The 72,089-nt window shown below is 42.1% G+C and overlaps 2 protein-coding genes across 3 annotated transcripts in view; one reads left to right on the plus strand and one right to left on the minus strand.

Moving 5' to 3' along the window:
- The first annotated feature begins 18,581 nt into the window (after window positions 1-18,581).
- Window positions 18,582-43,059, plus strand: LOC104662465 (sarcoma antigen 1). The gene is made up of 32 exons (XM_030933667.1): window positions 18,582-18,917; window positions 21,249-21,335; window positions 26,213-26,345; window positions 29,099-29,193; window positions 30,255-30,402; window positions 31,026-31,166; window positions 31,413-31,553; window positions 31,800-31,910; window positions 32,087-32,236; window positions 32,482-32,622; window positions 32,869-33,009; window positions 33,256-33,366; window positions 33,543-33,686; window positions 33,938-34,078; window positions 34,325-34,465; window positions 34,712-34,796; window positions 34,991-35,142; window positions 35,394-35,534; window positions 35,781-35,921; window positions 36,168-36,278; window positions 36,455-36,604; window positions 36,850-36,990; window positions 37,237-37,377; window positions 37,911-38,054; window positions 38,306-38,446; window positions 39,367-39,516; window positions 39,762-39,902; window positions 40,149-40,289; window positions 41,202-41,342; window positions 41,589-41,963; window positions 42,321-42,414; window positions 42,797-43,059. Exons 1-32 carry the CDS (start codon window positions 18,873-18,875, stop codon window positions 42,894-42,896), a joined length of 4,359 nt encoding a protein of 1,452 aa, XP_030789527.1. The 5' UTR covers window positions 18,582-18,872; the 3' UTR covers window positions 42,897-43,059.
- Window positions 43,060-67,633: 24,574 nt separating this feature from the next.
- LOC104662464 (cancer/testis antigen family 45 member A10-like) overlaps window positions 67,634-72,089 on the minus strand; it is a 10,004-nt gene continuing 5,548 nt past the window's right edge. For both annotated transcript variants that reach the window (XM_030934043.1, XM_030934044.1), the window contains exons 2-5: window positions 71,844-72,018; window positions 69,600-69,848; window positions 69,124-69,217; window positions 67,634-67,904 (exon numbers count right to left, since the gene is read on the minus strand). In XM_030934043.1, the coding sequence (XP_030789903.1) occupies window positions 67,805-67,904; window positions 69,124-69,217; window positions 69,600-69,848; window positions 71,844-72,012 (612 nt within the window). In that variant the 5' untranslated portion in view covers window positions 72,013-72,018 and the 3' untranslated portion in view covers window positions 67,634-67,804. The remainder of the gene's footprint in view (window positions 67,905-69,123; window positions 69,218-69,599; window positions 69,849-71,843; window positions 72,019-72,089) is intronic.

The raw sequence follows: 72,089 nt of genomic DNA on the forward strand, positions 1-72,089 counted from the left end.
TTTTTTTTTTATTATACTTTAAGTTCTAGGGTACATGTGCATAACGTGCAGGTTTGTTACATATGTATACTTGTGCCATGTTGGTGTGCTGCACCCATCAACTCGTCAGCACCCATCAATTCGTCATTTATATCAGGTATAACTCCCAATGCAATCCCTCCCCTCTTCCCCCTCCCCATGATAGGCCCCGATGTGTGATGTTCCCCTTCCCAAGTCCAAGTGATCTCATTGTTCAGTTCCCACCTATGAGTGAGAACATGCGGTGTTTGGTTTTCTCTTCTTGTGATAGTTTGCTAAGAATGATGGTTTCCAGCTGCATCCATGTCCCTACAAAGGACGCAAACTCATCCTTTTTTATGGCTGCATAATATTCCATGATGTATATGTGCCACATTTTCTTAATCCAGTCTGTCACAGATGGACATATGGGTTGATTCCAAGTCTTTGCTATTGTGAATAGTGCCGCAATAAACATGCGTGTGCATGTGTCTTTATAGCAGCATGATTTATAATCCTTTGGGTATATACCCAGTAGTGGGATGGCTGGGTCATATGGTACATCTAGTTCTAGATCCTTGAGGAATCGCCATACTGTTTTCCATAATGGTTGAACTAGTTTACAATCCCACCAACAGTGTAAAAGTGTTCCTATTTCTCCACATCCTCTCCAGCACCTGTTGTTTCCTGACTTTTTAATGATTGCCATTCTAACTGGTGTGAGATGGTATCTCATTGTGGTTTTGATTTGCATCTCTCTGATGGCGAGTGATGATGAGCATTTTTTCATGTGTCTGTTGGCTGTATGAATGTCTTCTTTTGAGAAATGTCTGTTCATATCCTTTGCCCACTTTTTGATGGGGTTGTTTGTTTTTTTCTTATAAATTTGTTTGAGTTCTTTGTAGGTTCTGGATATTAGCCCTTTGTCAGATGAGTAGATTGCAAAAATTTTCTCCCATTCTGTAGGTTGCCTGTTCACTCTGATGGTAGTTTCTTTTGCTGTGCAGAAGCTCTTTAGTTTAATTAGATCCCATTTGTCAATTTTGGCTTTTGCTGCCGTTGCTTTTGGTGTTTTAGACATGAAGTCCTTGCCCATGCCTATGTCCTGAATGGTACCACCTAGATTTTCTTCTAGGGTTTTTATGGTTTTAGGTCTAACATTTAAGTCTCTAATCCATCTTGAATTAATCTTCATATAAGGAGTAAGGAAAGGATCCAGTTTCAGCTTTCTACTTATGGCTAGCCAATTTTCCCAGCACCATTTATTAAATAGGGAATCCTTTCCCCATTTCTTGTTTCTCTCAGGTTTGTCAAAGATCAGATGGCTGTAGATGTGTGGTATTATTTCTGAGGACTCTGTTCTGTTCCATTGGTCTGTATCTCTGTTTTGGTACCAGTACCATGCTGTTTTGGTTACTGTAGCCTTGTAGTATAGTTTGAAGTCAGGTAGCGTGATGCCTCCAGCTTTGTTCTTATGACTTAGGATTGTCTTGGCAATGCGGGCTCTTTTTTGGTTCCATGTGAATGTTAAAGCCGTTTTTTCCAATTCTGTGAAGAAACTCATTGGTAGCTTGATGGGGATGGCATTTAATCTATAAATAACCTTGGGCAGTATGGCCATTTTCACGATATTGATTCTTCCTATCCATGAGCATGGTATGTTCTTCCATTTGTTAGTGTCCTCTTTTATTTCACTGAGCAGTGGTTTGTAGTTCTCATTGAAGAGGTCCTTTACATCCCTTGTAAGTTGGATTCCTAGGTATTTGATACTCTTTGAAGCAATTGTGAATGGAAGTTCATTCCTGATTTGGCTCTCTGTTTGTCTGTTACTGGTGTATAAAAATGCTTGTGATTTTTGCACATTAATTTTGTATCCTGAGACTTTGCTGAAGTTGCTTATCAGCTTAAGGAGATGTTGGGCTGAGACAATGGGGTTTTCTAAATATACAATCATGTCATCTGCAAACAGGGACAATTTGACTTCTTCTTTTCCTAACTGAATACCCTTGATTTCTTTCTCTTGCCTGATTGCCCTAGCCAGAACTTCCAACACTTGTTGAATAGCAGTGGTGAGAGAGGGCATCCCTGTCTTGTGCCAGTTTTCAAAGGGAATTTTTCCAGTTTTTGCCCATTCAGTATGATACTGGCTGTGGGTTTGTCATAAATAGCTCTTATTATTTTGAGGTACATTCCATCAATACCGAATTTATTGAGCGTTTTTAGCATGAAGGGCTGTTGAATTTTGTCAAAAGCCTTTTCTGCATCTATTGAGATAATCATGTGGTTCTTGTCTTTGGTTCTGTTTATATGCTGGATTACGTTTATTGATTTGCAAATGTTGAACCAGGCTTGCATCCCAGGGATGAAGCCCACTTGATCATGGTGGATAAGCTTTTTGATGTGCTGCTGAATCCGGTTTGCCAGTATTTTATTGAGAATTTTTGCATCGATGTTCATCAGGGATATTGGTCTAAAATTCTCTTTTTTTGTTGTGTCTCTGCCAGGCTTTGGTATCAGGATGATGTTGGCCTCATAAAATGAGTTAGGGAGGATTCCCTCTTTTTCTATTGATTGGAATAGTTTCAGAAGGAATGGTACCAGCTCCTCCTTGTACCTCTGGTAGAATTCAGCTGTGAATCCATCTGGTCCTGGACTTTTTTTGGTTGGTAGGCTATTAATAATTGCCTCAATTTCAGAGCCTGCTATTGGTCTATTCAGGGATTCAACTTCTTCCTGGTTTAGCCTTGGGAGAGTGTAAGTGTCCAGGAAATTATCCGTTTCTCCTAGATTTTCTAGTTGATTTGCGTAGAGGCGTTTATAGTATTCTCTGATGGTTGTCTGTATTTCTGTGGGGTCAGTGGTGATATCCCCTTTATCATTTTTTATTGCATCTATTTGATTCCTCTCTCTTTTCTTCTTTATTAGCCTTGCTAGCGGTCTGTCAATTTTGTTGATCTTTTCAAAAAACCAACTCCTGGATTCATTGATTTTTTGGAGGGTTTTTTGTGTCTCGATCTCCTTCAGTTCTGCTCTGATCTTAGTTATTTCTTGCCTTCTGCTAGCTTTTGAATGTGTTTGCTCTTGCTTCTCCAGTTCTTTTAATTGTGATGTTAGAGTGTCAATTTTAGATCTTTCCAGCTTTCTCTTGTGGGCATTTAGTGCTATAAATTTCCCTCTACACACTGCTTTAAATGTGTCCCAGAGATTCTGGTATGTTGTATCTTTGTTCTCATTGGTTTCAAAGAACATCTTTATTTCTGCTTTCATTTTGTTATGTACCCAGTAGTCATTCAGGAGCAGGTTGTTCAGTTTCCATGTAGTTTTAATTGAGTTTCTTAGTCCTGAGTTCTAGTTTGATTGCACTGTGGTCTGAGAGACAGTTTGTTATAATTTCTGTTCTTTTACATTTGCTAAGGAGTGCTTTACTTCCAATTATGTGGTCAATTTTGGAATAAGTGCGATGTGGTGCTGAGAAGAATGTATATTCTGTTGATTTGGGGTGGAGAGTTCAATAGATGTCTATTAGGTCCGCTTGGTGCAGAGATGAGTTCAATTCCTGGATGTCCTTGTTAACTTTCTGTCTTGTTGATCTGTCTAATGTTGACAGTGGAGTGTTGAAGTCTCCCATTATTATTGTATGGGAGTCTAAGTCTCTTTGTAAGTCTCTAAGGACTTGCTTTATGAATCTGGGTGCTCCTGTATTGGGTGCATATATATTTAGGAGAGTTAGCTCTTCCTGTTGAATTGATCCCTTTACCATTATGTAATGGCCTTCTTTGTCTCTTTTGATCTTTGATGGTTTAAAGTCTGTTTTATCAGAGACTAGGATTGCAACCCCTGCTTTTTTTTGTTCTCCATTTGCTTGGTATATCTTCCTCCATCCCTTTATTTTGAGCCTATGTATGTCTCTGCATGTGAGATGGGTCTCCTGAATACAGCAGACTGATGGGTCTTGACTCTTTATCCAGTTTGCCAGTCTGTGTCTTTTAATTGGAGCATTTAGTCCATTAACACTTAAGGTTAATATTGTTATGTGTGAACTTGATCCTGCCATTATGATATTAACTGGTTATTTTGCTCGTTAGTTGATGCAGTTTCTTCCTAGCCTCGATGGTCTTTACATTTTGGCATGTTTTTGCAATGGCTGGTACCGGTTGTTCCTTTCCATGTTTAGGGCTTCCTTCAAGGTCTCTTGTAAGGCAGGCCTGGTGGTGACAAAATCTCTAAGCATTTGCTTATCTGTAAAGGATTTTATTTCTCCTTCACTTATGAAACTTAGTTTAGCTGGATATGAAATTCTGGGTTTAAAATTCTCTTCTTGGGGGGGCGGAGCAAGATGGCCGAATAGGAACAGCTCCAGTCTCCAACTCCCGGCGCGAGCGACACAGAAGACCGGTGATTTCTGCATTTTCCACTGAGACTCCACCTCTGAGGACAGCGCACAGCTGAAGACCAACAGGGGAAGCAGCGGGGGCCGGTGCAGACGCGAACGACTCTGTCTGACAGCTTTGGGGAGAGCCGTGGATCTCCCAACGCGGAGGTTGAGATCTGAGAACGGACAGACTGCCTGCTCAGGTGGTCCCTGACCCCTGAGTAGCCTAGCTGGGAGACATCCCCCACTAGGGGCAGTCTGACACCCCACACCTCACAGGGTGGAGTACACCCCTGAGAGGAAACTTCCAAAGGAAGAATCAGACAGGTACACTCGCTGTTCAGCAGTATTCTATCTTCGGCAACCTCTGCTGCTGATACCCAGGCAAACAGGGTCTGGAGTGGACCTCAAGCAATCTCCAACAGACCAACAGACAGTCCTTCTGACTGTCAGAAGGAAAACTATCAAACAGGAAGGACACCTATACCAAAACCCCATCAGTACGTCACCATCATCAAAGACCAGAGACAGAAAAAACCACAAAGATGGGGAAGAAGCAGGGCAGAAAAGCTGGAAATTCAAAAAATAAGAGCGCATCTCCCCCTGCAAAGGAGCGCAGCCCATCGCCAGCAACGGATCAAAGCTGGTCAGAGAATGACTTTGACAAGATGAGAGAAGAAGGCTTCAGTCCATCAAACTTCTCAGAGCTAAAGGAGGAATTACGTACCCAGCGCAAAGAAACTAAAAATCTTGAAAAAAGAGTGGAAGAATTGACAGCTAGACTAATTAATGCAGAGAAGATCATAAACGAAATGACAGAGATGAAAACCATGACACGAGAAATACGTGACAAATCCACAAGCTTCAGTAACCGACTCGATCAACTGGAAGAAAGAGTATCAGCGATTGAGGATCAAATGAATGAAATGAAGCGAGAAGAGAAACCAAAAGAAAAAAGAAGAAAAAGAAATGAACAAAGCCTGCAAGAAGTATGGGATTATGTAAAAAGACCAAATCTACGTCTGATTGGGGTGCCTGAAAGTGAGGGGGAAAATGGAACCAAGTTGGAAAACACTCTTCAGGATATCATCCAGGAGAACTTCCCCAACCTAGTAGGGCAGGCCAACATTCAAATTCAGGAAATACAGAGAACGCCACAAAGATATTCCTCCAGAAGAGCAACTCCAAGACACATAATTGCCAGATTCACTAAAGTTGAAATGAAGGAAAAAATCTTAAGGGCAGCCAGAGAGAAAGGTCGGGTTACCCACAAAGGGAAGCCCATCAGACTAACAGCAGATCTCTCGGCAGAAACTCTACAAGCCAGAAGAGAGTGGGGGCCAATATTCAACGTTCTTAAAGAAAAGAATTTTAAACCCAGAATTTCATATCCAGCCAAACTAAGTTTCATCAGTGAAGGAGAAATAAAATCCTTTACAGAAAAGCAAATGCTTAGAGATTTTGTCACCACCAGGCCTGCCTTACAAGAGACCCTGAAGGAAGCCCTGAACATGGAAAGGAACAACCAGTACCAGCCATTGCAAAATCATGCCAAAATGTAAAGACCGTCGAGGCTAGGAAGAAACTGCATCAACTAATGAGCAAAATAACCAGTTAATATCATAATGGCAGGATCAAGTTCACACATAACAATATTAACCTTAAATGTAAATGGACTAAATGCTCCAATTAAAAGACACAGACTGGCAAACTGGATAAAGAGTCAAGACCCATCAGTCTGCTGTATTCAGGAGACCCATCTCACATGCAGAGACATACATAGGCTCAAAATAAAGGGATGGAGGAAGATCTACCAAGCAAATGGAGAACAAAAAAAAGCAGGGGTTGCAATCCTAGTCTCTGATAAAACAGACTTTAAACCATCAAAGATCAAAAGAGACAAAGAAGGCCATTACATAATGGTAAAGGGATCAATTCAACAGGAAGAGCTAACTCTCCTAAATATATATGCACCCAATACAGGAGCACCCAGATTCATAAAGCAAGTCCTTAGAGACTTACAAAGAGACTTAGACTCCCATACAATAATAATGGGAGACTTCAACACTCCACTGTCAACATTAGACAGATCACCGAGACAGAAAGTTAACAAGGACATCCAGGAATTGAACTCATCTCTGCACCAAGCAGACCTAATAGACATCTATTGAACTCTCCACCCCAAATCAACAGAATATACATTCTTCTCAGCACCACATCGCACTTATTCAAAAATTGACCACATAATTGGAAGTAAAGCACTCCTCAGCAAATGTAAAAGAACAGAAATTATAACAAACTGTGTCTCAGACCACAGTGCAATCAAACTAGAACTCAGGACCAAGAAACTCAATCAAAACCGCTCAACTACATGGAAACTGAACAACCTGCTCCTGAATGACTACTGGGTACATAACGAAATGAAAGCAGAAATAAAGATGTTCTTTGAAACCAATGAGAACAAAGATACAACATACCAGAATCTCTGGGACACATTTAAAGCAGTGTGTAGAGGGAAATTTATAGCACTAAATGCCCACAAGAGAAAGCAGGAAAGTTCTAAAATTGACACTCTAACATCACAATTAAAAGAACTAGAGAGGCAAGAGCAAACACATTCAAAAGCTAGCAGAAGGCAAGAAATAACTAAGATCAGAGCAGAACTGAAGGAGATCGAGACACAAAAAACCCTCCAAAAAATCAATGAATCCAGGAGTTGGTTTTTTGAAAAGATCAACAAAATTGACAGACCGCTAGCAAGGCTAATAAAGAAGAAAAGAGAGAGGAATCAAATAGATGCAATAAAAAATGATAAAGGGGATATCACCACTGACCCCACAGAAATACAGACAACCATCAGAGAATACTATAAACGCCTCTACGCAAATCAACTAGAAAATCTAGAAGAAATGGATAATTTCCTGGACACTTACACTCTCCCAAGGCTAAACCAGGAAGAAGTTGAATCCCTGAATAAACCAATAGCAGGCTCTGAAATTGAGGCAATTATTAATAGCCTACCCACCAAAAAAAGTCCAGGACCGGATGGATTCACAGCTGAATTCTACCAGAGGTACAAGGAGGAGCTGGTACCATTCCTTCTGAAACTATTCCAATCAATAGAAAAAGAGGGAATCCTCCCTAACTCATTTTATGAGGCCAACATCATCCTGATACCAAAGCCTGGCAGAGACACAACAAAAAAAGAGAATTTTAGACCAATATCCCTGATGAACATCGATGCAAAAATTCTCAATAAAATACTGGCAAACCGGATTCAGCAGCACATCAAAAAGCTTATCCACCATGATCAAGTGGGCTTCATCCCTGGGATGCAAGCCTGGTTCAACATTCGCAAATCAATAAACGTAATCCAGCATATAAACAGAACCAAAGACAAGAACCACATGATTATCTCAATAGATGCAGAAAAGGCTTTTGACAAAATTCAACAGCCCTTCATGCTAAAAACGCTCAATAAATTCGGTATTGATGGAACGTACCTCAAAATAATAAGAGCTATTTATGACAAACCCACAGCTAATATCATACTGAATGGGCAAAAACTGGAAAAATTCCCTTTGAAAACTGGCACAAGACAGGGATGCCCTCTCTCACCACTCCTATTCAACATAGTGTTGGAAGTTCTGGCTAGGGCAATCAGGCAAGAGAAAGAAATCAAGGGTATCCAGTTAGGAAAAGAAGAAGTCAAATTGTCCCTCTTTGCAGATGACATGATTGTATATTTAGAAAACCCCATTGTCTCAGCCCAAAATCTCCTTAAGCTGATAAGCAACTTCAGCAAAGTCTCAGGATACAAAATTAATGTGCAAAAATCACAAGCATTCTTATACACCAGTAACAGACAAACAGAGAGCCAAATCAGGAATGAACTTCCATTCACAATTGCTTCAAAGAGAATAAAATACCTAGGAATCCAACTTACAAGGGATGTAAAGGACGTCTTCAAGGAGAACTACAAACCACTGCTCAGTGAAATCAAAGAGGACACAAACAAATGGAAGAACATACCATGCTCATGGATAGGAAGAATCAATATCGTGAAAATGGCCATACTGCCCAAGGTTATTTATAGATTAAATGCCATCCCCATCAAGCTACCAATGAGTTTCTTCACAGAATTGGAAAAAACTGCTTTAAAGTTCATATGGAACCAAAAAAGAGCCCGCATTGCCAAGACAATCCTAAGTCAAAAGGACAAAGCTGGAGGCGTCACGCTACCTGACTTCAAACTATACTACAAGGCTACAGTAACCAAAACAGCATGGTACTGGTACCAAAACAGAGATATAGACCAATGGAACAGAACAGAGTCCTCAGACATAATACCGCATATCTACAGCCATCTGATCTTTGACAAACCTGAGAGAAACAAGAAATGGGGAAAGGATTCCCTATTTAATAAATGGTGCTGGGAAAATTGGCTAGCCATAAGTAGAAAGCTGATACTGGATCCTTTCCTTACTCATAATTAATCTTCATTAATTATGAAGATTAATTCAAGATGGATTAGAGACTTAAATGTTAGACCTAAAACCATAAAAACCCTAGAAGAAAATCTAGGTGGTACCATTCAGGACATAGGCATGGGCAAGGACTTCATGTCTAAAACACCAAAAGCAATGGCAGCAAAAGCCAAAATTGACAAATGGGATCTAATTAAACTAAAGAGCTTCTGCACAGCAAAAGAAACTACCATCAGAGTGAACAGGCCACCTACAGAATGGGAGAAAATTTTTGCAACCTACTCATCTGACAAAGGGCTAATTTCCAGAATCTACAAAGAACTCAAACAAATATACAAGAAAAATACAAACAACCCCATCAAAAAGTGGGGAAAGGATATGAACAGACATTTCTCAAAAGAAGATATTCATACAGCCAACAGACACATGAAAAAATGCTCATCATCACTCGCCATCAGAGAGATGCAAATCAAAACCACAATGAGATACCATCTCACACCAGTTAGAATGGCAATCATTAAGAAGTCAGGAAACAACAGGTGTTGGAGAGGATGTGGAGAAATAGGAACACTTTTACACTGTTGGTGGGATTGTAAACTAGTTCAACCATTATGGAAAACAGTATGGCAATTCCTCAAGGATCTAGAACTAGATGTACCATATGACCCAGCCATCCCACTACTGGGTATATACCCAAAGGATTATAAATTATTCTACTACAAAGACACATGCACACGTATGTTTATTGCGGCACTATTCACAATAGCAAAGACTTGGAATCAACCCAAATGTCCATCTGTGACAGACTGGATTAAGAAAATGTGGCACATATACACCATGGAATACTATGCAGCCATAAAATGGATGAGTTTGCGTCCTTTGTAGGGACATGGATGCAGCTGGAAACCATCATTCTTAGCAAACTATCACAAGAAGAGAAAACCAAACACCGCATGTTCTCACTCATAGGTGGGAACTGAACAATGAGATCACTTGGACTCAGGAAGGGGAACATCACACACTGGGGCCTATCATGGGGAGGGGGGAGGAGGGAGGGATTGCATTGGGGAGTTATACATGATATAAATGATGAATTGATGGGTGCTGACGCGTTGATGGGTGCAGCACACCAACATGGCGTAAGTATACATATGTAAGAAACCTGCACGTTATGCACATGTATCCTAGAACTTAAAGTATAATAAATAAATAAAAAAAAAATTCTTTTCTTTAAGAACGTTGAATATTGGCCCCCACTCTCTTCTGGCTTGTAGAGTTTCTGCCGAGAGATCTGCTGTTAGTCTGATGGGCTTCCCTTTGTGGGTAACCCGACCTTTCTCTCTGGCTGCCCTTAAGATTTTTTCCTTCATTTCAACTTTGGTGAATCTGGCAATTATGTGTCTTGGAGTTGCTCTTCTCGAGGAGTATCTTTGTGGCGTTCTCTGTATTTCCTGAATTTGAATGTTGGCCTGCCCTACTAGGTTGGGGAAGTTCTCCTGGATGATATCCTGAAGAGTGTTTTCCAACTTGGTTCCATTTTCCCCCTCACTTTCAGGCACCCCAATCAGACGTAGATTTGGTCTTTTTACATAATCCCATACTTCTTGCAGGCTTTGTTCATTTCTTTTTCTTCTTTTTTCTTTTGGTTTCTCTTCTCGCTTCATTTCATTCATTTGATCCTCAATCGCTGATACTCTTTCTTCCAGTTGATCGAGTCGGTTACTGAAGCTTGTGGATTTGTCACGTATTTCTCGTGTCATGGTTTTCATCTCTGTCATTTCGTTTATGACCTTCTCTGCATTAATTATTCTAGCTATCAATTCTTCCACTCTTTTTTCAAGATTTTTAGTTTCTTTGCACTGGGTACATAATTCCTCCTTTAGCTCTGAGAAGTTTGATGGACTGAAGCCTTCTTCTCTCATTTTGTCAACATCATTCTCTGACCAGCTTTGATCCGTTGCTGGCGATGAGCTGCGCTCCTTTGCAGGGGGAGATGCACTCTTATTTCTTGAGTTTCCAGCTTTTCTGCCCTGCTTCTTCCCCTTCTTCGTGGTTTTATCTGCCTCTGGTCTTTGATGATGGTGATGTACTGATGGGGTTTTGGTATAGGTGTTCTTCCTGCTTGATAGTTTTCCTTCTAATAGTCAGGACCCTCAGCTGTAGGACTGTTGGAGATTGCCTGAGGTCCACTCCAGACCCTGTTTGCCTGGGTATCAGCAGCAGAGGTTGCAGAAGATAAAATATTGCTGAACAGCGAGTGTACCTGTCTGATTCTTACTTTGGAAGCTTCCTCTCAGGGGTGTACTCCACCCTGTGAGGTGTGGGGTGTCAGACTGTCCCTAGTGGGGGATGTCTCCCAGCTAGGCTACTCAGGGGTCAGGGACCCACTTGAGCAGGCAGTCTGTCCGTTCTCAGATCTCAACCTTTGTGTTGGGAGATCCACTGCTCTCTTCAAAGCTGTCAGACAGAGTCGTTCGCGTCTGCACAGGCCTCTGCTGCTTCCCCTTTTGTTGTTTAGCTGTGCCCTGTCCCCAGAGGTGGAGTCTACAGAGACAGGCAGGTTTCCTTGAGCTGCTGTGAGCTCCACCCAGTTCGAGCTTCCCAGTGGCTTTGTTTACCTACTTAAGCCTCAGCAATGGCGGGCACCCCTCCCCCAGCCTCACTGCTGCCGTTTCGGTTAGATCGCAGACTGCTGTGTTAGCAACGAGGGAGGCTCCGTGGCCGTGGGACCCTCCCGGCCAGGTGTGGGTATAATCTCCTGGTGTGCCCGTTTGCTTAAAGCGCAGTATTGGGGTGGGAATTACCCAATTTTCCAGGTGTTGTGTGTCTCAGTTCCCCTGGCTAAGAAAAGGGATTCCCTTCCCCCTTGCGCTTTCCAGGTGAGGCAATGCCTCGCCCTGCTTCAGCTCTCGCTGGTCGGGCTGCAGCAGCTGACCAGCACCAATTGTCCGGCACTCCCCAGTGAGATGACCCCAGTACCTCAGTTGAAAATGCAGAAATCACCGGTCTTCTGTGTCGCTCGCGCTGGGAGTTGGAGACTGGAGCTGTTCCTATTTGGCCATCTTGCTCAGCCCCCATGAAATTCTTTTAATCAAAACCAAGTAAGAAAATAAAAGAAAAGGTGTACCATATTTTAGCCAAAGAAGAGAGGACCCACCATAAATTATGAGCAAACTCAACTCTGGCAAAGAATGAGCCTCAGCAGATAACATGGATATCTTCTCAATCACAGAAAGAGAGACTTCCTAGAGTTTTTTTTAAAAAACAGACTTTTTTTTTTTTTTGAGATGCAGTCTTGCTCTGTCACCCAGGCTAGAGTGCATTGGTGCAATCTCGGCTCACTGCAACCTCCGCCTCCAGGGTTCAAGTGATTCTCCTGCTTGAGCCTCCCAAGTAGCTGGGATTAAAGATGTGTGCCACCACATCCAGCTAATTTTTTGTATTTTTAGTACAGATGGGGTTTCACCATGTTGGTCAGGTTGGTCTCGAACTCCTGACCTCATGATCCACCCGCCTCAGCCTCCCAAGGTGCTGGGATTACAGATGTGAGCCACTGCGCCTGGCTCCAAACAGACATTCTTATACTACTTTCTTAGTTCAGAGTGTAGAATATCCTTCACTAATTTACCTTTTATTTCAGCATTAATATCTTTTTGGATTTTTGAAAAAGGGAGTATTTCTGTGACTTTTAAGTCATCTCCAAAGAATTTGCTGGTAATGATTCCTCCTACGGGTGCATTGCTACCAGGTTTCCGCATAGGCGCATCTTCCTGAAACCAGTGAAGTCATCAATCCGACAATCCAATTAGCTGAGTGAAATACCATCTCCTGCTACAAGCTCTGTTGAAACAGATTTTGACAAAAAGCCGTCAGTTGGAGTTTGACCACTTTATTTCCCCTCCACATAGACATCATGAATGACAGATCTGGAAACAAAACTGAGAAGCTGAGCTGTGAGACATGTGTGTTTCATCATCCCTACGGGTACATCTATGTGCTCCTCAGTTTCTAGGGAATTATTTATTTTATAATTGGGAAGACATACCACGGGGAAACCCCAGGCCTGACGAACTGAGGCCAGGATACCTAATACAATAAAACCACCTTTTATTTTCTGACCCTATGAATACATATGGAAACCAAGTAAGACAGCACAACTCTAACAAACACAGATCCCTGGTACTCATGGGTTAGTGTCAGCTTGCTCTGCTTTACTAGTCGAAAGCAGCAAGTCTCAGTTGACATCATGACTTCTCAAATTCACATACAACCTGCCATGCTTTACTAAGCTGGAAGCCAGACAACTTGGATATACCTCAAGCGGCCTCTTCTCTACATCAAATATATTCTGAGAAAATAGAGGCAGTCATTAGTGCTGAAAGTTCTATAAGCACTCCATCACCAAAAATCCCTTTTAGCATATGATCTTCATCATCCTTCTTTTCTGCCTCAGAAAAGTGACTTTCTTTTCACTCCAGGCCTGTCACCTCTTTCATTTATTCATCATCTGTGGTAGGCAGCATGCCAGGAGCTGGGGATCAGCAGTAAGCAGCCAAGAGAGCAACGTTCCCTGCCCTTGTGGAGCTCGCAACCTCATGGGGCAGTCAGACAGTACATGCACAATGAGTAAATGAGCAAATGAGCAAATGAAACAAGCAGCACTAGGCTGGTGTTGGGGAAGCTGTCCACAGGCCTGCAGGAGACAGCAGCAGAGGTTGCCTCAGGGGTTGTCGCTGGTTGGGCAGGGTCTTCTGAAGAGGTGCCATTGGGCAGGGCTTGGAGGAAGAAGCAGAGCCGCCTATGCAGAGGCAGACGGGGAGCTCCAGGCTGCGGTGAGGCCAAAGGGTATGGGCTGGAGTGGGGATGGACCGGGCACTATGGGGTGAAGGAGAGAAGCAGAGAGAGCCAGGAGATGGATGGGGCCCCTGTTAGGAGAAGGTGATGGAGGCCAGGCCATGCAGAACCTCCCAGACTAAAGCAGGTTCACCATCTGTTCTGAGTGCTTAGAGGAGTTGAGAATGGGTTCTCAGGACCAACATGACATTATGTGATTTACATGCTAACATGATGACCTGGCTGCAGGGTTGGAGGGTATGTGTTCGATGGGGGCAATAATGGGAAACATGGAGATATCACAGTAGCTCAGTGATTGATCATGGCAGAGTGGAAAAGAAGAGAGAGAAATGCTTGGATTCAGAAATTTTTTTACAATATATAGAGGAGACAAGGAAAAGAAAGGTAGAAAAAAAGAATGCCTGTAATCCCAGCACTTTGGGAGGTTGAGGTGGGTGGATCACCTTAGGTGAGGAGTCTGAGATCAGACAGGCTGACATGTCGAAGCCCCATCTCTACTAAAAATGCAGAAATTAACTGGGCCTGGTGGCTGGTGCATATAACCCCAGCTACTCTGGAGGTTGAGGCAGGAGAATTGCTTGAACCCTGGAGACGGAGGTTGCAGTGACCCAAGATGGCCCACTGCACTCCAGCCTGGCCTACAAGAGAGAAACTCCATCTTTAAAAAAAAAAAAAAAAAAAAAAAAAAAAAAAGAGAGAGAGAGAGATAGGGATTAAGGACAAGAAATTTTACACTTGATCTTAGCCAAAAGGCCGAGAAGCGATGGGGACAAGAAATTTTAAAAGAAGATTTTGGAAAACGAAAATCCTAGAAGATTTCCATGAAGGATCGAGCGAACAACTGTCAAGTGCTGCTGAGAAATTAATGGCAATGTCCCAAAACTGTTCACCTTGACTAGGACAGTTTCAGTGAAAAAGAAGAGGCAGGAGGCTGACTGCACTGGATAGATCATGAAGAGGAGGTGAGGACAGGCTTACTTACGGCTTTCCTCTGACATGGCAGAGCCTTCAATAAGGCTGTCTCTTGCTCCTTGTTTCCTTACCAACACAACCATCTTCTGCCTTTTTTGAAATGATGAACTATCAGATTCCCTGGGAGGTTTAAACACGTTTTGAGGTTCTCTAGCAACCTTCTCTGCTTTATCAGGCATTGTTTCCGGAAAAACATCAATGAACATATTCCATTTATAACAAAAATCTAACAATCACAAAATGGCAAACAGTCTGCATATGTGTATCCAACCAAGAATGTGAATCATTAATTTGACATTTAATCATGAGCCAAATACCAAGTCTCAGCAAACACTCTGTTCTCAGGAAAAGAAACCTAATTTTAATGCATGCTAAGTAAAAAAAAAGAGAAGAAAAATGGCAAAACGAAAACCAATCAGAATGCTTGTGGAATAAGCAGCTCTCATCAACCAAAAGTAGATAAAAATATTATTACCTCTTTGAAGATGGATAAACCAATGTGTATCAATCCTTGTTAGGAAAAATAATTCCTTTTCTTTGTCCTCATTCTAGGAGATTGATACAAACCTGATAACATTTGACAAGGACATTAGAAGAAAGAAAAACTACAAGAGCAAGCCAAAAATACAAGCCAAGATCACCCCTGAATTCAGACACAAAAATTCTAAACTAAAGGTTACCAAATAAAATCCAATAATACTTAAAAAGGACTCCATCAGCCATGGTGGAGTATATTGCATAAAGGCAAGAACGATTTTAACATTTGAAAATCAATCAATGTAATGCACCACATTAAAAACAACAAAGATACAGCAAACACCACATGATCATTATTATAGATGGGTGAATGTTTAAAATATATTCATGATAAAAACTATCAGCATCTTAGAAAAAAGGGCAGTGCTGGGCATGGTGGCTCACGCCTGTAATCCCAGCACTTTGGGAGGCCTAGGCAGGCAGATCACAAGGTCAGGAGATTGAGACCATCCTGGCTAAAATGGTGAAACCGCATCTCTACTAAAAATACAAAACATTAGCTGGGCATGGAGGCATACACCTGTAGTCCCAGCTACTTGAGAGGCTGAGGCAGGGGAATCGCTTCAACACAGGAAGCAGAGGTCACAGTGAGTCAAGATCATGCCACTGCACTCCAGCCTGGGTGACACAGCGAGACTCTGTCTCAAAAACAAAACAAAACAAAACAAAACAAAACAAAACAAACAAACAAAAAAAAACAAGAAAGAAAGAAAAGAAAAGAAAAGAAAAATGGGCTACTTTCTCATTCTGGTAAGCATATGTACAAAAAAAAAAAATAGTGAAAATAGTGAATGCCATAATTCATAGTGAAATATCAGTATTTTCTCCCTGAGTTGAAAGCAAGACAAAGATGTCCACTATCCATTCAACAATTAACTGGAAGTTCTAAAAGGTAGAGTAGCATCAGGAAAACATAATAGGTTTAAAATTTGGAAAGAAATAAAATCTTCATTATTCACAGATGGCATTTTTCTGTACATAGAAAATGTAAAAGAATAAAATCAAGTCACAATATAATAAAAACCAATGGTATTTCTTTATTATTAATAGCAACAAATAATTAGAATATCAAATTTCAAATGTCATAAAACAGTTAAAAAATCAAATACTTAGGAATAAATCTAATCAAGATGTGCTAGAGCACTACACAAAAATTATAAAACATCACTGAGAGAAATTGAAGATGCAGTGAATGGAGAAAATATTCTTTCAATGGAATCTAAGACATTATTAAGAGACATTATAGTTAATTCTCTCAGAATGATCATAGCAATCATATTTAAAATTCCACCACGTTAACAAAATTTTTTCTGAAAATTGACAGACAATTGTTTTAAGTATATGCAAATTGAAGATTTGGTAAAGCTAAGGCAATCTTTAAGGAAAAGAACTAAGTTGGTAGATATACACCACTAAATATGAGATTTACTATAAAGGTAGAGTAATTAAAACAGTGTGGTATTGGAGCAATGACAGGCAAATACACCAACAGCAGAGGACACAGAGGCCAGAAACAATCTGGAAATGGAAAATAGCTAGATTTACCACAGAAGAACTCCTGTAAATCATTGTGGAAAGATTAGTGCTTTTAATAAATGCACTTCATAAATGTAGGGAAAATACAAACTTTGACTCTTACTCCATCCCACTTCAGAAAACCTTATTAAAGATAGTGAATCCAGTAAAAAATATCAGATATTAGCTTTACAGCTTTAGAATAGGCCAAGGTGTTTTTGATTAGGATAAAAAAGCTCTAACCATAAAGAGTACATTGTTTAATTAGACACAATTAAATGTAAATTTTCTATTTCTCAAAAGACACTCTTAAGAGAGTGGAAAAGCATGGCCGGGCGCGGTGGCTCAAACCTGTAATCCTAGCACTTTGGGAGGCCGAATTGGGCAGATCACTTGAGTCCTGGAGTTCGAGACCAGCCTGGGCAATTTGGGGAAACCCTGTTTCTACCAAAAAATACAAAGATTAGCCAGGCTTGGTGGCATGCGCTTGTTGTCCCAGCTACTGAGGCACGAGAATCGAGTGAGCCTGGGAGGTCGAGGTTGCAGTGAGCCAAGATCACGCCACTGCACTCCAGCCTGACCTCATCCCAAAAAACTATCAAAAATCAATAAACAAACACTTTTTAAAACAAGTGCTCAATCTCATTAATCAGCACAAAATTGCAAGTGTAGACATAAGGAGAGATCACTGCACACCCACAGAGTGACTGGAATGAAAGAATAATTGCACAGTGAGTTGTGTGCGTGTGGCGAATCTGGAATCTTTACACATTTCTGGACCCCGATTCCCGCACAGACATCCGAGGCTGTGGCTGAAAGGTCAGATACAACCCTGGGAAAGAGGTCCCTCAGGACTGAGAACCAACCAAGGAAAAGCACCCAACCCCGGAGTGAGACAGAGCTCCCAAGGTCAGCTGGGCGCCCTTATGGCTGAAACAGAGTTCCCCGAGTCCCACCACAGGCTCAGAGAATCCAAGGAACAGCAGCCAACTCCCCCGCGGCACCGGGAGACAGCACCCACAGATAATAATTTTAAAAACCCAGCACCAAGAGAAAGCGTCTGGTAAGCGTCCCCATCAAGGATAAACAGAACCAAAGAAAAGCCAACACATCCCGAGAACGAGCGACATCCAAGAACAAATGCGCCCCACGGCCGAAAACAGCACCCAAGGAAGAGTCCCTCGCAGGCTGAGATAAAGCCCGCAAGGGAGTGACCCCATAGGGCGGCGATCATGCCTCCAGGGCACAGCCACTACCACCCCGGTCTCTGAACATAGAGTCCCCAAGGCTGAGTCCCCCCTCAGGGCTGCGACCAAGCGGGGAAGAAACAAGAAACACTGCCACACCCGAGGCTGACACAGGCAACCAAGGCAGGGTCCCCAACCCTGGGCTCAGGTTATTTCAGCAGGAAAACTCCCTTGCATCAATGAGGGAGCCCCCAAGAAAAGACCCCCCGGCCCCACAACATAGTTGAGATGGGATGCCTAAGGAAAACGCCCCCCACGGTTGACACAGGCGCCCATGGCAGTGTCCTTAGAGCGGAGTCACTTTCCCAGGGAGCCCTACCACACACCTGACAGAGAACTCCTCAGAAAAGGCACTTTCTGAGGAAAACGGACAATTTCCGGGGAGAAATTAAAGCTTCCAGGGAAAAACTGCCCCACTCACAGTCCTGAAGTTCTGACCTTGCCGGAGGAGCAGCGGCAGCACCTCACAAAATGGCAGTGAAGTTGTGGTGCCTCCCCACTGGTGGAACTTTCTAGAAACTTGCTCTCTGGGAGTTATGGGAAATGTGCCCCCTCACACGCTTAGGAGTGATGCTCATGGGTAGGCGTCTCACCAGAAGCACCAATCCGGTACGGCTCAAGGGGGTGGAAAGAAGGGAAGCTGCCGGTCATGGCGTGCCCTGCCCCAGCCTAACACTGGGAACCTGTCGGGGGCGCCAGAGTCCGGAAGAGAAACTTCGCGCCCAGCAGGAACCTGGGCGCCACCCAGACAACCAGGAAGCGCAGCCCTCCCCTTAGCTGACTCTGGAGCTCTCTATAGGCGGTCTTCACTATCAACTGCACAGCGGACAGAGGCAGAGGAACGCAGAACCTTCTCACACAGCAGGATGAAAGGGTGAATTTGGAGCTGACATGCAAATATATCTTGTCGTATATTTCTCTGGCTTTGATATCACAGTAATATTGGCCTCACATCCGCTATTTTTTGGAAGACATTGCTAAGTACTGGTATTATTTCTTCCTTAAATGTTTGTTAGAATTTACACGCGAAGCCATCTTGGCTTGCCTCGTATTTCTGGGGAGATTTTAAATTACTAATTAAATCCCTTTTCATGTTATAGTCCTAATTCGATTTTCTATTTACTATTTATTTATTTATTCATTTATTTTGAGACGGAGTTTCGCTCTTCTTGCTCGGGCTGGAGTGCAATGGCGTAATTTCCAGTCACCGCAACCTCCGCCTCCCGGGTTCAAGTGATTCTCCTGCCTCGGCCTCCCTAGTAGCTGGGATTACAGGCATGTGCCACCACGCCCGGCTAATTTTGTATTTTTGGTAGAGAGAGTTTCTCCATGTTTGTCAGGCTAGTCTCAAACTCCCGACCTCAGGTGATCCACCAGCCTCGGCCTCCCAAAGTGCTGGAATTACAGGCTTGTGCAACTGTGCCCAGCCTGTTTCTTCTTGAGTCAGTAATTTGTCTTCTAGGAATTTTTCCATGTTATCTAAGTTGTTTAGTTTGTTGACGTAAAGCTGTTCAAAATGTATTCCTTTTAATTTCTATAAGGTTAGTATTAATAACCCCTCTTTCATTTATTATTTTGATAATCGGTGTAGGCCTTTCTATTTTTCTTGGTCAGTCAAGCTAAAAGATTGTTAGATTTTTTTTTCACCTTTTCTGTGAACCAACTTTTGATTTCATTGATTTTTCTGTTTTTAATTTCATTGATTTTCTTCTACTCTAATTTTCATCATTCCACTCCTTCTGCTTGCTTGTATTAAATACACCAATTTAAAACTTCAGGAATAACAAATGATTTGTTTCATAAAGAAAGATTTGAAACCTTAGACACGTAGAAATGCTTATGATATTGCAAGTAGCAGTCATTTCGACTAGTTAACCAGAAGGAAATTTGGTGTGCTGAAACCAAACATGTTTTTTTTTTGTGCCGGGCTTTTATTGATTTTGAAAGTATCAAGTCTAGTAAGGAAGCTGTTTATTGCATGAGCAGTTTATTTTTTTAATTTTTTAATATATAGAATGCCGATTTTCACTAAATCCCACAAGTTTTTTTTTTTCAAGCTTAAAGGAAAGTATGTATTAACCAGCACATACACTATCCTCTTTGTGCTTTGTCTCTGGTAATCCTTATAAGAGCACCACGAGTTAGATACTGTTTTATGCCCTTTTTATGGAAATAGAATCTTAGAGTATACATTTAAGTAGCTCTCCCAGGTATAACCAGTTGGAAAAGTGACGGAACCTAGGTCTCTCAGATTCCAGAGATTGCACACACAAATACTATATCACACTGCTTACTGCTGTGAGTTCAGCAGAGAATTCCTTGTTTACATAGAAATAACAAAACTGATAGTATCCAGGATAATTGGCAACAGTTCACAAACCCTTTTTTACCCCCATTTTGGTGATTTTAAGTGGGGTCATCTGTCCACTAAATTAATCAGATCTTAGGCTGGTCACACTTCTGAAATTGTACACCAAATTTGTATGTAAAGGTACTTTCCCAGGGAAAAATATTTAATCAAATTATCAAAAGAGGGTTAGGCCCACTACCCAGCATTCCCTGGATGATAAGAGAATGCCATGGAGCCTACACTCTTCCAGTGGGAAGAATAGTGTCGATTTCTTTGTCATTTATGTTCTAGTTTTTAATCAGAGTGTTCTAGTCACACACTCATAGTTAACTATGAGGAGTATCTGCGGATGCTGGTTCCTCCACTTCAAACGAGTCAGCCAACTCCAGCTGAAGAACTTTATACTTTAAACTATGTGTTTATAAATGATGGGCAGGTAGGATAACTAGGACAGTGTATGTGCTCATTAATACGTACTTCTCCTTTAAGCCTAAAAAAAATGAACTTGTGGAATTCATTGAAAATTGACATTATAAATATTAAAGTTTTAATATTTAGAATTATAGATTTTTAGTTGGGATGTTGGTATAAGGAAGGTCAGCCAATTCTTCAACTGTGATGGAAGCATAAGGGAGTCATTTAACCTAGTGGTGTGAACCTACAGGAAGTAGTGATGGTGGACTGATGGATAAAGGGGGATGATTCTAGATCACGGAACATGATATAGATTCTAGACATGAGATTCTAAACTCTGTTTGATACCAAGGCGCATATTGCTAAGACAGTCTGTGATCATGTACTCTCAAGAGGATCATATATTTCAGCTGTGTAGTGCCAATTTATGTGCCAGTTATGTTCCAGTTATAAATCAAAATGTTCTAGTAACACACATAGTTAGTCCTAAGGACTATCTGCAGATGCAGGCTTCTCCACTTCGAATAAGTCAACTAACTCCACCTGAAGAACTTCATACTGTTGCCTATGTGTTTACAAATGGTGGGCCGGTAAGATAAATCTATTTCTGCCCTAATTGTGACATTCTTGGTATAATTATTTTCTCATTGGAAACATGACTATAAACTATATGTGTTAATTCTCTTGATTTAAAAGATACAATATGACACAGGAAAACTTATGTGAACATAAAATGGGAACTTTTTGATCCAAGAGTGGATTGATTGTACCAGGAACTGATGTTTTTAAATTAAATTAAATTTTATTTTATTATTTCTTTTTTTTTTTCTTTGAGATGGAATTTCGCTCTTGTTGCCCAGACTGGAGTGAAATGGCATGATCTCGGCTCATCACAACCTCCCCCTCCCAGGTTCAAGTGATTCTCCTGCCTCAGCCTCTGAGTAGCTGGGATTACAGGCATGCGCCACCACACCCGGCTAATTTTTTGTATTTTTAGTAGAGACAGGGTTTCTCCATGTTGGTCAGGTTGGTCTCGAACTCCCGACCTCAGGTGATCCACCCACCTCACCTCCCCTGGGATTACAGGCACAAGCCATCGCGCCTGGCCAAACTGATGTTTTTAATTATCACATTGAATGGTCATAGTTGTTCTGCACATGTGTATTACTATCTACTGTTTAATAAGAAATCAAGGCTGACAGTGGTCAAAAGGCTTTCCCCACGTGACACATGATAGGAGATACAGCCAAGGTTTGAACGCATATCTTTCTCACTCCAGAGTCTATATTCTTTCCCACTCCCCACAATAACTACTTTAGTATCAAGATTGCATTCTACAGTCTCTGTTTCTGTTATCCAAGTCACTAGTGCTCTGTCTAAAACAATGACTAAGTATTTCTCGTGGAATATGAAGCACTAGGTGATGTTGCCATGATTGGATTGTCCTAATGGAGATCTTAATGTGTTGTATATGAGAGAGACATACTAACTTCACCATTAAAACATGAAGACAAAGGGAATTGCATCTGCACTCGTGGAAAAGACCGTTGGTATAAGGACGCAAATAGACAATAATTTCTTCTGTAACAAAACCAGACTAAAATAATTCTCCCACATTCCCAAAACTCCTCAATTAATTAGGCTTTTCCTTAATTTTCTGTGCCTTTATTTTCTCTTTTTTAACAATAGACATAAGAATCACACCTCACTCATAGGGATTGGCCAAGGATTGAGTTAATACATGTAAAGCATTTAGAACAGTACCTGGAGGGTAGTAAATGTTCAGTAAAAATGTTTTCACACATTCTCCACTCCACTTTTACAGGAAATGAAAATGGTTTGGAAAATTTTTAATCAAAATTATATATTTCAGTATAATTTTCATTAAATTATACTGAAATGTATAATTTTCATTAAATTATACTGAAATATATAATTTCATTAAATATGCAGGAGCATACTCTTTCTTTTTTCAACTTTTATTTTAAGTCCTGGGGTATGTGCAGGATATGCAGTTTGTAACATAGGTAAACGTGTGACATGGTGGTTTGCTGCACTTATGAACCGATCACCTTGGTATTAAGCCCAGCACCCAGTAGCTATTTTTCCTGATGCACTCCATCCCCCCACTCCTCCCCCGACAGGCCCCAGTGTGTGTTGCCCTGCCCGATGTGTCCATGTGTTCTCATCATTCAGCTCCCACTTGTAAGTAAGAACATGCGCTGTTTGGTTTTTTTTTTCTTGCGTTAGTTTGCTGACGATAATGGCTTCTAGCTCCATCCATATTTCTGCAAAGGACATGATCTCATTCCTTTTTATGGCTGCATAGTATTCTGTCGTGTATATGTACTACATTTTCTTTATCCAGTTTATGATTGATGGGCATTTGGATTGATTCCACATCTTTGCTATTGTGGATAGTGCTGCAATGAACATACTTGTGCATGTATCTTAATAATAGAATGATTTTTATTTCTCCTGGTATATACCCAGTAATAGGATTACTGGATCAAATGATATTTCTGCCTCTAAATCTTTCAGGAATCACCACACTGTCATCCACATAGTTGAAGTAATTTACACTCCCACCAACAGTATAAAAGCAGTCCTTTTTCTCCACAACTTTGCCAGCATCTGTAGTTTTTTAACGTTTTAGTAATCGCCGTTCTGACCTGCATGAGATGTTATCTCATTGTGGTTTTGAGTTGCATTTCTCTAATGATCAGTGATGTTGTGCTTTTTTTCACGTTTGTTGCCCGCGTAAATATCTTCTTTTGAGACGTGTCTGTTCATGTCGTTTGCCCACTTTTTAATGTGGTTGTTTGGTTTTCTTTTGTAAATTAGTTTAAGTTTCTTGTAGACTCTGGATAGTAGACCTTTGTCAGATGGACAGATTGCAAAAGTTTTCTCCCATTCTGTAGGCTATTCACTCTGATGATAGTTCATTTTGCTATGCATATGCTCTTTAGTTTAATTAGATCCCATTTGTCAATTTTTGGTTTTGTTGCCATGGCTTTTGGTATTTTTGTCATGAAATCTTTGCCCGTGCCTATGTCCTGAATAATATTGCCTATATTTTTTTTCTAGGGTTTTTATAGTTTGGGGTTTTACTTTAAGTCTTTAATTCATCTTGAGTAAATTTTTGTATAAGGTGTAAGGAAGGAGCCCAGTTTCAATTTTTGCATACAGCTAGCCAGTTCTCCCAGCATCATTAATTAAACAGGGAATCCTGTCTACATTGCTTGTTTTTGTCAGGTTTGTCAAAGATCAGATGATTATCGCTGTGTGATCTTATTTCTGAGTTCTCTATTCTGTTCCATTGGTCCATGTATCTGTTTTTCTACCAGTACCATGCTGTTTTGGTTACTGTAGCCCCATAGTATAGTTCGAAGTTATGTAGCGTGATGCCTCCAGCTTTGTTCTTATTGCTTAGGATTGTCTTAGCTATTCTGGCTCTTTTTTCGTTCCATATGAATTTTTAAAAAGCTCCTTCTAACTTGGTGAAGAATGTCATTGATAGTTTAATGGGAATAGCATTGAATCTCTAAATTGCTTTGGGCAATATGGCCATTTTCACAATATTGATTCTTCCTATCCATGAGCGTGGAATGTTTGTCCATTTGTTTGTTTACTCTCTGATTCCTTGAGCAGTGGTTTATAGTTCTCTCTGAAGAGGTCCTTCACTTCCCTTGTTAGCCATATTCCTAGGTACTTTATTCTTTTTATAGGAATTGTGAATGGGAGTTCATTCATGATTTGTCTCTCTGCTTGCCTGTTTTTGGTGTAGAGGAATGCTAGCAATTTTTGCACATGAATTTTGTATCCTGAGACTTTGCTGGAGTTGCTTATCAGCTTAAGAAGCTTTTGGGCTGAGACAATGGGATTTTCTAGATATAGGGTCATGTCATCTGCAAACAAAGGTAATTTGACTTCCTGTCGCCCTTTTTGAATACCCTTTATTTCTTTGTCTTGCCTGATTGTCCTGGACAGAGCGTGCAATACTATATTGAATAGGAGAGGTGAGGGAGGGCATCCTTGTTTTGTGCCAGTTTCAACGGGAATGCTTCCAGGTTTTTCCCATTCAGTATGACATTGACTGTGGGTTTGTCATATATGGCTCTTATTATATTGAGGTATGTTCCTTCAATACCTGGTTTATTGAGAGCTTTTAATATAAGGGGATGTTGAGTTTTATCAAAGATCTTTTCTGCATCTATTGAGATAAACATGTGGTTTTTGTCTTTAGTTCTGTTTATGTGATGAATTACATTCATTGATTTGCCTATTTTGAAACTACCTTGCATCCCGGGTATGAAGCCAACTTGCTCATGGGGGATAAGCTTTTTGATGTGCTGTTGGATTCAGTTTTCCAGTATTTTATTGAGGATTTTGCATCGATGTTCATGAGGAATAGTGGCCTGAAGTTTTTATTTGTTGTATCTCTGCCAGGTTTTGGTATCAGGGCGATGCTGGTCTCATAAAATGAGTTAGGTAGGAGTCCTTTCTTTTTAATTTTTTGGCATAGTTTCAGTAGTAATATTACCAGCTCTTCTTGGTACCTCTGGTATCAGGGGCATATTCTTCGGTTATCCTTTGATGAAAACAGCTTTTAGTTAACATACTATACCCTTCAATTTCATGTTTTATCTACCACTGACCTTGCAAAGCATGCCCTACCCCTACCTGACTCCAAGATCAACATACTGGAATCTCCATAAGGTTGGAGGTGGGAAAATTTACCTTTTCAAACTATCCTACCCTTCACTATCTTTATGTATTATCTAATAAAGTATTAATCAGTATTTGCTAATACATAACTTTAAAGCACTAAAAGAGGCCAGGTGCAGTGGCTCACACCTGTAATCCCAGCACTTTGGGAGGCTGAGGCGGGAGGATCACGAGGTCAGGACATGGAGACCATCCTGGCTAACATGGTGAAACCCGTCTCTACTAAAAATACAAAATATTAGCCGGGCGTGGTGGTGGGCACCTGCAGTGAGCCGAGATCGCGCCACTGCAGTCCAGCCTGGGCGACAGAGCGAGACTCTGTCTCAAAAAAAAAAAAGAAAGGCAGTAAAAGATAAAATACGGTATTTATTTTTTCTTTCCTCCCCTAACAAGTGCTGAGACAAAATGATGTGTACTTCATGACAGAGAGAACCATACGTTTATTCCTTTGTATGATGAAAGCCACTCATTCCCCAAGCATTCTGATTTATCATGACTGGACCATGTTTGACTTTGGATAACACCTTGTATTTTACCTTCCCTTGTTTCACTGAGACCAGATTAAAATTAGCTTGCCTTTTCTAAGAGCATTGTGTGTGTTCAGTGATGAGAAATCTTTGACTTATGACTAAAACTTACATTAATGATATAAATGCATAGCTGTGTATGCATATGAAGGCTGTGACTTTGCAATGGTTGGATTTGTCTTTAATGGAATATGTTCACTGATGTTTTTCAGCAAATGAGAAGTGATGAAGTAAATCCGGTTGCAAAAGGGCATCGAAGCAAAAAGAAACATTCCAGAAAATCCAAGAGACACTCTTCATCTAAGAGAAGGAAGAGTATGTCCCTGTGGTTAGACAAACAGGAAGGTGAGGGGGAATCCAATCTTTGGGCCTCAACCATGTCAAAGGACATTTGTATTCATGTCCTTGAGGGATCAACAGATATGAGCACATTTACAAGTGGAAGGGCAAGGTTCTAATTAGGTGCAACAATTTGGAGTTGCTGCAAGCGTTAGATGAATGAAGGAGGTTCCTGAGGCAGAAGGAGATGGTGGGCTCAACAAGAGTTTGGGTCTACTCACTTTCTGCCTGTCCTCACATTCTGCTCTAACCCAATGCAGTCTGGCTTCTTAATGTACTCCAGTGAAACTACTATCATCAAGGTCACCAGTGTTTGCTGCATTTTGGCATTAATGTCTCAGCAGCATGCAACACAGTTGTTTACTTCCTCCTGCACGGAAAGCTTTTTGGGTCCCCAGACACCTGGATTTGTTACCCTGTTACTAGAGACTCATTTTCCTTCTCTTTTTTGTTTTTCTCCTCTGCCTTCCCACCTCTAAATATTTCAGAGCCACAAAGCTTGATCCTAGGGTCTCTCCTCTTCAATATGGTATCTCTTAAGGTGATGCCATGCTGTCTTAGAATTTTAAATGATTCACACTAAAAGAACTCTCACCATTATACTTCTATACTACAACTTGTTCCTGAAATCCAGACTCAAATACAACTACTCACATGGTATCTCTACTGGCTGTCTAATAGTCATCTAAAATTCAACTCCCTCTACATGCTCAAATTTCTGACCTCCCTCTCTCCAAAAATACTATACTTTTAGCCTTCAGTATTTCGGTTACAGACACTGTCCATTGGGTGAAACATCCACAAAGGTGTAACAACCAGCTGTTCACAGGTATGGGGGACTGAGGAGTGCTGGTTTTCATAGTTTGCAGCTATCCATAGTGCAAGTAATCCCACCATGGCCTAGTTCAAGCTGTCAACATAAGGTCACTGAACCAGATTCAGGAAAAGTTGGCAGCACTCGGCTCTCATAGTCAGTTCCCTAACATCTCCTGAACACCCCTGGTGTACTTTCACTTAGTAGTTCAAGTCAAAATACTTAAAGTAACTTATGAGTTATCTTATGATTCTTTTATTACTCTCTCATTTCCCATCTCTTAGCAAGTCCAGCAGTCAATGCCCAGTATAAATTCTACATCCAACCATTTCTCTCTATGCCTCCAGTGCACACTGCCGTGATCTCTGTCCAGGCTAGTACAATATCTTCTTAGCTCTGTGTTTCTAATCTTCACTCATCTATCGCATACTCTCTAACCCTGTGGCTAGATAATTATGTCAGCACGTAAATCACATCATGCCATGTCCCTCCTGAAAACCCATCTTCAACTCTCCTAAGCACTTAGAACAGACCCTGAACTGGCTTTGGTCTGCAAGCCTCTGCATGGCCTGGCCTCTGTCACCCTCTTCTAACACAGGTCCCATCCATTTCCTCCTGGCTCTCTCTGCCTCTGTCCTTCACCTCTGTAGTGCCCGGTCCATCCCCACTCCATCCCCTACCCTTGGCCTCACCGCAGCCTGGAACTCTCCCTCTGCCTCTGCACAGGAGGCTCTGCTTCTTCCTCCAAGCCCTGCCCAGTGGCACCTCTTCAGAAGGCCCTGCCAAACCAGCCACAGCCCCTGGGACTCCCTCTGCTGCTCTCTCCCACGGACCTGTGGACTGCTTTTCCAAACCAGCCCAATGCTGCTTGTTTCATTTGCTCATTGTGCATGTACTGTCTGACTGCCCCATGAGGATGCGAGCTCCACAAGGGCAGGGAACATTGCTCTCTGGGCTGTTTACTGCCGATCCCCAGCTCCTGGCATGCTGCTTGCCACAGATGGTGAATAAATGAAAGAGGCATCAGACCTGGAGTGAAAAGAAAGTCACTTTTTCTAGACAAAAGGGCAGGATCTATAGAATCATATAAAACCGCAGATGTGTGAGGATGGAGTGGAGATAAGAGTGTTCAACTCCAATAGCCACGTCTATTTTCTCAGAATATTTGGGGTAGAAAGGAAGCAGGTTAAGGAGGGTCACTTAGTCTGGCTTCCTGCTGCACACAGCATGGTATTTATAGGTGAACTATACAATTAATATCAAGTGAGAATTGTAAAGGGCAGAAAGATGATACAAAATGATGAATACAAAAACCTGTGAATGTTTATTCTGCTGTCGTACTTCTTTACTGCGTGTATTCATTACGCCAAGAGGTAAAAAGGTAGTTTTATTTTATTATCTGACCTGATCTCTGTTCGCAAGATCTGAGATTTCCACGTGGTAAATCTGTTTCATGAAATAAATAATTCTTTAGAAACTGATGAATACATAGCTGTCCCTCTGGAGGAGGATGGGACAAAACACACCTATCTTGCAGCTCAACCTCTTCATTTGGTTTCCAGATGCTAGCGTCACTCACAATGTCCATGAAGAGAAGATAAAAAATGGCCAACCAGCACACAATAATGTCATTGCAACTGTTCCAACAGCGCTTATTAATATGGCAGCAGCTGGAATTTCATCCATGAGTACCAGGGACCAGTGTAAGTTTGCTCACTTGTTATACTGTCCTACGAGGATTCTACTATGCACCATATATGCATAGTGTCATGAGGGAAGAAGGTAATTTTGTTGTATTATCTTTTCTGGCCTCAATTTTAGGGTTCTCAGATTGCTACCTGGTATATCCTCCTTCTTTATGACATACTGAGCATCAGTGGGGTTTGCCTGTGCAGTTGACATAATGCACTTACCTCACAGCTCAACTACTTCATTTGGTTTCCAGATGCTGCAGTCACTCACAACATCCATGAAGAGAAGATAAATAACAGCCAACCAGCAACTGATAACATCTTGTCAACTGCTCCACCATGGCTTGGTGCTATGGCAGCAGCAGGAATTTCGTCCATGAGTATGAGAGATCTGTGTATGTCTGCTTATTAATTGTACTGTCCTACTTGGTTTCCATAAGCAGGCATATTTTCATGAATTGTAGAAGGTGGTTTTGTTGTATATTCTTTCCTAGCCTCAATTTGAGGGGTATCAGATGGCCACCTGGGATATCCTCCCCTGCTTTTTTAGATAATTTTCTAGAAACTGGACAAAGAGGGATATACCTGTGGGGTTGGCATAATGCACTTACCTCACTGCTAAACCTCTTCCCTTGGTTTCCAGATGCTGCAGTCACTCACAACGTCCATGAAGAGAGGATAAATAACAGCCAACCAGCAACTAATAACATCTTGTCAACTGCTCCACCATGGCTTGGTGCTATGGCAGCAGCAGGAATTTCGTCCATGAGTATGAGAGATCTGTGTATGTCTGCTTATTAATTGTACTGTCCTACTTGGTTTCCATAAGCAGGCATATTTTCATGAATTATAGAAGGTGGTTTTGTTGTATATTCTTTCCTAGCCTCAATTTGAGGGATATCAGATGGTCACCTGGGATATCCTCCCCTGATTTTTCAGATAATTTCCTAGAAACTGCACAAAGAGGGATATACCTGTGAGGTTGACATAATGCACTTACTTCACAGCTCAACCTCTTCACTTGGTTTCCACACGCTCCCGTCAATCACAATGTCCATGAGGAGGGGATGGAAAATGGTCAACCCCAACGAGATAATGTCGTGTCAAATGTTCTGTCAGGGCTTATTAATATGACAGGAGCTGGTATTCCAGCGAGGAGTACCAGGGATCTGTGTATGTTTGTTTATTAGTTGTAGTGTCCTTGGTTTCCATATGCATGCGTAATGTCATGAAGGGAAGAAGGTGGTTTTGTTGAATAATCTTTGCTGACCTCAACTTGAGTGGACTCAAATCATTATATGATGTATTCTCCTGCATTATGGGATAATTTCCTAGAAATTTAGCATCAGTGGGATATACTGGTGAGATTGTCATAATGCACATACCTCACAACTCAACCTGTTCTATCAGTTTCCCGATGCTACCATCACTCACAACATCTGTGAAGAGAGGATGGAAAATGGCCAATCCCAAACTGATAAAGTCTTCTCAACTGTTTCCCCATGGCTTGTTCATATGGCTGCAGCTGGTATTCCATCCATGAGTACCAGAGATCTGTGTATGTCTGCTAATTAGTTGTACTGTCATACTTGTTTTCCATAAGCATGCATATTTTCATGAAGGGTAGAAGTCGCCTTTGTTGTATATACTTTCCTAATCTCAATTTGAGGAGCCTCAGATGGCCATCTGGCATATCCTCCCCTGATTACCTAGATAATTTCCTAGAAAGTGAACATCAGAGGGATATACCTGTTGGCCTGACATAGTGAACTTACCTCACAGTTCAAATTCTTCATTTGGTTTCCAGATTCAACTGTTCCTCACACTATCTGTGAATAGAAGATAAAAAAAGGAACAAATAGCACCTGATAAATTCTTGTCTACTATTACAGCGGGGCTTATGAATTTCACAGGGGCTGGTATTTCACTCATGAGTACCACGGATCAGTGTATGTTTACTAGTTGTACTGTCCTACTTGTTTTTCATACGCATGCAGTGTCATGCAGAGAAGAAGGTGGTTTTGTTTTATTATCTTTTCTGGTCTAAAACCGTGGGGTCTCAAATCACAACCTGATATGGTCTCCTGGTTTATGGGTGGGATAATTTCCTAGCAACTGAGCATCAGAGGGACATACCTGTGGCACTTACCTCACCACTTGAACTCTTCATTTGGTTTCCAGATTCTACCATCACTCACAATATCCGTGGAGAGAGAATGGAAAATAGCCAACCCCAACCTGATAACGTCTTGTCAACTGGTCCCACAGGACTTATTAATATGGCAGCAACTCCTATTCCAGCCACAAGTGCCAGAGATCTCTGTATGTCCACTTATAAGTTGTGCTGTCCTACTTGGTTTTCATATGCATACATAGTGCCATGAAGGGAGTAAGGTGGTTTTGTTGTGTTATCGTTTCTGGCCTAAATCTGAGGGGTCTCACATCACCACCTGATATATCCTACTGTTTTATGAAATAATTTCATAGAATCTGAGCACCAGAGGGATATACTTGTGAGTTGGCATAGTGCACTTACCTCACAGCTCAACCTCTTCCTTTGGTTTCCAGATGCTACAGTCATTCACAATGGCCGTGAACAGAAGATGGAAAATGTCCAACCAGCACCTGATAACGTGTTGTTGACTCTTCAACCACAGCTTATTAATATGGCAGCCACTGGTATTTCATCCATGAGTACCAGGGATCCGTGTAAGTTTGTTCATTTGTATTACTGTCCTACTTGGTTTCCATGTGCATGCACAGTGTCAAGAATCGTACAAGGTGCTTTTGTTGTATTGTCTTTCCTGGCCTCAATTTCAGTGGTCTCATATGGCGACCTTGTATATCCTCCTGTTTATGAGATAATTTCCTAGAAAGTGAGCATCAGAGAGATATACCTGTGTGGTTACCATAACACACTTAACTAACAGCTCAGCCTCTTCATTTGGCTTCCAGATGCTACCATCACTTACAATGTCCCTGAGGAGAAGATGGAAAAGGGCCAACTCCAACCTGATAACGTCTTGTCAACTGCTTCAACAGGGCTTATTAATGTTGCAGGAGCTTGTGGTTTTATTGTATTGTCTTTCATAGGTGAATTTGTGGGGCCTCAGATCACTGCCTGCTATATCCTCTTGCTTTATGTGATAAATTCCTAAAAACTGAGCATCAGAGGGATATATACATGTGTGGTTGGCATAATGCACTTACCTCACAGCTCAACCTCTTTATTTGGTTTCCAGATGCTACTGTCAATCACCATGTCCATGAAGTAAGGATGGAAAATGGCCAACCACAACAGGATAACGTCTTGTCAAATGTTCTATCTGGGCTTAATAATGTGGCAGGAGCTAGTATTCCAGCAATGAGTTCCAGGGATCTGTGGTGTATGTGTGTTTTTCACTTATATCGTCCTCCTTGATTTCCATATGCATGCATAGTGTCATCGAGGGAAGAAGGTGGTTTTGTTTCATTATCTTTTCTGGCCTAAAACCGTGGGGTCTCAAATCACAACCTGATATGTCCTCCTGGTTTATGGGTGGGATAATTTCCTAGCAACTGAGCATCAGAGGGACATACCTGTGGCACTGACATAATGCACTTACCTCACAGCTTGAACTCTTCATTTGGTTTCCAGATTCTGCCGTCACTCACAATATCCGTGAAGAGAGAATGGAAAATGGCCAACCCCAACCTGATAAGATCTTGTCAACTGGTCCCACAGGGCTCATTAATATGGCAGCAACTCCTTTTCCAGCCACGAGTGCCAGAGATCGCTGTATGTCCACTTATAAGTTGTGCTGTCCTACTTGGTTTTCATATGCATACATAGTGCCATGAAGGGAGTAAGGTGGTTTTGTTGTGTTATCGTTTCTGGCCTAAATCTGAGGGGTCTCACATCACCACCTGATATATCCTACTGTTTTATGAAATAATTTCATAGAAACTGAGCACCAGAGGGATGTACTTGTGAGTTGGCATAGTGCACTTACCTCACAGCTCAACCTCTTCCTTTGGTTTCCAGATGCTACAGTCATTCACAATGGCCGTGAACAGAAGATGGAAAAAGTCCAACCAGCACCTGATAACGTGTTGTTGACTCTTCAACCACAGCTTATTAATATGGCAGCCACTGGTATTTCATCCATGAGTACCAGGGATCCGTGTAAGTTTGTTCATTTGTATTACTGTCCTACTTGGTTTCCATGTGCATGCACAGTGTCAAGAATCGTACAAGGTGGTTTTGTTGTATTGTCTTTCCTGGCCTCAATTTCAGTGGTCTCATATGGCGACCTTGTATATCCTCCTGTTTATGAGATAATTTCCTAGAAAGTGAGCATCGGAGAGATATACCTGTGTGGTTACCATAACACACTTAACTAACAGCTCAGCCTCTTCATTTGGCTTCCAGATGCTACCATCACTTACAATGTCCCTGAGGAGAAGATGGAAAAGGGCCAACCCCAACCTGATAACGTCTTGTCAACTGCTTCAACAGGGCTTATTAATGTTGCAGGAGCTTGTGGTTTTATTGTATTGTCTTTCGTAGGTGAATTTGTGGGGCCTCAGATCACTGCCTGCTATATCCTCTTGCTTTATGTGATAAATTCCTAAAAACTGAGCATCAGAGGGATATATACATGTGTGGTTGGCATAATGCACTTACCTCACAGCTCGACCTCTTTATTTGGTTTACAGATGCTACTGTTAATCACCATGTCCATGAAGCGAGGATGGAAAATGGCCAACCACAACAGGATAACGTCTTGTCAAATGTTCTATCTGGGCTTAATAATGTGGCAGGAGCTAGTATTCCAGCAATGAGTTCCAGGGATCTGTGGTGTATGTGTGTTTTTTACTTATATCGTCCTCCTTGATTTCCATATGCATGCATAGTGTCATCGAGGGAAGAAGGTGGTTTTGTTTTATTATCTTTTCTGGCCTAAAACCGCGGGGTCTCAAATCACAACCTGATATGTCCTCCTGGTTTATGGGTGGGATAATTTCCTAGCAACTGAGCATCAGAGGGACATACCTGTGGCACTGACATAATGCACTTAGCTCACAGCTTGAACTCTTCATTTGGTTTCCAGATTCTACCATCACTCACAATATCCGTGAAGAGAGAATGGAAAATGGCCAACCCCAACCTGATAACATCTTGTCAACTGGTCCCACAGGGCTCATTAATATGGCAGCAACTCCTTTTCCAGCCACGAGTGCCAGAGATCTCTGTATGTCCACTTATAAGTTGTGCTGTCCTACTTGGTTTTCATATGCATACATAGTGCCATGAAGCGAGTAAGGTGGTTTTGTTGTGTTACCGTTTCTGGCCTAAATCTGAGGGGTCTCACATCACCACCTGATATATCCTACTGTTTTATGAAATAATTTCATAGAATCTGAGCACCAGAGGGATATACTTGTGAGTTGGCATAGTGCACTTACCTCACAGCTCAACCTCTTCCTTTGGTTTCCAGATGCTACAGTCATTCACAATGGCCGAGAACAGAAGATGGAAAATGTCCAACCAGCACCTGATAACGTGTTGTTGACTCTTCAACCACAGCTTATTAATATGGCAGCCACTGGTATTTCATCCATGAGTACCAGGGATCCGTGTAAGTTTGTTCATTTGTATTACTGTCCTACTTGGTTTCCATGTGCATGCACAGTGTCAAAAATCATACAAGGTGGTTTTGTTGTATTGTCTTTCCTGGCCTCAATTTCAGTGGTCTCATATGGCGACCTTGTATATCCTCCTGTTTATGAGATAATTTCCTAGAAAGTGAGCATCAGAGAGATATACCTGTGTGGTTACCATAACACACTTAACTAACAGCTCAGCCTCTTCATTTGGCTTCCAGATGCTACCATCACTTACAATGTCCCTGAGGAGAAGATGGAAAAGGGCCAACCCCAACCTGATAACGTCTTGTCAACTGCTTCAACAGGGCTTATTAATGTTGCAGGAGCTTGTGGTTTTATTGTATTGTCTTTCATAGGTGAATTTGTGGGGTCTCAGATCACTGCCTGGTACATCCTCCTGATTTACGTGATAAATTCCTAAGAACTGAGCATCAGAGGGATATATACATGTGTGGCTGGCATAATGCACTTACCTCACAGCTCGACCTCTTTATTTGGTTTCCAGATGCTACTGTCAATCACCATGTCCATGAAGCGAGGATGGAAAATGGCCAACCACAACAGGATAACGTCTTGTCAAATGTTCTATCTGGGCTTAATAATGTGGCAGGAGCTAGTATTCCAGCAATGAGTTCCAGGGATCTGTGGTGTATGTGTGTTTTTTACTTATATCGTCCTCCTTGATTTCCATATGCATGCATAGTGTCATCGAGGGAAGAAGGTGGTTTTGTTTCATTATCTTTTCTGGCCTAAAACCGTGGGGTCTCAAATCACAACCTGATATGTCCTCCTGGTTTATGGGTGGGATAATTTCCTAGCAACTGAGCATCAGAGGGACATACCTGTGGCACTGACATAATGCACTTACCTCACAGCTTGAACTCTTCATTTGGTTTCCAGATTCTGCCGTCACTCACAATATCCGTGAAGAGAGAATGGAAAATGGCCAACCCCAACCTGATAAGATCTTGTCAACTGGTCCCACAGGGCTCATTAATATGGCAGCAACTCCTTTTCCAGCCACGAGTGCCAGAGATCTCTGTATGTCCACTTATAAGTTGTGCTGTCCTACTTGGTTTTCATATGCATACATAGTGCCATGAAGGGAGTAAGGTGGTTTTGTTGTGTTATCGTTTCTGGCCTAAATCTGAGGGGTCTCACATCACCACCTGATATATCCTACTGTTTTATGAAATAATTTCATAGAAACTGAGCACCAGAGGGATGTACTTGTGAGTTGGCATAGTGCACTTACCTCACAGCTCAACCTCTTCCTTTGGTTTCCAGATGCTACAGTCATTCACAATGGCCGTGAACAGAAGATGGAAAAAGTCCAACCAGCACCTGATAACGTGTTGTTGACTCTTCAACCACAGCTTATTAATATGGCAGCCACTGGTATTTCATCCATGAGTACCAGGGATCCGTGTAAGTTTGTTCATTTGTATTACTGTCCTACTTGGTTTCCATGTGCATGCACAGTGTCAAGAATCGTACAAGGTGGTTTTGTTGTATTGTCTTTCCTGGCCTCAATTTCAGTGGTCTCATATGGCGACCTTGTATATCCTCCTGTTTATGAGATAATTTCCTAGAAAGTGAGCATCAGAGAGATATACCTGTGTGGTTACCATAACGCACTTAACTAACAGCTCAGCCTCTTCATTTGGCTTCCAGATGCTACCATCACTTACAATGTCCCTGAGGAGAAGATGGAAAAGGGCCAACCCCAACCTGATAACGTCTTGTCAACTGCTTCAACAGGGCTTATTAATGTTGCAGGAGCTTGTGGTTTTATTGTATTGTCTTTCGTAGGTGAATTTGTGGGGCCTCAGATCACTGCCTGCTATATCCTCTTGCTTTATGTGATAAATTCCTAAAAACTGAGCATCAGAGGGATATATACATGTGTGGTTGGCATAATGCACTTACCTCACAGCTCGACCTCTTTATTTGGTTTCCAGATGCTACTGTCAATCACCATGTCCATGAAGCGAGGATGGAAAATGGCCAACCACAACAGGATAACGTCTTGTCAAATGTTCTATCTGGGCTTAATAATGTGGCAGGAGCTAGTATTCCAGCAATGAGTTCCAGGGATCTGTGGTGTATGTGTGTTTTTTACCTATATCGTCCTCCTTGATTTCCATATGCATGCATAGTGTCATCGAGGGAAGAAGGTGGTTTTGTTTTATTATCTTTTCTGGCCTAAAACCGCGGGGTCTCAAATCACAACCTGATATGTCCTCCTGGTTTATGGGTGGGATAATTTCCTAGCAACTGAGCATCAGAGGGACATACCTGTGGCACTGACATAATGCACTTAGCTCACAGCTTGAACTCTTCATTTGGTTTCCAGATTCTACCATCACTCACAATATCCGTGAAGAGAGAATGGAAAATGGCCAACCCCAACCTGATAACATCTTGTCAACTGGTCCCACAGGGCTCATTAATATGGCAGCAACTCCTTTTCCAGCCACGAGTGCCAGAGATCTCTGTATGTCCACTTATAAGTTGTGCTGTCCTACTTGGTTTTCATATGCATACATAGTGCCATGAAGCGAGTAAGGTGGTTTTGTTGTGTTACCGTTTCTGGCCTAAATCTGAGGGGTCTCACATCACCACCTGATATATCCTACTGTTTTATGAAATAATTTCATAGAATCTGAGCACCAGAGGGATATACTTGTGAGTTGGCATAGTGCACTTACCTCACAGCTCAACCTCTTCCTTTGGTTTCCAGATGCTACAGTCATTCACAATGGCCGAGAACAGAAGATGGAAAATGTCCAACCAGCACCTGATAACGTGTTGTTGACTCTTCAACCACAGCTTATTAATATGGCAGCCACTGGTATTTCATCCATGAGTACCAGGGATCCGTGTAAGTTTGTTCATTTGTATTACTGTCCTACTTGGTTTCCATGTGCATGCACAGTGTCAAAAATCATACAAGGTGGTTTTGTTGTATTGTCTTTCCTGGCCTCAATTTCAGTGGTCTCATATGGCGACCTTGTATATCCTCCTGTTTATGAGATAATTTCCTAGAAAGTGAGCATCAGAGAGATATACCTGTGTGGTTACCATAACACACTTAACTAACAGCTCAGCCTCTTCATTTGGCTTCCAGATGCTACCATCACTTACAATGTCCCTGAGGAGAAGATGGAAAAGGGCCAACCCCAACCTGATAACGTCTTGTCAACTGCTTCAACAGGGCTTATTAATGTTGCAGGAGCTTGTGGTTTTATTGTATTGTCTTTCATAGGTGAATTTGTGGGGTCTCAGATCACTGCCTGGTACATCCTCCTGATTTACGTGATAAATTCCTAAGAACTGAGCATCAGAGGGATATATACATGTGTGGCTGGCATAATGCACTTACCTCACAGCTCGACCTCTTTATTTGGTTTCCAGATGCTACTGTCAATCACCATGTCCATGAAGCGAGGATGGAAAATGGCCAACCACAACAGGATAACGTCTTGTCAAATGTTCTATCTGGGCTTAATAATGTGGCAGGAGCTAGTATTCCAGCAATGAGTTCCAGGGATCTGTGGTGTATGTGTGTTTTTTACTTATATCGTCCTCCTTGATTTCCATATGCATGCATAGTGTCATCGAGGGAAGAAGGTGGTTTTGTTTCATTATCTTTTCTGGCCTAAAACCGTGGGGTCTCAAATCACAACCTGATATGTCCTCCTGGTTTATGGGTGGGATAATTTCCTAGCAACTGAGCATCAGAGGGACATACCTGTGGCACTGACATAATGCACTTACCTCACAGCTTGAACTCTTCATTTGGTTTCCAGATTCTGCCGTCACTCACAATATCCGTGAAGAGAGAATGGAAAATGGCCAACCCCAACCTGATAAGATCTTGTCAACTGGTCCCACAGGGCTCATTAATATGGCAGCAACTCCTTTTCCAGCCACGAGTGCCAGAGATCTCTGTATGTCCACTTATAAGTTGTGCTGTCCTACTTGGTTTTCATATGCATACATAGTGCCATGAAGGGAGTAAGGTGGTTTTGTTGTGTTATCGTTTCTGGCCTAAATCTGAGGGGTCTCACATCACCACCTGATATATCCTACTGTTTTATGAAATAATTTCATAGAAACTGAGCACCAGAGGGATGTACTTGTGAGTTGGCATAGTGCACTTACCTCACAGCTCAACCTCTTCCTTTGGTTTCCAGATGCTACAGTCATTCACAATGGCCGTGAACAGAAGATGGAAAAAGTCCAACCAGCACCTGATAACGTGTTGTTGACTCTTCAACCACAGCTTATTAATATGGCAGCCACTGGTATTTCATCCATGAGTACCAGGGATCCATGTAAGTTTGTTCATTTGTATTACTGTCCTACTTGGTTTCCATGTGCATGCACAGTGTCAAGAATCGTACAAGGTGGTTTTGTTGTATTGTCTTTCCTGGCCTCAATTTCAGTGGTCTCATATGGCGACCTTATATATCCTCCTGTTTATGAGATAATTTCCTAGAAAGTGAGCATCAGAGAGATATACCTGTGTGGTTACCATAACACACTTAACTAACAGCTCAGCCTCTTCATTTGGCTTCCAGATGCTACCATCACTTACAATGTCCCTGAGGAGAAGATGGAAAAGGGCCAACCCCAACCTGATAACGTCTTGTCAACTGCTTCAACAGGGCTTATTAATGTTGCAGGAGCTTGTGGTTTTATTGTATTGTCTTTCGTAGGTGAATTTGTGGGGCCTCAGATCACTGCCTGCTATATCCTCTTGCTTTATGTGATAAATTCCTAAGAACTGAGCATCAGAGGGATATATACATGTGTGGCTGGCATAATGCACTTACCTCACAGCTCGACCTCTTTATTTGGTTTCCAGATGCTACTGTCAATCACCATGTCCATGAAGCGAGGATGGAAAATGGCCAACCACAACAGGATAACGTCTTGTCAAATGTTCTATCTGGGCTTAATAATGTGGCAGGAGCTAGTATTCCAGCAATGAGTTCCAGGGATCTGTGGCGTATGTGTGTTTTTTACTTATATCATCCTCCTTGATTTCCATATGCATGCATAGTGTCATTAAGGGAAGAAGGTGGTTTTGTTTTATTATCTTTTCTGGCCTAAAACCGCGGGGTCTCAAATCACAACCTGATATGTCCTCCTGGTTTATGGGTGGGATAATTTCCTAGCAACTGAGCATCAGAGGGACATACCTGTGGCACTGACATAATGCACTTACCTCACAGCTTGAACTCTTCATTTGGTTTCCAGATTCTGCCGTCACTCACAATATCCGTGAAGAGAGAATGGAAAATGGCCAACCCCAACCTGATAACATCTTGTCAACTGGTCCCACAGGGCTCATTAATATGGCAGCAACTCCTTTTCCAGCCACGAGTGCCAGAGATCTCTGTATGTCCACTTATAAGTTGTGCTGTCCTACTTGGTTTTCATATGCATACATAGTGCCATGAAGGGAGTAAGGTGGTTTTGTTGTGTTATCGTTTCTGGCCTAAATCTGAGGGGTCTCACATCACCACCTGATATATCCTACTGTTTTATGAAATAATTTCATGGAAACTGAGCACCAGAGGGATATACTTGTGAGTTGGCATAGTGCACTTACCTCACAGCTCAACCTCTTCCTTTGGTTTCCAGATGCTACAGTCATTCACAATGGCCGTGAACAGAAGATGGAAAATGTCCAACCAGCACCTGATAACGTGTTGTTGACTCTTCAACCACAGCTTATTAATATGGCAGCCACTGGTATTTCATCCATGAGTACCAGGGATCCGTGTAAGTTTGTTCATTTGTATTACTGTCCTACTTGGTTTCCATGTGCATGCACAGTGTCAAGAATCGTACAAGGTGGTTTTGTTGTATTGTCTTTCCTGGCCTCAATTTCAGTGGTCTCATATGGCAACCTTGTATATCCTCCTGTTTATGAGATAATTTCCTAGAAAGTGAGCATCAGAGAGATATACCTGTGTGGTTGCCATAACACACTTAACTAACAGCTCAGCCTCTTCATTTGGCTTCCAGATGCTACCATCACTTACAATGTCCCTGAGGAGAAGATGGAAAAGGGCCAACCCCAACCTGATAACGTCTTGTCAACTGCTTCAACAGGGCTTATTAATGTTGCAGGAGCTTGTGGTTTTGTTGTATTGTCTTTCGTAGGTCAATTTGTGGGGTCTCAGATCACTGCCTGGTATATCCTCCAGCTTTACGTGATAAATTCCTAAAAACTGAGCATCAGAGGGATATATACATGTGTGGTTGGCATAATGCACTTACCTCACAGCTCAACCTCTTTGTTTGGTTTCCACATGCTACTGTCAATCACCGTGTCCATGAAGTGAGGATGGAAAATGGCCAACCACAACAGGATAACGTCTTGTCAAATGTTCTATCTGGGCTTGTTAATGTGGCAGGAGCTAGTATTCCAGCAATGAGTTCCAGGGATCTGTGGTGTATGTGTGTTTTTTACTTATATAGTCCTCCTTGATTTCCATATGCATGTATAGTGTCATCAAGGGAAGAAGGTGGTTTTGCGGTATTACCTTTGCTTGCCTCAATATCAGGGGTCTCTGATTGCCACCTGGTATATCCTCCTGCTTTGTGGGATAATGTCCTAGAAACTGAGCATCAGCAGGGGTTGTCCTTATGCACTTACCTCACAGCTCGACCTCTTCATTTTGTTTCCAGATGTCACCGCCACTGACAGTGTCCATGAGGCGAAGATGAAAAATGACCAACAGGCACCTGATAACTCCTTGTCAGCAGTTCCACCAGGGTGTATTAATCTGTCAGGAGCTGGCATTTCATCCAGGAGTACCAGGGGTCTGTGTATATTTGTGTATTCGTTGTACTGTCCTGCTTGGTTTCCATATCCCTGCATAGTGTCCTGCAGGGAAGAAGGTGGTTTTGTTGTATTATCTTACTTGAACTTAGTTTGAGGGTTCTCGGATCGCTACCTGGTATATCCTCTTGCTTCATGAGATGAGTTCCTAGAAACCGGGCATCAGAGGGATATACTGTGGGGGTGACATAATGCACTTACCTCACAGCTCAACTTTTTCATTTGGATTCCAGATTCTACTGTCATTCACGATATCCAGGAGGAGGAGATGGAAAATGGTCAAATCCCTCCTGATGGCCTCCTGTCAAATTCTGATTCACCAGAGCTTATAAATATGACAGGACATCGTATGCCACCCGATGCATTGGGTTCTTTCTCTTACGACTTCACAAGTCTCAGCAAAGATGAGCTGATTTACAAACCTGATATTAATGAATTTGCTGTAGGCACCAAAAACTACAGTGTCTCTGCAGGTGACCCACCAGTCACAGCAATGTCTTCAGTGGAAACTGTGTCAAATACACCACAAATATCTCCTGCCATGGCAAAGAAAATTAATGATGATATAAAATATCAATTAATGAAAGAAGTTCGAAGGTTTGGGCAAAGTAAGTAATGCAAGAATGTCTTATCAGTGAAAGCGTGAGAAGTCTCTCATTCTATGATTTAGAACAGAAGTCAGCTGCCTCTTGAGCTCATTGTTTGGCTGAATTGGATCTGTATATAATTTAGCATGGCTTCACTTAATTTTCACTGGAAATTGCTAATATGTCTGTTTAAGTGTTTTGTTTTTCACAATAGTTTCCTTAGTAATATACAGATGTTGCGATTTAAGCATTCAAAACGCAAACACTATGTAACATTTTAGCCCATGAAAAATGTATACTGTGGTAGTGGATGCACTAAGATTGAGGTATATTTCATTTTCGTAATTGTACAAGTACTAATTTTTAAAATATCTTCAGATTATGAAAGAATTTTCATTTTGCTTGGAGAGGTACAAGGATCTATGAAGGTCAAGAGACAATTTGTTGAATTTACCATCAAGGAAGCAGCAAGGTGAGTGCAAAAAGACCTCTGCTATTGTTTTAAGCACTTGTGCCCAATTTGGGACAGGGGCAGGAACAAATCATGCTTTGTTCCTCCTAATCTCTGGCTCTCAATCATAGTTCATGCTATTTCCACAGGCATTTAGGTTGATATTATCTTATTCTAACACTTTCTTCCAATGCCAGGGAGCCTTCCAAATTTATCAAAATCTGGTAGTGTGCGTGGACCCTCAGTTGACTCACTTTGTATTTTTCTAGTTTGTATCTTTCCATGAGGATGCATTTTCTATTTGCATGTAGATGGTAAACTCTATTTTGTATCCACTCTACCTCTTACATCTCATAGATCCTGTAGATATCATCTGGTGAATGGAATTCCTCTTTAATTTCAGGTTTAAAAAAGTTGTCTTAATTCAGCAACTCGAGAAGGTGCTTAAAGAGATAGATTCCCACTGCCAACTCAGAAAATTTAAGCACATGAGAAAAAAGTAATTGTGTTAGTGCAAAGACCAAGGAGAAACAAGGACATATGCTGTAGGATGGAACAGGTTATTGCTGAAACTCCCTATAATTCTGAAGTAAAGTGATTTCCCTTCCAAAAGCTACAAAAAAGGGAGCTGTTTAAGTTTAATAAATCTCTGTTAGTAAAAGCTGCACTTTTCTTGTTTGTTGGTTTCTTCTTCCACCTGAGGAGCTATATGAGTTAATAACTCACCAAGGTATTTAGTATTACAGTTCTGGTTTCTGCAGCAGCTCACATTGCTATAACTGGTATTTATAACTGCCTTCTTTCACTACCTATTTTTCATTCCCTTTGCCCTGAGATAGCATGTCAGCCTGTCATGGTGCTTGGCCTGGCAGGATGACTCAAACCTTCATTATTGAACATTCTGGACCATTCGATATCCTGCCTGGATTGGGTTGCTGTAATTTTCCATTAAATGTAATCAAAAAACATGGGAGGGGCAGGGAACGGTGGCACATTCCTGTAATCTCAACAGTTTGGGAGACCGAGGCAGGCGAATCACGAGGTCAGGAGTTCAGGACCAGCCTGACCAGCATGGTGAAACCCTGTCTCTACTAAAAATACAAAAAAGTAGCCAGGCATGGTGGCCTGTGGTTGTAATCCCAGCTACTCAGGAGGCTGAGGCAGAAGGATTGCTTGAACCTGGGAGGTGGAGGTTGCAGTGAGCTGAGATCACGCCACTGCACTCCAGCCTGGGTGGCACAGTGAGACTCCATCTCAAAACAAACAAACAAAGAAAAAAAAACCGGGAGGTCTAAGAAGCTCTCTAGACATATCAGACATACTCTCTTTTAGCCCCTGATGTAGTGCAATTAATCCCCCTTTCATCATCAAGTTCATCACCCCCAATCAGTAGATGACCCCCTCCTTTGACTCTAGGTGGAAATTGATGAAGAGACCAAAATGGCCAGCTGACAGTATCTATCTGTTCTCAATGGAATTAACTGTTATGTCCCTTGGCGAAAGCATTTCTTCCTTTGAAACTAAGACTTCTAGTTCAGCAGAGCCTAAAGTCAGAAAGATAAGAAGCATTTTTGCTAGTCGACCACTGGGGTGAAAAGTGAGTAGAGACACTCCCAATTTTACTTCTTGATTCTAGGACCCATGAATCCTGACTATGGGAGAGAAAGCAAACTATGTTGGATGCAGATAAACAGGAAACACTGCTTCCTGAAAGTAATTCCTCAGACCTGCAAGGTATTGCCACCTAGCTAGCACTATAACTTGAGTTCCACAAGGCCATTCCACTGTTCTGTTGATCCAGTCACTTTAAGATAATGGGGGGCACTTTGGGAGGCTGATGTGGAGTTCCAGACAAGGTGGGAAAAACACTACCATCTCTTAAAAAAATGATGGGGGATAGGGGCATGTACATAATAAGACCAGTGAATTTCTATGAGCACGGGCCCATTGCTGCACTTTTTATTTTCTGTGAAGCGAGTGCCTTTTTTCGAGGTGATGCTGTGTGGAATACCATGATGGTAAATAAGGCATTTTTCTAAATGCACAAATGTTGCTTTTCTCAGAGTACTGTGGGTGGGAAGGAAGATCCATAATCAGAATAAGTGTCTATTTGAGTAAGAACACAGCCCTGCCCCTTCCATAGTGGAAGTGGTCCAATGTAATTATCTGCCATCTGGTAGCTGTCTGATCACTCTGCAGGCAGGTGTCATATAAGAGGCTCAGTGTTGCTCTGTGTTTCTGGCAGATTGTACACTCAGCAATGACTGTGGTGCAGCTAAAACCAAGTTCTTGTCACACGACCAGGAAAGATTAGGTTCGCAGACACATTGAAGGGTGAGGAGCAGAATTTATTGGTTGAAAAGGAAAAATAGGAAGGAAAAAATATCTCTCAGCAAAGTGGGAGGGAGTCCTGCTAACAGGCCTCCATCTCACAGATTGATTCTGGGCCACCACACAGGAACCGAAGAGACCAGGCTCCCCACCACCACCCCTGCACTAGGTGCAAACTTCCTGTGGCTCCACATCCTTCCCCCAGTACACGTGTCACCATTATTAAGAAAGAATCAGTTGGAAAAGGGCAAGCAAACAGTGGCGATTCTCCCTGTGGATCGTGGGTTACATTTGGGTCCAGCAGTCTGGTTTTTCAACCTTCAGGCCGTTTTAGGCTTGAAGGCAGGTTTCACCAGGAATCCTTGACTGTCTCATGTCTCTATCAACTGTAGCCAGGTTGGCCTTGGTGAATGGAAGTCCATGCTACTGAAGCATAATCTCTATCCCTGTCACCTTGGCCACTTTGTGAGCCCATGAGGTTATGACACAAATGTTGGGGAAAGAGGCTGATTAATATCTAGATAATAAGTACCTTATCCTTCAAATTATTAAAATTCTGCTCTGCTGAGGTTACCCTTTACTGAGAACTCTCATGAGACCCAGATATCTCATAGGCCTGGCCATCTCTCCTCCACACAGGAGCACTGCTCAACGTTCTTCCCTCTGGGAGGATTTCCCTTCACCACTGTCCTTCAGGACTACACAGCTGTCCACTTCTGGCTTTTGTGGTAGGCAGGCATTATAGACGGACTGAATATTTGTGTCCTCTGAGAATTCATACGATGAAACCCTGACTCCCAATGGGATGATATTTGGAGGTGGAGCCTTTGGAAGGTAATTAGGTTTAGATGTAGTCACGATGTTTGGGTCCCTATGATGAGATTAGTGCCCTTATAATTACAGAAAAGGGAACTTGTTCTTCCATGCCTCTTCAACATTTGAGGATACAGCAAAGTGGCTGACTGCAAGTTAGGAAGAGGATGCTCACCAGAATTTGAGCATGCTGGCACCCTGTTCTTGGACTTCTAGCCTCCAGAACCATGAGAAAGAAATGTCGTGATGAAGTCACCCAGTCTGTGGTATTCTGTGATAGCAGCTCGAACTGAGACAGCTGTAGTCTGATTCCCCAGATTCCCATCTCCTGTATACTCAATCAAGCATTAATCCAAATACTACTGTGGTGGGATTTTGGTAGATAATTAAAGTCTCAAGTCAGTTGACCTTGAGACATGGAGGTGGTGTGGGTGGGCCAGACCTGGCAGGGGAATCGTTGAAAAGCAGAGCATTTTTCTTACCAAGGAGCAGAAGAGGTAAGAGAGTCAAAGCACAAGAAGGATGTGACACAGTAGGCCCGCTTTCAGGATAATACCGTGCTCCTGAAAAGGTATATAGGGTGGCAATAGGTGTTTAGAGCAGTCCCTGGATGACAGCCAGCGAAAACATGGGAGCCACTTTCCTACCACCTCAAGGAACTAGATCTAAATGGGCAGTAAACTGAATAAGTTTAGAAATGGATTATTCTGCAGTCTCCACGTCAGCACCCAGTTGGCCTGACATTTTGAGTTGGCCTTGGGAGACACCCAGCAGAGAGGCCAGTTGAGCCTTCCCGGTCTTGATCTGCAGAGCTGTGGGTAATAAATGTGTGTTGTTTTAGGCTGCCCAATTTGGGGTAATTTGTTATGTGGCAATAGAAAACTAATACAGGTGCTGCCAGCCCATTATAAAGAAAAAATAGTAAGTAAGCCAGGCCTAGAGATTTTTTTATTGTTTGTTTTTGAGACAACTCTGTTCATAAGGAACCCCCCTTGGAGCCATAAGTGTGGGTTCAAAGAGCTTTTTCTTGTACTAGACCAAACTCAGAAGTAGCAGATTTTCCAGTCATTAGCAGGTAAGTCATAGAAGCACACCCCAATGAGGTACATATTACCACCATCACAAACTAAGGAGGCCCACTATTTCTTGCATCCCCTTTGAGTGACAGGAAGGGTGAGATGTACCAAGTTGCTGTTCACCTGATAAGTACTATGTTGACATGCCTCTGAGCACTTGACCACTAAATATTTCATTGAGTTTAAAGGCCCCTGATTTTTTGTACGAATTGATACTTAGGTTGTCATGTCAGTATGTTACCAGTGTGTCTAGAGTAGTTGCTGGGTCCTGCCCAATCAGCATAATGTCATCAATGCAAAGTAATGATGTCACATGGTTGGAAGAAAAGGAGATCAAAATCCCTAAGGACTAGTTTGGGTCATAAGTTTATGATGCAGGATACTTTCTTGACCCCTTTACAGGACTCGTGACAGGGGTGCCCAGCCACTTTGGCACCAGCAGGAGCAAACACCTTTTCCTAGGGCCCGCCTCACCGCACCCCTCATGGGAGGGAGCACATAGGCAAGTGAGTGTGGGAACTGGCCAGCTGCTTTGGCACTGGCAGGAGCAAACTCCGTCCAGGCTCTGTGGCAGCATCCAGATAGGAGTGCCTGCAACCCCAGGGCCCCAGAGTGCATGTTGCAATGCTCTCTTAGCTCCACTATCCACAGACAGCAGTGTGTTATCAGCTCAGTGGTACCTTTGCCTCATTGTGTGGGGTGGCTGCCCTCTGTCAGCAAGGGCAAAGGGCCACTGCGACAGCCTTTTTGGGTACCCGCACGTCGTGGGTACCAAATTCTTGTCTGGTGCCCAAGACGAATGAGGCCACACAGATGAATTGAAGGATGGTGAGTGCAGAGAATTTTATTGTGCAATGAAAGCAGCTCTCAGCAGAGAGGGGAGCTGGAAAGCGTATGGGAAGGGCAGGTCGCTCTCCCCTGAAGTCAAGTCGCCTCTCCGCCTCACTTCTCCGAAGTCAAGTTGCTTCTCCTGGACGTACAGCCGTCGTCTCTGAAGTGAAGTCAACTCTCCCTGATGTCCAGCTACTTCTCCTCTCTACTGGCTGAATGTGGAGTCTTTATAGGCACGGGATGGGGAGCAGGGCAGGCTGTAGGTAGTTTTGGAAAAGGCAACATTCGATTGGTAAAAAGACATTATTCAGAAAGAACAATTGACAGAGAGTGGCCAAACTGGGATAGAAGTTCTCACTCCAGGTTCTTCGGCTTGAAGATGGGGTTTCACCAAAGAACCACCTTTGTCTGCCTAGAGTTTCTCTGCCTCCTGCCTCTATCACTTAGAGAGCTAATATAAGACTGAGGTAGGAAGGAAAAGGGGTTTTGCTGGTCTTGCCAGATGAAAGCAAACAGTTCCTCATGATCTTTAAAAAACACATATAAAGAAAAAGGCATTCACATGATCACACACACACATAGATATATGTGTGTATATATGCAAATATAATGTCAAATACCTATCTAATTTTAAACATATCTCTGTCTACATAAAAGGGAGTTGTTATGTAGAATTGGTCTGATACAGTATGTTTACATGACTATTCCGTCTCTATAAGCCTCTTAGGCTCTTATCTCACGTATAATACTGAATAAGGGGCAAACATTTCTGGACTTGCCAAACCATATTTTGTGCTAGAAGAATAGAGTGGAAGCACCCAATGAGGGTGTGTTTGCCGAAATACTGCCCTCAGTAAGCAGAGAGGCTCTCACCCCAAATATTTGAGGGTCCTGGATCCGGGCAAGGAGCAGCCCTGTGCAGCAGGCAGGCTGGATATTTGGCTCCTTAAACTCTGTTCCAACTCTAGCTGCCTATGACCTGGGATGGGTCTTTTCCTTCTTGGGGCCTCATTTGTATCTCTGGAAAAGGACAATCCTGGGATAACTGATCTCTGATGTTCCTTGCCGCCTTGACAGTCCTGTCTGGGTAGATTGCTTTTCCTGGCCACAAGAGTGGTGTGTTTCCGTAATTCCTGTATTCTAAAGACTTTTGAAAGCCACTTTGTTGGAATACCAATCATTTCCCATCAGGAGCTTAAAACAATCCTCAGAGACTCGTTATGATGTTTCCTTCATTCAACAAATGTTCCTTCAGGGTTTTCTAGTGCTGGTTCTTTCCTAGACATTGGGGAGATGATGGTGAAAAATTCACATGGTTGGCATTTCACCATCTTACGCATCAGGGTGCCTCAGGTTGCAATGAGCAGAGAATCTGCCTGCCTGTGGGAGTGGCCCAGGGCATCACACAGTGAGAAGTCTGGAGGGAAGCAAGCAGGGTAGGGCCAGGACTTGGTTCAGATGAATGAGGCAAAATTTTGAGGGAAAACAAGGCACTTGGTAATGAAGATGAATTGTAGTTTGCCATAATCTTTTTTTTCTTTTCTGAGACAGAGTCTAGCTCTGTTGCCCAGACTGGAATGCAGTCATGTGATCTCTGCTCACTGCAACCTCCACCTCCCAGGTTCAAGCCATTCTGCTGCCTCAGCCTCCTGAGTAGCTGGAACTACAGGTGTGCACCACCACACCCAGCTAATTTTTCTATTTTTAATAAAGATGGGCTTTCACCATGCTGGCCAAGCTGGTCTCGAACTCCTGACCTCAGGTGATCCACCCGCCTTGGACGCCAAAAGTTCTGGGATTACAGGCCTGTGCCACTGCATCCGGCCCATAATTTTTTAAATATCAAAATTAATACAAAACTTCCACAATGAGCAAAATATCGAAATTTAAAATAAAGGCAAGATTTGTCGTTGCACCTGCAGAGCCCTGAGCGTCATGCACGTGGAGGAGACTTGTGGGTGCCACAGGCCTCTGATTTAAAAACGTCTCACTTGCAATTTTCTGTGTGACCACTGCTTCCTTCTGAGGGAAGCTGGCAAATGTTCCCTTTCTATGCTCATGCAATCCATAGTGCCACAGGGTGGAAAAAAGAAATAGTTTGATTTAATTACGAATATCTCTGTGCAATTTTTGAAAATATTCTAAAGAACACTCAAGCACGTCATGCAAATTTTATTCATTAAAATATTTGACTTTTCAGAAATGGAATTTCATCAAATATCAAACATTTTCTGAAATAGTATTCTTTCCCAGGAGAATAGCAATTATCAAACTACCTTTATACTTTATTCACTGAAGACAGTTATGAAAATTACACTGGTGTTCCCTTCATTTTAAAAAAATTAATTTTCAAGAGTTTTTGAAAGTCAGATTTGATAGGAAGCCTGGTGTGAACTTTTTTACTCTTTATAATTATTTATTTTTTATCTTTATATAAATTTTTATGGACATCTGTGTAACGACTTCATATTGTAAATCACACGTGTCCATAACTAATATAAATTACTTGATTATGTATTAGAGAGCACATTTACTCTACATGGATTCTATTAATGAAAAGTAAATATAATTGTAAATTATACTAAAATTAATTAGACAATTAAGGCACCGAAGGTAAGTGGTGTAATGTTCAAGAAAGAAGTAAAATGCATGTGGAAATTTATCAAAATTATGGGAGTCATTCAGTTATGAGGTTGACTAGAAAAAGTATTGCAGCTGCTCAAGATAAGTGTTTTCCTATCATTGACATTATTAGAATATAGTTACCCTCAAATCCACTGAAAACTAAGGAAACTTTCTGTAATGGTAAGAAGAAATTGAAGGGAAGTGTTAGATATTTCAGAAACACGTAGTCATGAGTTTGGGCTAATAAAACAGAAGAGGCTTTAATAGATAGAATATGGACAAGACCAAGAACAGCATGAAAATTCTAACATATTCATATGATGACCAGAGATTTTTTAAAAGGTGGGTGTATGGCTGAGCACAGTGTCTCACGCCTATAATCCCAGCAATTTGGGAAGCTAAGGCAGGAGGATTACTTGAGCCCAGGAGTATGAGAACAGCCTGGGTAACATAGCAAGACCCCATCTCTACAAAAGATGTGAAAATTAGCTGTGTGGGGTGGTGCACAGCTGTGTCCCTAACTACTCAGGAGGCTGAGGTAGGAGGACCGTTTGAGCTCAGGAGATCAAAGCTGCAGTGGGATGTCATCCCACATCCCACTGGTACATTCCAGCCTGGGCAACAGAGCGAGTCCCTCTCTCAAAAAAAAAAAAAAAAAAAAATATATATATATATATATATATATATATATATAAGAAAATACGCTAACAACTAACAGAGAGTGGATTCATCCTGACTGGATCGTTTATTCCAAATAACGTTTGTCTTTATCTGGTTCTTTGTGAATACTTTTTAGCAGTAATGTGACAGAATCAGATGTATGAAACTCAAAAAAAGGGGGATCACAGTTGGAAGAACTGAAATAGAATTTGGAAACATGAGAATTTCCTGTTCCAGCACAATGCTTTTCCAAAATAGAAGTGTTTTATGGTATATATATGCAGACTCATAGCTTAATAGACAACGGTTTGCAGAAGGTGATAAAATCAACAAAAGTGGTAGAATATTTTGGAGTGTTGTTGACGGCTGTTCTGAGACATTTGTTCTTGTTTTCTTAGTTTAAATGAAATTAAACAAGAGGCACACAGAAAAGGAGATGCAGCACGGAGAAATTTATTACAAAGGAAAAAGGATATTTTGAAAGTTAAGAGGAGAATACACCCTGAGAGAGACAGAGAGGATTCAGGGCTGGCTGGTCATAAGGATGAGACAGCATTGATTATTACTGGGGAAACTCCCTTTATGGGAGTCTTACATGATTATTCAGAAGGAGGTGGGAAGAACTGTTACTAGGAAGCATGTTCTGGGTGGTCCTCTGGGACCACATGCCCAGTAGCTACCCATGCGTGTTGATACATCACATATCTCATTAGCATCTTAAATCTCCACCCAGGGGTGTGGTTTTTACTATTATAATGAGCAAAGGGTCAGTTTGAGGACAGGTAAAATCAAAGTGCACGTGTTCTCTGCAGAGGAAATTCCCTACTGAAGATAGCTGTGCTTGAATGAGCTTAACTACAATGTGAATGCTGAGGCTTATTTTGTTGACTGTACAATCCCCATGGTTGCTGCGTGCCAAGGACATGGTCACTTCGTTGACTGCCTACCCTGCCTCAATTTTCCCCTAAGAGATCTTAGGGTCTATAATCATATGGGAGATTGAGGGGCTAGGTCATTTCTTCTGAAGCTGCTTCCTGCTGAGTGTGGGGTTTTCCCTGCCTAGCCTGGGCCCTAAAGTCTCTTCCTGCCTGATCTAACGCTGTGTGAACCATGTTGTTCACGGGACTGGTGGGCAAGACGTGAGATAGCTCACTAGCAGCCCAAGGTTGAAAGCCTTGTGAAACCATCATGTGGACTTGAAGTCACTGTAAGCAGGAGAGTAAGATATCAGCATTATAAACAAAGTTGGACCAAAAGTTAAAGCTAAAAGTATGTTAATGACTGGCACTATTAAAGGGTGCAAGGCAGACAATAGCTATTGCTTCCAAATTCCCATGGAAGTTCCTAAAGTGTTAATTTTGTTTGCCTGGGTAATGATATTTTTAATATTTTCTTGGACTAAACCAGACTGATTGATGTAAAAAGAGCGTTCCTCTTTCAAATAAAAACATGTTTCTCTTTGTCCAGCTGTGAGAAGATTTAAGGCTTTTCGTTTTTGTAGGACTATAATGGCCAGGGAGTCCAGCTGTTGTTGAAGTCCAGTGAGGCCCTCTTCCATTTGTTGGAGAGCCACCGTGATCTCCTAAAACAGTTTATGCTGGATTCCCAAAGCTCCACCTCCTATAACTGACCCTGATAATCCCTATAGACAGGGCAGTACTGAAATTTAGGGTATACAGGGTCTTGCTCGGAGGTGAATCTTGCTGTGTTGGTACATGGGGACAGAGAGATGTGTTAGCCCATGTGAAAGTTAGATAAGGGGAAATGTAAGCGATGGAGCATCGCCCCTTCCACAGTAGAGGTAATTGTAGATATGCTGAAGATCCACAAAACCCCCAATTTTTTTGTGATGGTGAAATTTCTGATGCAAAAGGATTTTGCATTAAAGTGGTGAATGCAGTGGAGGTTCTATAAAAAGGGGTCTCCTATTTTCTGGCCTATAAGTGAAAGGTTTTGTACAGATAAATTGGCAGTGGTTACTGGGTCTATTAATGAATGGTAGAGTTGGATGGTGGCATTAATAAGTTCTTTAAATAAAGTTCCCCTTTAGGGTTCCACCAAAGGGCATAGTTATCGGGGATGTATTGAGATAAGGGTTTCCTGAGAGAGGATGGCCTCAGCAAAAACGAGAGGTTGTAGTTTGGTTGATATGAAATAGAGGTGGTGCCAGTCCGGGGACATAATAGAGCAAAAAATTGGTTGTCTGGGTGAGGTGTCCATTTATTAGTAGTTTAATTCCTGTAGAGGTATTGACTAAAATATGTGACAGTGATAAAGGTTCAGCTACACTGACTCTCTTGGAGTTCTACGAAAGTGGCAGAACTGCCATGATTAATGTAAAGGCAGAAGGGGAATTGCTCTGGATAAAAGGTATGTAAGAAAGCAATTTTTCCTTTTGGGATATTTGAACTACTGCTGATAATTAAGAGGACGAGCTTAAGGACCCCAGGATCTGACCCAATAAAATCCCTTTGTATTGACTGTTGGGCCTAATATCCCCATTCTGTGGGCCAGCGAGTTTGTCCCTGGAGATGTGCTGGGATGCCAGACCAGTCTTCTAAGGGCCCAGGTCTGGCATATCCCCAACCTTTGGTAGTTACAAAAAATCAACAAGGCTGAGTTAAGTTTTTTTTCTTGTGTGTGTGTGTGTGTGTGTGTGTGTGTGTGTGTGTGTTTGTTTTGCATTGTTTTGTTTTGTTTTGTTTGAGAAGGAGTTTCACTCTTGTTGCCCAGGCTGGAGTGCAATGGCACAAACTCGCCGCGCTGCAAACTCGGCCTCCCGAGTTCAAGCCATTGTCTGCCTCAGCTTCCCAAGTAGCTGGGATAGAAGCATGCGACACCACGCCTGGCTAATTTTGTAATTTTAGTAGAGACGGGGATTCACCATGTTGGTCAGGCTGGTGTCGAACTCCTGACCTCAGCTGATCCACTTGCCTCGGGCTCCCAAAGTGTTAAGATTACAGGCGTGAGCCACCATGCCCAGGCCTGAGTTAAGTTTAATAGACTAACAGTATGGTTAATTACTTCCCCTGCAGACAGGCCAGTGTCTCTAAAAGCCATCAGAGTATGGCAGTCAAGTACCAAGAAAATGAAGACGTTACCTCTCTTCCAGATTGGCTTTATCTGGAATTGTGTTCTTGAATAGAAACTTCAGAGCCTCTATGGGCTGGCAGGTGTAATTAGTAGCTTCCTCTGGTTCCTGTGAAGGTTTATTGCAAAGCTGAATTCTGATCATGTGAACCCAACTGGCTATTCCTTGCAGCTCGACAGCCATTGGGGTGGTTAGTAGTACTTACTAAGGTCCCCTCCATTTGGGAAGAAGTGGATCTGCCAGGGGGCCTTCCTTCCAAGTTTTTAATAGGACCCTGTCTGCAGGTAGGATTTGGGGGATATTTTTCACTTGTCCAGGTGAGGGCAGCGCTGCATTGCCATACTCCTGGATAGCTTACTGTACCCAGGTTAGTTTTTTGTTTTGTTTTGTTTGTTTGTTTGTTTGTTTGTTTTTGACATCAGACTGTCGCTCTGTCACCCAGGCTGGAGTCTAGTGGTGCAATCTCGGCTCACTACAACCTCCACGATTCTCCTGCCTCGGCCACCCGAGTAACTGGGATTACAGGATGGCCACCATGCCCGGCTCATTTTTGTATTTTGGGGGTTTCACCATATTGCCTGGGCTGGTCTTGAACTCCTGACCTCAAGTGATCCGCCCGCCTCGATCTCCCAAAGTGGTGAAAGTACAGATGTGAATCACTGCACCTGGCCCCTGGCTCAGATTTTGATTATATTGTAGTAGACTGGATTTCTAGTTTGATTAATAGGTCTAAAGTAAGGAAGTGTCTCCCAGAAGTCATCTCACACGGACTAAGTTTTGTCTTTTCTTTAGGTGCCACTTGTATTCTCATGATGGCTATAGGTAACAGAATGTACCAAGACTCAAAAGTTGGCACAGTTTCGCCAGGGTCTGCCTTAAAGTTTGATTAGTCCTATTAATCTTGCGGGAGGATTGTGGCCTCCATGAGGAGTGGAGATGAAATTTAATTTCCAAAGCTTGAGCTCTCTATTGGGTTACAGTTGCAAGAAAACAGGGGCCTTTGTTGCTCTGCAAGCAGCAGGGGAGGCCAAATCCTGGTATGACCTCTTTTGGCAGTGCCTTGGCCACTTCTGTAGCTTTCTCTGTTCCGGTGGGAAAAGCTTCTACCCATTCGATAAAGGTGTCTACAAAAACTAAAAGGTATTTAAAAACCCGAAAGGAGGGCATTTGGGTGCAGTGAATTTGCCATTCTTCACCAGGATAGGTTCCTCACCACTGGACTGAGGTGAAGAAAGGAGAGGACCCTTGTTTTTTGTTTGTTTGTTTGTTTGTTTGTTTTTGTTTGCCCCCAAGGTAATTTTGACAGAAAAGTTCACAAGCCCGAGTGACTTTTTTTATTGTGGTTGCCAGGCCTTTACCTGTAAAAACCTGGTTCATCCAGGTGGGTCATAACGTCCTGTCCATATGGAGGGAATTATGTAAACTTTTAACAATTTGCCAAGGTGGGACTGAGGAAGCAATAGCATTTGGTGTATGAGTCACCAACCCTCAGGTGTTATGGTCCCCTGATTTTCTTTAACCCGTTCTCTTTCTTCTATAGTATAGGATGGATTTATATCAAGAGAATGGGACGGGCATAGTGGCTTATGCCTGTTATCCAGCATTTTGGGAGGCTGAGGTAGGCTGATCAATTGAGGCCAGGAGTTTGAGACCAGCCTGGACAACATGGCAAACCCCTTCTCTACTAAAGTACAAAAATCAGTGGTGTGATGGCACATGCCTGTAGTCCCAGCTACTCAGTAGGCTGAGGCTGGAAAACTGCTTGAGCCCAGGAGGCAGAGGATGCAGTGAGCTGAGATAATGCCACTGCACTCCAGCCTGGGTGACAGACCAAGACTCGGTCTCAAAAAAAATTAAAAATAAGATAAAATAAAGACAATGGGCAGAGAGGAATAAGGCCGGATGGGCTACAGCTTCCGTAGTTGCCCTGCTATCTTCCCTGCCAGCCCTTGCATTGTCCAATGAGACTGAGGAGTTTCCTTTTTGATGTTTCTGACAGTGAATGACCACCACTTGCTTAGGATCATTCACAGCCTCTAAAAGCTGCAGTATTTCTTTACTATGTTCGATGGGGGAATTCCTTGCATATAGAAGACCCCATTCTTTACAGATAGCAGCATGTGCATGAAGGACAAAGCAGGCATCCTTGGAGTCAATATATAGGTTTAGTATCTTTCCCTGACCTACAGCCAGGACCCTAGCGAGGAGAATTAGCTCTGCCTTCTGTGCTGAGGCATTAGGTGGCAGTGCCTGGGCATCTACTGTTTGCTGTAGACTAACCACATTATATCCTGACCTTCTTTTTCCATTTTCCATAAAAATACTTCCATCAGTGAACCATTCATCATCAATGTGATTAGATATCGATACATTTGTATATGAAATAATTTACCTCATAAAAGATAACAGGAAATTATTGAAAGTCCAAATGCTTTAATGTTTCTAAATTTAGGTGAACTTAGAGGTGTCTGTAATGTTGCTATACCATAGAATGATGGTCATGTGTCTGATTGGTCTTAAAAATTCAAAACAAGTACTTAATGCTTCTGGGAAATCATGCCAAATCTTTTGAGAAGCAAACAAGCAAACTGTGTATTCTCACTTTTTAAAATTTTACTTTATGTTCCGGGATACATGTGCAGAATGTGCAGATTTGTTACATAGGTATACATGTGCCATGGTGGTTTGCTGCACCTATCAACCTGTCATCTAGGTTTTAAGCCCCACGTGCATTAGGTATTTGTCCTAATCCTCTCCCTCCCTTCAGAGCATCTGTGGCAAGTGTATACAAGGGTACATACCTGCCAGAATTTAATAAAAAATCATTATGCCAAACATGAGACTCATTGGGTTCATTTTTGTGTGTGTGAATTCAGTGAGCATAGGGAAGTTCTTGTATCTGTTCAAAATAATATATCAAAATATATCTGGAAAATTATATATTTATATGGAGACATACTGGACTTCAAGATAACATGCAATCAAGAAACTAGAAACTGATTAAAGATGGTTATCAAATATTAAAAGACATAATATGAAACCTCATAAAACATTATGCCAAGTACAAAGTGTCTTTGTACATGCAGATTACAAATATTTGTGTAGCATTATGGTTTAATAGTATTTTCTACCAAGTAGAAAAAGTTAATAAAGCTCTACAATTTAAAAAAAAAAAGAAAACATATTTATGCCAGGTGTGGTCCTGAGGTGGGTGCATCGATTGAGCCCAGGAGTTCAAGAACAGCCTGGCCAATATGGTGAAACCCTATCTCTACAAAAATAAAAATAAAAATTAGCCAAGTGTGTTGGCATACACCTGTCGTCCCACCAGCTACTAGAGAGGCTGATGGGGAAGGATCGCTTGAGCTCAAGAGGTTGAGACTGCAGTGAGCCGTGATTGTACCACTGCACACCAGCCTGGTCAACAGAGCGAGACCCTGTCTCAAGAAAAACACACATACAAAAAAGCAAAACTATCTTTGCTTACAGAAAGTGGAAGAAAGTATTTTTGGAAGTATGTTTGATGGAGGTGAAAGTTTAACAAGATAAATGAATGCATTTCCTTAATTTGAGAATGTAGGGAACAGAAAAGTAGAGAAATCAGAAATGTCCAAATGACCAGATAAGAATACGAATTATTTTGGGCAAAGTACAATTCAAACAGAAAGTAAGAAGCTTATAGATGCCATAATTTCATATTAGTAAGGGAGATATGACAAAGTAAACAAAGTGTTTGGACTCTTTAACTGGAGAAATATTACTTTCTATGAATAAATCTGATCTACAAAAGAAGCCACTTATGTAACTCATAAATATTCTATTGATATGTCTTGTACAGTTTCATCTCCAATAATTGGTTTAAAACAGAACAGAGTATCAATACTTTGTAACACAACAACATCACATTTGGATCTTGTAAAACTGAGTCACTAATCTCCCTTTGCCCAGTCTAATCCAAATTTAGCCTTAAGATTTTTATTGAACAATACCAGTCAGAGCGGCATCCTGCAAAACAACTTTCAGTAAGCTGAAGTTGAATAAAAATCACTTGGGATCATCACTTGGTCAAGAGAAATTGTCACACATGGCAATTCTTCTCATTGAAAATGAGATCGACAAAGTAGTATATTTTGAAAATAACACAAGTTTGTTTCCATTAGAGCCAGAAAGTAAGATGTTAATAAATTATATTTGGAGCACAAATAAAATATTCCAATTTAAAATAATCTTGCAAGAGGGCGCAGTGGCTTACACCTATAATCCCAGCACTACGGGAGGCTGAGACAGGTGGATAGCTTGAGCCCAGGAGTTCAAGACCAGCCTGGTCAACATGGCAAATCCCATCTCTACAAAATATATAAAAACTAGCCAGGTGTGGTGATGTGCACCTGTAATCCCAACGACTTGGGAGGCTGATGTAGGAGGATTGTTTGAACCTATGAGTTTGACTCTTCAGTGAGCCACATTATGCCACTACACCCCAGCCTGAGTGACAGAGCAAGACTCTGTCCAAAAATTTTATATACATATATGTATATATATATGTGTGTGTGTGTGTGTGTATGGAGAGAGAGTAAACAACAAAAATAAATTTAAAAACAAAATAATATTGTAAGGTTTGTGCACCTACTTTCCAATTTTTCAATATCCTTACAACAACTTTAATGTTCTGGAAACACTAATTGTTTAAAAATTTATGAAAATATGTTTATTGAGGTGCACGTTTCCCCCGTGCCTTGGGTTCCAGTGTGACTGCATAGCACTAAGTAAGGGCTGGGGATTAGCGCTCTCCACATCCAGGCATTGTCAGTGACTCTTCCCGGAATATAAAAAGGAGAGAAGTGGAAGAAGGTGGGGTGGCTCTGAAAGCAGAGGTTTTCCCACACCATCTCAGCTGACATCTCACTGTCAACAACTGGGTCAGAGGACCGCCCTTACTGAAAAGGAGTCCAAGGCGGAAAATATTTTTTTAAAAACTGCCCAAAACAAAATCAGGGTTCCAATAGAAAGGAAGAAAGTAGAATGGATAGTAGGTAGTCAGGTGGCAATACCTGCCCACAAATGAGACACTGAACCATGACACAGATAGACTGTCTGAAAGTTGTAGTGCTATGATGAAAATAAGGGGCTGAAATTACAGAGGGTCTTACTTTACATTGGATGACAAAAAGATCTCTCTGAGACAGTGGTATTTAAGGAGAGATGGAAAAGATGACCAGGAGCAGTGACTCACATCTGTAAACCCAACACTTCAGGAGGCCGAGACAGGAGGACTACTTGAGACTGGGAGTTCAAGACTAGCCTATGCAAAATAGAAAGACTCCATCTCTACAAAAAAAAGTTAAAAATAAGAAAAGTAAAGAAAAGTGAACAAAATGGGAAACAGTTATTTGGACAGAGGAAAGAGCAACTACAAAGGCTCAGTAATAGACACATGCCTGTCATGTTTGAGGAACGGCAAAGAGGCCAGAGTGGCTTCAGCACAGGGATGGATGGGACAGGGACAGGTGGGTGGCACCAAGTGTGGTTGGGAATACGAAGCAGGGGCCTCACCATGAAACGTTCTTCCAACTGCCCCTTCTGTGATTGCATCATCAGTCCTTCTTGGATGAAAAGTCTAAGAATATGATTTGGGTTTTGTTCTTTGGCCTCCATCCACAATATCCTCCCTGCCCATCGTGGAGTTGGGGCTGGCCAAGACAGAAGCCTATTATTCCTCTAGTTCCTTCAGCAGCCACAGCCTGGGATTGGTCTTGCTGCCAACCTGCTAGCTGATGCACAGGGGATGAGCCCTCAGCCTGTGTTCACAGAATTCCTTAAAGCCCTTTTACCTAGAATGGGCCAGCTTTGTGGGACTGCACTTCTGCTCAGTTTCCTTGAAAAGCACTCCTGGACCCTGTAAAACCTGGAGTCTACAGAACCTTCCATGTATTTTCCCAAATTCCTCAATTTACAAAATCTTGCACATATTTTTCCATAGGAGGCCCAAACCTGCTCTTTGTATCTCCTTTTCTTCCCCCTTTCTTAAAGAGATTGGCCAAGGGGCACGTTGGTGCCCCTTGGATTGGACTCTTCCAGTAAGACTCCTTTTTGGGCTCTAGGCTCTCCCCTTGGAAACTGCAATGTTGAGGCTCTAGGACCTGCTAGCAAGCTCTGGCCTTGTAGATGACACATTCCAGTGTCCCATGGGCACCAGTCCATCCTAAGGCCTTCCTTCCCAGTTCAGAGAAAACCCACAGTGGCTAAGCTGAGTTCTGATGCAGGCACTACTTGTCTGAGTTCAAAGAGTTTTGTACAGCCCACTGCTGGCTGCAGAGCAGACACTGGGAAAAGGCAAATATCTATATTCCCCTTTTTACATTTCCTTGGGAATCACTTTTACTAATCTCCCTCACAAGACTTGCAGAGCACTTGGAACTTTCTCAAATGGAAAGATCTCTGTACACATAATTTTATGATCTGTAACAACTTGTTCAGAAACTTCTTCATTCTGGTTCTGAGGCTAATGCATTACATACATTGGATATCCCACTTGTGAAAGTCAGCTTTAAGCGGAATATCAAGTATATTCATGGACCACCTACAGATCTGTGGGCAAAACCTTGTGGCAGCCATGCTTTTCCACCATCAGAGAAGACCTATTTTAAAGCAAAAGCTCTTTTGAGAATCATCAGGTTGTGTTTGGCATGGCAGCAGGGGCGGGGACATTAGAATACAAGTTATTGTCATTCCCTCCTCATCAAGGCTCCTAAAAACATTGGCTGGCTCCCGTGGCTCTGTCTGGTTGTCCTCAACCATCAAGATTTGGATTAGCCATTTACTGACCGTGGGACTTGGGTCATCACCTCATCTTCTTTGACCTAACTTCCTCACCAGTAAAATGGGGTGAGCAATTTCTACTCCCTGGAATCCTCAGCAGGAGTGAAAGAGGTGTAACATTCCAAGAGTCTGTACCATGCCAGAGCATAAGTGACACTCAGAAAGTTTGTGGGCTAACGATGAGGGCAAAGATGAATGATACTGACTGGGCTCATCAGTGCTGCGTGACACCTACAGGGAAACAGACACTGGTGACCCCTAATTCCCAGAAGAAACTGAAGAGGTACAGAGATGTCGGCCATGGAGCACAGCCTGTGGACAGGGCAACATGCACTTTGGAGGCAGGAAGATAGCCTGATTTAAGACGCTCTGCGTGAGCTTTAAGCAGAATCTCCACTGTCTAGTGTGAATTGATTTTCTGAGTATCTCCCCCGGAAAAGAGACTGTTGTTCTAGTTGCAGGTTTTCAAAGGAAAGGACGTCCCTTTTTATACAAGCTCCGTGTTGTAGGAATATCAGGCGTCTGCCAAGGGACACTTAGCCTTGTATTACGGGCTCTTGAACCTGATACAGAGTTGCATCATATTTTAAGATGAAAGGGGTTTTGCCATGGACTGCTCCACTTGGTGAGGCAAAATCTTTGTACTTTTTAGTTTGGGGATCTCAATTTACTAAGGAATCCTGTTGCCCTTTTGTGTAGTATAGTCACATTGCAGTAGAGTTCTTAGAGCATTGGCAGTGGAGTTAGAAACACCTGGGTTTAAATCTGGGTTTAGCTACCAGCTAGTTGTCTGACCTTGGGCAAGTGACTTAATCTCTCAAGGCTCAGTCTCCTCAGGTGTTAAGTAGAAACCATAGCTCCTATCTCAAAAGGTTGTGTGGGGATTGAAGGTGAGCATGAATGTAAGAAGTCATAGGCAATGTCCAACATGCTTTCATTGCTCATGCGACGTCCTCCCTGGGTTGGTACGGCACATAGGAAGTGGACGTGGCCAAGTACCTAGTAGATGTTGCAGCTCTGGGGCAGAGCGAAGTTCGAGGTGGGTCATTTGCTGATTTTCAGTGATCTGTTCTGGGGTAACCAGAGTGAAGACTAGCCCGGAAGGCCAGCAATAAGCTGAATAAGGGTAACCGGGCCCTGACAGGAGACACCTTCCTAGGAGTACTCAGAGCTGACAGACTAAGGCAGAGGCAGAAGCGGAAGTTGGGAGCTAAGCCCTTCTTCTCCTGAGAGACGCTGTAAGAGATGACCAGTGAGTAGAGAAAGTTCTGGAGTCAGAGTCATGTGATGAGTAGAACACAATGGGAGGCTTCAGGTCAGCAGGAGCCTAAAGCTGAAGAGTATGAGGAGGCTGCATTGGACGAGTGGAAAGTGTTTTGGATTCAAGACAGAGCTGGAGATGAGGTGCTGCTACAGGTATGCATTTATGTGCCTATAAGCTGACACTGGTTACTTAACCTCTCTGTGTTTCCAATTCCTCTTCTGTAAATGGAGGATGATAACAGCAGCTATTCCCTAGGATTGTTGTGAAAGTAAAAGAATTAATTCATTTATTCAGTATTGACTAAAAACCCTCTAAGTGTCAGGCACTAATCTAGGCATGAAAAAAAAGCGGTGAACTAAACTGTTCTTGTGGATCTTACATTCCAGTGGAGGGGACATGCACTAAACAATCAGAGCAACTACAGAACATGTTATTCACCAAAACTAGAAATCAGGTGAAGAGAGGGAACAAGAGTGGATGGTACTTTGAACTTGGTAGTCAAGGAAGGCCTCTCTGAGGAAGAGACATCTAGCCTGAGACAGGAGTAAAGGACCTTGTGCATTTAGTTTGGCTCTGAAGGGCTCAGCTTCTGCATAGTCCCCTCTCCTCCAAGGTCAGAGGAAAAGGAAGAACACGGATTATAATAAGTCTTCCTAAGGATTTCCAGCTCATATCTGTGGGTGCAGTCTGCATGTCATCTTTTCTTCTGCATGCTGCCCTGTTCCAGCACCAGATGAGGAGACAGCAAACTTACAGAGACTGCTTAATGAGTTCCTGCCATTACAGAAGGCCCTTTCATTATGAAAAATCTTCACACACAGATATTATCGCCTACTGGTTCTGCTTTCCTGGTTGAAGGTTGATTGATATAGATTTCAGAAGAACAGAATTTTAAGAAGAAATTCTCTGAAATTGTTCTGGGTTTCAGGAATTCCCTCTTTTATCTGATTTGATTTAAAGGCCTTCATGACCCTGTTTCTAATGGTAAAAGGGCACTGGTAGTCTATGGCAAGAAGTGGCAAGGGATTTTCTCAAATTATCACTTTTAGTTTATCAAATTATCACTTTTACTCGCACTCAAGCACCTGTAAGAATGCCAGCATCTAGGTGACCAAGTAGGTGATTTCCATAAACAAGTATCCTGGAACGTAAAATAAAATAAAAATTTTAAAAAGTACAAAAATAGCCTACTATATTGGTACAGGCCTATAGTCCCAGCTACTCTGGGGGCTAAGGTGGGAAGGTCGCTTGGGATCAGGAGGCAGAGGTTGCAGTGAGCCGGGATCATGCCACTGCACTCCAGCCTGGGCAACAGAAAGACACCTTTTCTCAAAATTTAAATAAATGGATAAGTAAATAAATTACAAAAAATAATGTAGTAGTGAAAATGAGGAGTATAATGGAGATGACCGGTTGCCTCTAAATGTGCTGGAGAACATAGGAAAATAAAATTATGACATCAGGTCCTTAAAGCCTTATCCATATCCAGATGCACATAAAGAACTAGAAAGTGTCCATGAAAGAACCCATTATCTCCTATAGCCGCAGAACTGATATTTGGGAAAACCAAGTCCAAAGCTGAATCTTGCGGCTGGCTGAATCATAACACGAATGCAATTCCTAATCTCTCAAGGTCTCTTCTGCTCATGTTAGAGCACTGATTGGGAATGAATGGGATCCTGAACATTTTAATGTGACATATATGCAGACTTTGATGAAGCTGGGTACCTTGAACCCCTAAATTCTGTGAGATATGTCTTTCAGACACCTAAAAAAAGGTGTAAAAAAGTAAAAAACAAAACAAAACAAAACACCTTCACTCCCGCCTGAGGAGTTTATTTCTCCTCTGCCTGAAGAACCTGCAATAGTCTCATCTGAGGTAGTGGCCTTGCGGGACACTGCTGATCCTCCTGAGAAACTGCACCTACCACCTTTATTTCCTTTGAAACCCTGTAAGACTCAAGTTTCCACCAGCCCCAAATTAGAGGGTACATAGCGCAACCCTTTAGTAGGGGTAGAATTTACTAGAACAACTACTGATTTTTTTTCCAATGCTAATAGGCAGAAACCTAGGGACTTTGTGTGAAAATGCTCCTTGAGGGTGGGGTATGAAGGTAGAAGAAAATAAATTTGATACACGCCAAATTTATCAGTATAGATTCATCAAGCCAAGGCTCTGGATTCAGTGTTTTTCTTTGAGAGGATAAGGATGGCTCTAGCAGTTTGCTTGGTTGGTTGACTAAAATAAGGAAGCAAATGTTGACTATCCTCAATTAAGGAGAAATTCAAGGACTTCCTTTGTATACTCCAAAGGCTTAAGGACACTGGAATGTTAGAGTGAATTTATCATGGAAGAACTGCTCAGCCACGCTGGTAGGTCCAGAGGACATGACTTTCACCAAGGCTGCAAGAAATTACTTTGTATGGGGAGCCCAGAAATCTGTGAGGAGTTTGCGGTGGTTCTCTTCTTTAGTCAGACATTACTGCAGGCTTGCCCTTCAGGACAGATGATGCTGCACTGACTGATAATTATGCTGTTAATCATTGTCCCGACCTTCCTCAACAGATCTGTGCCCAGTTCTTACTGTGGCAGTGCATGGTGGAAAAGTAATCAGAATTCTCAGGGATTATTTGATAAAGGCTCTGAACTGGTACTAATTCCAGGATATCCAAAATGTCTCTATGCTCTTCTAATAAGAGCTGTTCTGGTAATCATGTGGTTTTACATCAGCGAATCCACGTGGTTTTCCATCAGGTTCAATGTACAGTGGACTAAGTTGGTCCATGAATCCACCCTCTGGTTGTTTCCCAGTTTCAGAATGCATAGTTGGGAACATACACAGCGAGTGGCAGAATCCCCATATTGGTTCTCTGACCTGTGGAGTGAGGGATGCTATGGATGGAGAGGCCAAGTTGAAGCCACTAGAACTGCCCTATTTATAAAAATCATAATTCACAAGCAACACTACTTTCCTGGAGGGACTGCAGTAACTGGTGGTAACAGCAAGCATTTGAAGGACACAGGCTGGTGATTCTTCAGCCATCCCTTTCAACTGAACTATTTCTCCTGTGCAGAAATACATGGATTTGTGGCCAGGCACAGTGGTTCACGCCTATAATCCCAGCGCTTTGGGAAGCCGAGGCAGGATCACTTGAGGTCAGGAGTTCAAGACCAGCCTGGCCAACATGGTGAATCCCTGTCCCTACTAAAACGTATGAACAATTAGCCAGGTGTGATGGTGCACAACTACAGTCAGCTGCTCAGGAGGTTGAGGCAGGAGAATTGCTTGAACCGGGGAGGTGGAGGTTGCAGTGAGCTGAGATCACTTAATTAAATTGTTGTTGCAACTCCAGCTGCTGTGCTCCAGGTGATTTTGTTACTTTAGTAATCATGACAACCCTGGGAACCTGATATATCATATCAATTAGGTGAATTTATTTTCTCTTTCAATAATTATCACAAACAAGAGTTTGGGTTCAGCTGGAAAGGTCAGCAATGTACTTTCACCTCCTATTTCAAGCTTATATCAACTCTCTAGGCTTACATCCTAAATGAGTCCTTAAGGGACCTTGACCACCATTCCCTTATACCAGATGTGACATAATTCTTTGCCCTGATGACATTATGCTGACGGAGCAGGAGGTAGCAACTAATCTAGACACATTAGCAACACACTTGCAAGATATTATGTGAGAAATAATTCTCACACAAAATCAGGGGCCTTCTAACTGAGTGAAACATTTAACAGTCTAGTAGTCTGGCATGTCAAGATGGTGCTTATAAGGTGAACAGCAAGTTTCTATATCTTGCCTTTCTTACAACTAAATAAGGAACACAAAAACAAATTGTGTAACAGATGCTTGTTTTCATGTATACCTCAATGTTGTACAGTATCGTGACCCACTGACAAGTGACTGAAACCCTGCTAGCATGGATCGGGGCCCAGAAAAAGAGAAGCTTCCCGAATCCTGCACCTGTGGTCTCATGTGGAGTTCCCTATGACCAATTGACTAGAAAATAAAAAACATCATGCCTGATTTTCATTTGTTACTTCAGAATACGCAGGCACCACATGTATTAAGTTTGTAACTAATGCAAAAGAAATTATCCCCAATTCAGCAGCTTAAAATGACACAAACATATAAGTAGTTCTGTAGATCAGAAATCCATGAAGCCTGGATTGGTTTCTCTGCCTAGCATCTCACAAAATCAAAGTTAAGGTATCAACTAGGCTGCTGACTAATTGAGGACTCAGAGAGAAACCGTTTTCAAGCTGATTTGGGTTACGGGCAGGTCTAACTTCTTAAAGTTGTAGAACTGAGGTAGCCGTATACTTGCGGTCTTGGCTGAGGCCACTCTAAGCTACTTGAGCCACCTCCATACCTCCTTAGGTGCACCCTTCTATCTTCTAAGCAGTAATGGTGCATCATCATTATGGTGGCTGACATAAAGATTATTCATGGGTTTGGCAACATGAACTTTCACTTACCAGGTCCATCTCACTACAGCCACTGCTCACTATTAAATCTGCCAGCAGCAGAGACCAACACTGAGTCCCCAGTATGGCATCATGTCCCAGAGTGATCAGTCAGCTTCCAGGTAGCACTGTGATTACTTGGGTCTGCTTCCACAATTGAAGGGGCATCACTTTGTTCTTGCTCAAATAGACACTTATTCTGCATATGGATTTTCATTCCCACCCATGGTACTTCAAGAAAATCAATACTGTGGTATTAGGAAAGGCTGTATCCACCATCGTGGTATCCCACACTGCACCAGTTTTCAACATGAAACTCACATGACAGGAAATGAAGTATGGGAATGGGTTTATGCTAATGGATTTCACTAGTCTTGTGATGTTCCTCAACATCCTGAAGTGGCTGGCTCAACAGAACAGTGGAGTGATCTTTAAAGCCTGATTATAGTTCTACTTTGTGGCAGTGCCTTGAGGAGCTTGGCTGACAGTCTCAGAGGTGGCAATGCTGTATCCCAGCCTTAAGTATAAGGAACTATTTCTCCCATAGCAACACCTATGTCTTCAAGAATGAAAGAGGCAAGATTCGGGCCTCCTCTCACTATTACTCCTGGGTATCTAGTAGCAAAATTTTTCTTTTTGTGCTCAAGAAGCAAAGTTTGCTCTCAAGTAACCAAATTTTGGCTCTGTTGAACTAGAGGTCTTAGTTACAAATTGAGACCTTTTTTTCAACAGGGGAACCAAAATTGATTCCATTGAAATGAAAATTGTGTCTGCCAGCTGACCACTTTGAACTCTTCATTCCTTTCAACCAAGAGACAAAGTAGGGAGTCCACTACTCGCTCGGGTGATGGAAACCGAAAAAAAAAGAGATTAGGTTTCTACTACACTAAGGGCTAAGGAAGAGTAAGTCTGATATGTCTAGAGAGCTTCTTAGTCCTCCCATGTTTGCAATTAGAGTTAATGGAAAATTACAGCAACCCCATCAAGACAGGATATCTAATGGTTCAGACTCTTCCATAATGAAGGTTTGATGAAGGTTTGAGTCATCCTGCCAGGCCAAGCACCATGACCAACTGACATGCTATCTCAGGGCAAAGGGAATGCGAAATGGGTAGTGAAAGAAGGCAATTATAAATACCAGCTACAACAATGTGAGCTGCTGCAGAAACCACGAATGTAATAGTATTTACCTAATGGGTTAATAACATCTACCAGCATAGGTGGGAATACAAAACAACCAAAAAACAAGTTATTCTTTCAAATGAAATGCTTAGGGAAAAAGAACAACTTTTACTAACAGAAATTTCTTAGCCTCTGGAAGGCCATTTGATTCAGTAACATATGCCAGGAGACCTCAGCAATATCCTGCTCCATTGTAGAAAACAGCAATCTGATCCTTTTCTCTCCTCAATCATTAATGAGATTATGCATTTGGGTTGTCATAATCCTCCATGGACAAGCACTCCCAAATCATATGTTCCAGTTTCTTCTCAAGGAGCTGAACGAAGTCTCGGCTCATACATCTGAAAAGAAAGAGACATGTCATTAACCAAAAGATAGCCGAAGAACCTATGCTGTAGGAAGCATTTTGAAGGATACAAAAATGAAGTAACAGTCAGCATGGAAACAGAAATGTATCTGCACGGTAAGAGGTAGTCTAGTTGGCAATAACAAATGCTGGTGAGGGTGTGGAGAAAAGGGAGCCTTCACCCACTGTTGGTGGGAATATAAGTTACTACAACAACTATGAAGAACAGTACGGAGGTTGCTCAAAAAACTAAAAATGAAGCTATCATATGATCCAGCAATCCCACTGCTGGGTATATACCCAAGAGAAAGGAAGTCAGGGTACTGAAGAGATATCTGCACTCCCATGTTTGTTGCAGCACCATTCACAGTAGCCAACATTTGGAAGCAACCTAAGTGTCCACTAACAGATGAATGGATAAAGAAAATATGGTACACATACACCATAGAGTATTCTTCAGGCATAAAAAAAGGATGAGATTTAGTCATTTGCAACGACATGGATGGACCAAAGGTCGTTATGTTAAGTGAAATAAGCCAGGCACAGAAAGACAAACTTCATATGTTCTCACTTATTTGTGGGAGCAAAAATGTAAAACAACTGAACTAATGGAGATAGAGAGCAGAATGATGGTTACCAGAGGCTGGGAAGGTTAGTGGGGGTGGACGGTGTGGGAAGTGGGGATGATTAGTAGGTAGAAAAATAGAATAAATAAGATGTAGTATTTCATAGCCCAACAGGGTGACTATTGTCGGTAATAATTTAACTGTACATTTAAAAATAATGAAGAGTATAATTGGATTGACCGTAACACAAAGGATAAAAGCTTGAGGTGATAGATATCCCATTTACCTTGATGTAATTATTACACATTGTTGTCTGTATCACAATATCTCACATACCCCAGAAATATATGCATCTGCTATGTACCTACACACATTTTTAAAAAAGAGGTAGTCTAGCAAATACAAAGAGTGTCAATCGAGGGACAATGCGCACCTCAGACTATGGTGAGAATGGAAGTCTCCATAGTCTTCGAAGAATGAGTTAGATTCAGATAACATTAGCCTAAGTAACTATGGAGACAGCCGTAACTATGAGTGAGGACCAGGGTATGAGAAACTCAAGGCAGGGGCTGTTCCCCCACACTCACCCCCAGTACTCTATTGAGTCCAAGTGCTTAAAGAAATTGGACAGTTCCTATTTCTACCCACCTTGCTGCTTCCTTGATGATGGATTCAAAAAATACTTTCTTGACTTCTATAGGTCCTTGCACTCCTTTAAGCAATTTGAAGATCCTTTCGTATTCTGAAGATGTTTAAAAAAAAAAACCTTCAGTATTATCAAATATAAAGAAGAATAGAAGTGAATCTATATCTCAGCAATCATGCTTCATAGGCTAAAATGTTTTAAATGCTTAAATCAAGATACCCTCACATACAAAAACTAAATAATAAAAAAGACACCTGCACATACGTACGAATGGAACTCTTTTAACCATAACCAAGTAAGAAAAGAAAAGCAAAAGGTGTACTATGCTTTAGTCAAAGAAAAGAGGAACCACCATAAACTATGGGCAAACTCAACTCTGGCAAAGAATGAGTCTCAACAGGTAACATGGATATCTTCTGAATCATAGAAAGAGAGACTTCCTATAGTTTTATAAAACAGACATTCTCATACTACTTACTTCGTCCAATGCTTCGGATTTCCTTCACTAATTGACATTTTATATCAGCATTAATTTCTTCTTGGCTTTTGGGAAAAGGGAATATTTCTCTGCATTTTAGGTCATCTTCAGAGAAATTGCTGGTAATGATTCCTCCCACAGGTGCATTGCTACCAGGTTTCTGCATCAGCCCATCTTTGTTGAAACCAGTGAAGTCATCAATCTGAGAATCCAACTGGCTGGGTAGAACACCATGTCCTGTCTTAAACTCTGGTGAAACAGATTTTGACAAAAAGCCATCAGTTGGAGTTTGACCACTTTCTTTCCCCTCCACATAGATATCATGAATGACAGATCTGGAAACCAAACTGAGAAGTTGAGCTGTGAGAAATGTGTGTTTCATCCCTCCTCTGGGTACATTTATATACTACTCAGTTTCTAGGGAATTATTTATTTCATAAATGGAAAGATATACCAGGGGGAAATCCCAGACCTGATGAACTGAGGCCAGGACACATAATACAATAAAACCACCTCTTATTTTCTGGCCCTATGAATAGATATGGAAACCAAGTAAGACAGTACAACTCTAAAGCAACATTCACAGATCCCTGGTACTCATGGGATAGTTTCAGTTTGTTATGCTTTACAAGTTGAAAGCAGCAAGTCTCACTTGATATCGTGATTTCTCAAATTCACTTACAACTGACATGCTTTACTGAGCTGGAAGCCAGACAACTTGGATATACCACAAGCAGCCTCCTCTCTACATTAAATATATTCCAAGAAAATAGAGGCGGCCATTACTGCTGAAAGTGCTATATGCACTCCATCACCAAAAATCCCTTTTAGTGTATGATTTTCCTCATCCTTCCTTTCTGTCCCAGAAAATGACTTTCTTTTCACTCCAGGTCTGACACCTCTCATTTATTCATCATCTGTGGCAGGCAGCATGCTAGTAGCTGGGGATCAGCAGTAAATAGCCTAGAGAACAACGTTCCCTGCCCTTGTGGAGCTCACATCTTCATGGGGCAGTCAGACAGTACAAGCACAATAAGCAAATGGAACAAACAGCATTGGGCTGGTGGTAGGGAAGCAGTCCACAGGCCTGTGGGCAACAGCAGCAGAGGGAGCGCCAGGAGTTGCCACTGGTTGTGCAGAGCCTTCTGTGGAGGTACCCTTAGGCAGTGCTTGAAGGAAGAAGCAGAGCTGCCTGCACAGAGGCAGAGGGGGAGTTCCAGGTTGCTGGGAGGCCAAGGGTATGGACTGGAGTGGGGATGGACTGAGTACTATGGGCTGAAGGACAGAAGCAGAGAGAGTCAGGAGATGATGGGCCCATGTTAGGAGATGATGGGCCCGTGTTAGGAGAGGGTGACAGAGGCCAGGCCATGCAGAACCTTGCAGACAAAAGCTGGTTCACAGTCAGTTCTCAGTGCTTAGGAGAGTTGAGGATGGATGTTCAGGAGTGACATGGCATGATGTGATTTACATACCAGCATGATGAACTGGCTGTAGGGTTAGAGTGTATGAGTTAGATGGGGACAGTAATGGGAAACGTGGAGGTATCACAGGAGCTCAGTGATTGATCATGGCAGAGTGGAATAGAAGGAGAGAGAGATGTCGGGGTTCAGAAAATTTTTACAGTATTTAGAGAAGAGAGGAAAAAGAAAGGTAGAAAAAAAAGAATGATGGGGTCGGGGGCGGTGGCTCGTGCCTGTAATCCCAGCACTTTGGGAGGCTGAGGTGGGTGGATCACCTGAGGAGAGGAGTTCGAGACCAGCCTGGCCAACATGACAAAACCCCGTCTCTACTAAAATTACAAAACTTAACTGGGTGTGGTGGCTGGTGCTTGTAATCCCAGCTACTTGGGAGGCTGCGGCAGGAGAATTACTTGAATCCAGGAAACTGAGATTTCAGTGAGCCAAGATCGCACCACTGGACTCCAGTCTGACTGGGAAGAGCAAAACTCCATCTCAAGAAAAAAAATGATAGGGATTCACCAATAAGGACAAGAAATTAAAAAAAAAAAAAAAAAAAAAAAAAAAAAAAAAAAAAAAAAAAAAAAAAAAGATTGTGGAAAATGGAAATCCTAGAAGGTTTTCATAAAGAAGCGAGTGAACAACTGTCAAATGCTGCTGAGAATTTAATGGCAATGTCAGCCAAAACTGTTGACCTTGTCAAGGACAGTTTCTCTGGAGGGGATAAGGCAGGAGGCCGACTGCACTGGATACAGCATGAAGAGGAGGTGAGGACAGGCTTACTTACTCTTTTCTTTGGACATGGCAGAGCCTGCAGTAAGGCTGTCTCCTGCTCCTTGTTTCCTTGCCAACAGGGCCATCCTCTGCCTTTTCTGATATGAAGGACTGTCACATTCCCTGGGACGTTTAAACACGGGTTCAGGATCTACAGCCACCTTCTCTGTTTTATCGGTCATTGTTTCCTGAAAAACATCAATGAACATATTCCATTCATGACAAAAATCTAACAATCACAAAATGGCAAACTGTCTTC

Source organism: Rhinopithecus roxellana, chromosome 7 (assembly GCF_007565055.1).
Source record: "Rhinopithecus roxellana isolate Shanxi Qingling chromosome 7, ASM756505v1, whole genome shotgun sequence".
In the NCBI taxonomy this organism is placed as follows: Eukaryota; Metazoa; Chordata; class Mammalia; order Primates; family Cercopithecidae; genus Rhinopithecus; species Rhinopithecus roxellana.

Bases quoted from the DNA above. Each gene is read 5' to 3' on its own strand.
- LOC104662465 (XM_030933667.1), top strand. From the start codon at position 18,873: ATGCAAATATATCTTGTCGTATATTTCTCTGGCTTTGATATCACA. The intron at 32,623-32,868 runs GTATGTCCACTT...TTTGGTTTCCAG, and splicing joins CACGAGTGCCAGAGATCGCT to ATGCTACAGTCATTCACAAT. The intron at 34,466-34,711 runs GTAAGTTTGTTC...TTTGGCTTCCAG, and splicing joins CATGAGTACCAGGGATCCGT to ATGCTACCATCACTTACAAT.